Source organism: Thalassophryne amazonica, chromosome 6 (genome assembly GCF_902500255.1).
Source record: "Thalassophryne amazonica chromosome 6, fThaAma1.1, whole genome shotgun sequence".
Classification (NCBI taxonomy): Eukaryota; Metazoa; Chordata; class Actinopteri; order Batrachoidiformes; family Batrachoididae; genus Thalassophryne; species Thalassophryne amazonica.
The window spans coordinates 74,844,273-74,916,361 of record NC_047108.1 but is presented as its reverse complement, the minus strand read 5'-3'; the positions used below and the strand labels follow the sequence as shown (position 1 = coordinate 74,916,361).

At 41.9% G+C, this 72,089-nt stretch overlaps 1 protein-coding gene across 1 annotated transcript; it reads left to right on the top strand.

The window, feature by feature from the left end:
• Positions 1-31,473: 31,473 nt before the first annotated feature.
• On the top strand, positions 31,474-50,480 carry LOC117512441 (potassium voltage-gated channel subfamily A member 10). The gene is made up of 2 exons (XM_034172516.1): positions 31,474-31,506; positions 48,511-50,480. The coding sequence occupies exon 2, from the start codon at positions 48,683-48,685 to the stop codon at positions 50,408-50,410; it is 1,728 nt and encodes a 575-aa protein (XP_034028407.1). The 5' UTR covers positions 31,474-31,506; positions 48,511-48,682; the 3' UTR covers positions 50,411-50,480.
• The last annotated feature ends 21,609 nt before the right edge of the window (positions 50,481-72,089 follow it).

Genomic DNA, 72,089 nt, shown 5'->3' with positions numbered 1-72,089 from the left:
ACTCACCGGACATGTCACCCATTGAGCATGTTTGGGATGCTCTGGACTGGCGTATATGACAGTGTGTACCAGTTCCTGCCAATATCCAGCAACTTCGCACAGCCATTGAAGAGGAGTGGACCAACATTCCACAGGCCACAATTGACAACCTGATCAACTCTATGCGAAGATGTTTTGCACTGCATGAGGCAAATGGTGGTCACACCAGATACTGACTGGTATTCCCCCCCCCCCAGTAAAACAAAACTGCACCTTTCAGAGTGGCCTTTTATTGTGGACAGTCTAAGGCACACCTGTGCACTAATCATGGTGTCTAATCCGCATCTTGATATGGCACACCTGTGAGGTGGGATGGATTATCTCAGCAAAGGAGAAGTGCTCACTATCACAGATTTAGACTGGTTTGTGAACAATAATTGAGGGAAATGGTGATATTGTGTATGTGGAAAAAATTTTAGATCTTTGAGTTCATCTCATACAAAATGGGAGCAAAACCAAAATTGTTGCGTTTATATTTTTGTTGAGTGTATATATACATATATATTTACTGTGGAGCAAGAGGATTTAACTGTGGAGGACTTCCACCATAAAAGAGCCCATGGAGATCCCTGGTGTTAGTTGTTAATATGTGGACAAAACCCCAGTTATGTGATACTGCTATGCAGCTGTGTGTACTGTAACAAAACTGATTTTGGTACGATTTGGAGGTTATAAGGATTTTGTTGATTTTATGGATTTTCTCACTTGTTTATACAGGTGGACCCTCAAAGGGGTTGAAATGTATGCATATTTCACCTAGACTAGAACTTACCCCACGCAAACAGAAACTCAGGCAGAGATTGCATTTTGTGTCACAGAAACGCAGTTCAGAAACAAAGAGGCATAGACAACACATCGTATCTCTGAAGGCAGATCTCAATTTGCAGAGGGTGCACAGAATCAAGTATCTCAAACAAGACATTGAGAGAAAGAGCCTGTCAATGAAAAAAAGGATGCAACAATTGCTTTGCTAAAACAACAGATCAAGCAAAAGAGAGCAGGCTCTTCTTGTTCAGCAACCCACACGTGCTGATCAGAAACTAAAGCAGTTGCAACGTACACATAAACGTTTGAAGGACAGTCTAAAAATGAAAATGAAGTGTGAAAATGAAGTGTGTGATCTTCGGGAGAAACTTGAGGAAGTAGAAAAGGACAATAAGGAGAAAGAAACCAAGTAAAACTTATAGTACGGTAATGCATATGCAAGTTTATGATGCTGTAGTTAATATGGTTCCCACCTAAAATATTCCTACTTTGATTGACAGCTATGCAAAGCGCACAGGAGACAAGCTTAGTGCTATTCCTTGTCGTACCACTGTTGAACACATGGCAAGGGAACTGGATTGTTTGGCTGATCTTAAAACTGCAGAAATGGCCTTGAAAACTAGCAACCTTACACTTGGCTCTGATGCAACTACCCAGGAGCATGTACATCTGAACAGCATCCATTTAACCTCAAAATCAAAATGTGAAGTCCTTGCAATAGATGAGCTACCTGGTGGCACGGCAGAGGACCACTGTGATCATGTGTGTGCCTCCGTTGATAATTTGGCTGATGTGTATGCAGACTACCACAAGGATGACTATCAGTTCTGTCACTCAAGGATCATTGCAAACATTACAAACACGACTGATCGTGTGGTTGTCTATCATGCAGCTATAAGCAAAATCAATGACAAGTGGGGCAAGAATCTAAATGAATTTAATTGCCATCTATATCCACTTGACTCTATGGCAAGTTCCGGCAGGTCGGCATTAAAACTTGTGGAGACAGAAAAGGGACATCTCTTTGGGAATGATTGCCTGGTAGGGAATTTAGTATTGGCCATGAACAAATTTAGGTATAAAGCAGGCAAAGGCGATCCTAAGGATTTCGTTACCTTTTTGACAGACAAGAAATTGCCCAAAGGACTTCTGCTGAGATATCGTGGAACTTGCTTGCACATTCTCTATCATATTTGTGGACATCTGGATCACCACTACAGTATCTTCCTGGAGTTTTTCACTGTACAGTGTCTTGTGGAGGGCTCCAGACATGCTTATACAAAGATTTTGCAAACGAAACAGCTAAACTCGAAATCCAGTGTCTCGGGCACATTGGCAAACTCCTAACCAGACCCTGGGTGTCCACCTTCTACGCAAGTGCAAATTCTGTAGCCATTGGCCACATTGATGGGATCGGAGTCGTAAGAAATGTCGTCTCAGAGCTGCAAAAGATGAAAGATAGACCACAGAAAATCCTCACATCAACAGAGAAGATTCAACTCTTGCCAGCCTCCAAGTACAGCCTTCCAACATGGATCTCTTCACTCGTTTGGTAACTGTTTGCTTGGATGCCACTATCTCAGTTGTTGAAAAGCAGTATCATCGCTATTTCAACATCACCATTACAGATGATCTGTTGGAGGAGAACAGTTCCACACGCTTGCACAACATCGACGCAGAGGAGATCGTTGGCATGTTTGGGGCACTGAAGGAGAGAGCAAAACATGCAAGTATGGATTTTCTTGTGGCAAGAATGCGTGCCAAGAAAAATGGAGCGGTAGCACACTTGGATGGCATGTACGATGATGAGAGGGAGCATTGTGTATGCTGGGCTACTGGTCGGGCCAGGAAGAAAAGATGGGCTGCTAGACAGAAGCAGTCACAAGTCAGGACTGAACTTTCACGTAGAGTAGCTCTCAAGCAGCAGAAGACTGAAAAAGAGGGAAAGAACACTGAAAAGAAGTTGAAATCTGTGGATATCAGCAAACTGCGCACTGAATTTGCCAATATTTCTGATGAAGCTCATCAATCTTTGGTTGACATTCTGAGTGGCAAAGTTGTCGGGCATGACATCTGCCATACCTGGTATGATGAAGACACAAATGAGCAGGTGATCTATTCATGGAGAATGGAGAAACTAAAGAAGACCAAATACATGTCAACCCCTTTGAGGGTCCACCTGTATAACCAAGTGATAAAATCCATAAGATCAACACAAAATCCTTATAACCTCCTAAATCACACCAAAATCAGTCTAACACCAGGGATCTCCATGGGCTCTTTTATGGTGGAAGTCCTCCACAGTTAAATCCTCTTGCTCCGCAGTAAAATTGCTTGCTGTCAATAAAATCAATGTCTACAAGTACATTGTAGGTTTTTTGTACAAACTCAATATATTTCACGTGAATATAGTGTCACACAGCTCTTCTATTTTTACAGAAACAAGAACTCACAGAGTAACAAATCACTGCTCCTAACAATCTTTGGTCCTACAATCTGAGACTGCTCTGCCCTACGACTGGATATTGGAAAACCATGTGATGGTGAATCAATTCCGAATGGACGCTCACATTGCGCACGTCATCACACAGCTTCTATGAGGAGTACAAAAATGGTGGATGGCTGGCCAAAAGTCCGCAGAGTTAAGAAAAACAACAGTAAAAATAAAAATTTACAATAGAAAACCCTGAATATCCGTAAGACTTTATTTGTACGTCCGTATGATTCTGAAACTCGGAAAATCAGTATAATTTACGGACAATCCGTATAGGTTGACATGTATGAGACCAAGAGAGAAAAATGCTACATAGTTGCATACTGGTTGGACCCAGATAGCTATGAAGATGCAACCGATTACAAGATGTCCCCTTGGGCCCTTGGGATTGATCTTTTGTGTGATGATTTGGTTTTTTGCTGAAGCTATAACTATGATGATGAAATTCTGAACAATTTGTATTGTGAAAGACTAAAGAAAACTTTGTGTGATGCTGAGCTTTCAATGTTGAACCTGGGACAATGGACTTGAGTGAGGGCTTTCCCTTGGTTCGTCACTGTATCATTTATTGTAGACAGTACAGGTCCTTGGTTAGTATATTGCTATATCATTTATTGCAGAAACCATAGGAGTTATATATAGCCCTAATTATGTGCTATGTTTGATATCACTCACCCTGCCTAAACTCATTGTAGTGGTTGAAATATGGCCCTTGTCGGGTTGGACGTCAATAGTTTTCTCTTTTTTTTTTTTTTTGTCTACAATAATGAATGTAATAACTAATTTTGCAGGGGAACAGTCATTTTTGTTTGTTTTTTAGATAAAGCTATATTTCTTAAGCTTTAAAATGGTGTATTGTTTGTTGAACTTGACAAAGAAACAAGTAAGTTATGCCTCCTCCAGTGACGCCACAAAAGGTCACAAAACCCAAGTCAGTTTCCTATTGTTTTATATACAATGTCAAGCTGTCAACGAGCCTAATTAGGGATCAATTAATTAGCTCTAATTTCCTTAATTTTTGTCCTATTAAGTTGATTAAAGTACCACTGGAAAGGTCTTTGAAAGTTCTTTCCAACGGTGCAGCATAAGATTTAATCGGTGGAATTTGAACGAACCCCCCCACCGTCAATTTGTCACATACCAAGTATCTCCTTTTCTTCAGGTGTTCAATACTTTTTCCCTGTGTCATTTCATATTATTATACTGTCTAAGTCCCTTGTTTGCACTCGGGGTCGCCACAGCAAATCCAAGGTGGATCTGCATGTTGAATTGGCACAGGTTTTACACCGGATGCCCTTCCTGACGCAACTCCACATTACATGGAGAAATGTGACAGGGGTGGGATTTGAACCCGGAACCTTCTGCACTGAAACCAAGTGCGTTAACCACTTGGCCACCACCCCTGCATACTGTATATAACTTAATTTATGGACATCTATGGTTTGATTTATTTGTATGTGTGTATTACTTGGGTTGTTACTGACATAGCCCTTTAGAAATATATTGACAGAGAAAAATGGTGACATGTTCAATACTTAGTTTACCCATTGTATGTGTGTCTTTGTGATATGAAACCTTGAACCTGTTCAAAAACGTGCATGTCTGAAACTTATAAACAAAGGGAAGCAATTTTAAAACGGTTCTGGAACTGCTTCAACATTTATTCAACTATGCAGTGATCTAGCATGGTTCCACAATCCATTTTTTTTCTTTCCAGACTATCCAACCCTGCAGTTACACCGTAGGGCCTGCAGAGGGAAGCCTTTCCTTACTGACACTCCTGCAGGCTGAAGCCAGACAGACAAGAACCACCTGAGTGACTGTCTGTCCAGGAAGAGGTCAGTTAACAGAAACTGCTTAAGCAGCTTTTTGAACTGTGATGATGGAAGATTTCCAGGCCTGCAAAGCAAAGTGACCTGACATTATGCCCTTTGACCCGGCAGCAAGCACATACAAACAATACAGCAGGTATTTATGAAGCTTATACAAAACATATGATGGCTGATTATAAGAATTCCTGTTAATAAACAACCTTTATTTCTTTATTTGGCGGAGGTAATGCTTTTGCCCTCGTTTGTTTGTTTGTTTGTTTGTCAACAGCCTGTAACCCACAATTTTTCATTCTGAAATTTTTAGAGGAATCATAATCTGATAGGCAAGAACTGATTCAATTTTCAAGGTCATAGATCAAAGTCAAGAGAAATCTTAGAAAATTGGAAAACATCCCTATCCTTTAACATTGAACAAATATTCAAAAATGAATAACTGGCAAAAAAGATCAAATATGTTTCATATAAGAGACTGTTGTGTAGTCTGGTATATTTTATCGACTGACAAAGTTTGATCCGGATGTGATCCAGATTACAGATTTTGTGGCCATTGAAATTTAACATTGAAAACCCCATTTAATGTATATTTTACATTATATCTGAATAAAACGTGCCCCAATCGCTCTTATATTTGAAAGTGAGGTGCAGACTGGCACTCACTATCACCTGGCAAAGTTTGTGTTGGGAAAGTGTAGTGACACAGACCCACAACAGGGGGCATAAATGAATGGACAATGGATGAGCCAAAAAACAACAATTTACTGTTGGGAATGTGCACAATGAAATACAGACAATCACAGAATTTGAAGTCAGTCAACATACAAAGGTGACGTGTGGGCAGGCTCGAGGATAGAAGACGTGTGTCCAGAGAAGAGCCGGGTCCAACACGATTTCCACTGCCAACGGGTCTGAAGTACGCCGGAGCCGCCAAGTCCCGAGTCCCCAGGTGGCCACCGTCTCCAGCTGTCAGACCTGGTACTGCTGGCAGGAGGCAGAAACAGTTAACGGTGGGTGTGTGTGCACACACCCAGCAAACAGTCAGCAAGTACGGTTCCTTAGGTGGGAATAACACCTCCACCTCAAACACAGTACAATTACGTGCAGCGCCTGATAACTTATCCCAATTTGGCGTGAGGAGCGAAGTCCGTCGTCTTCCTCACGATCCCCAAATCCCAGCCTCCAGCTGCAGATATTAATCAGGAACACCTGCAAAGATTCTAGACAATTGTGCGTTTGGCACCAGAAAACGGCTGAGAGTTTTACCTTGTCGGTAGTCGATATCTCGGCAGTGAGGTGGAGATGCTGCCCGGCTTTTATGGAAGTAGGTGATGAGTGGATGATGGGTGACAGCTGTCACTCCAGGCTGCTCCTGTGAGGTGGCTGCGCCCTCTCGTGCCTGAAGCCCGCCATTCAGGCAGGACGCCCTCTGGTGGTGGGCCAGCAGTACCTCCTCTTCAGCGGCCCACACAACAGTTTGGTCCAGATCTGATCCGGATTGAGGAATTTGTGGACATTTGAATTTAATATTAGAAAGCCCATTTGATGTACATTTTTCCAGAGGTGGATCCAGAGTATTTTCAAGCGGGGAGCACAGGGGTAACAACAGTTAAACTCTTGGGGCGCCCAAAAGAGAAGGCTGACATCTCCAGTACCTGAGGTAAACTTTGTGTCACAAGCAGAGTGGAGTGAAAAATGCCAGCATCAAAAACAATGTGCACTATCCTGGCGTTGAGAATACTCAAGCCAAGTTAGTACCAGGAGGCATTAAAGACTTGTTCTGTCTTGTCCATGCTGAGTGTGAGGGAAGGTCTTCAGTATCGGTTGTGCAGGGCCCGTAGCTCTTGTTTGAGAAGTAGAAGTATAGAAAGTTTCAAAATGAGTCTGTGGAAGCTGAGCTTCATGATCATTCGCCCTATTGACGTTTCACATCCCGCAAAACTTTGGAGAGTTTGCTGCGCTGCGAGATCTCATTAACATTGAGAACTACATTGAGACGCTCTGATTGGGCTGCACTTTAACACCATTAACATCGCAACATAAAACTATTTTTATATTGTGCCTAAAACTCTCACGAATATATTCTCTGGGTTTATAGATGTTGTTATTGTGTTTATTTTATGTAAACATGCGAGAATCACAGGCTGTCTCTCGGTTATATTCAGTGGGAGCTGCTGTGAGCTACACTCGCTTCCTCATCATGTCGTTCTGGGGGAAAGTGAAGTTTGGTCTTTAACGTCTTATTGTTCTTTACAACACTGTTTGTCCTCTTTGTTCCAGACTAATATATATAATATGTCTGAAATTCGGTTTGCGTTTATTAAATTCCATCCATCCATCCATCCATTTTCTTCCGCTTTATCCGGAGTCGGGTCGCGGGGGCAGCAGCTCAAGCAAAGCCGCCCAGACCTCCCGATCCACACACACCTCCCCCAGCTCCTCTGGGGGAACCCCAAGGCATTCCCAAGGACCCCATACTCCCGAAGCACCCCCCACAGGGTGCCCTGAGGGACACGGTCGAACGCCTTCTCCAGATCCACAAAACACATGTGGATTGGATGGGCGAACGCCCATGATCCCTCAAGCATCCGATGGAGCGTGTAGAGCTGGTCCAGTGTACCGTGACCAGGACAAAAACCACACTGCTCATCCTGAATACGAGGTTCGACCATCGATCGAATTCTCCTCTTCAGTACTCTGGAATAGTAAGTCCCTTCGGCTGCTCTCTTGTTTGCACTTGGAGTCGCCATAGCAAATCCAAGGTGGATCTGCATGTTGAATTGGCACAAGTTTTACGCCGGATGCCCTTCCTGACGCAACTACACATTACATGGAGAAATGTGGCAGGGGTGGGATTTGAACCCGGAACCTTCTGAACTGAAACCAAGCGCATTAACCACTTGGCCACCACCCCTGCATAAATTCCATGCTGATTAAACATAGCAGACACAGATTATTTGTTATAATTGTTTTAGCAAGTTTTCATGGTATCATGCAGCAGTTTCTTATTAACATGACAAAAAGCATAAAAAAATTACATTTTTGTAGTATAATATTCATTTACAATTGTTATCATGTGGATTCTCTATATGTTGTTTGACTGCAGCGACTCTCTGGCACGCAAGGGATTATGGGATACGTCAATAGGGTGAATTGCTGAAATTCCAAAATCAAAAATGTCTTTCTTCTAGTTCCCACAGCTGAATGTTTGAGCTTCAGAATCATGTGCAGACTGAAGACTGTTTTTACATTACTTTACAGAAAGTAGTTGTAGAACGTTTCTCTGTTCACTGAAAATCTATTTGTAAGGGGGCGTGATTTGTGACATCACAAGTAGTTTGAAGCCAATATTCAACTTATACATGTGTGGTGTCTCCCCTTGAAGCCTCCAGTGCACAGACACAGAGAATGGACTTTATATTTAAATCAAAAGTGCATCAATCACTCTCATTTATGACAACTAGCATTCTCAATGAATAGAAGTTTGATCTGCATCTGATTGTGGATTTAGCAGATATTTGATTTTAACATTGAAAAGCCTTTTTGATCTATATTTTGGATTATATTTTAGCTTTTGAAAGGCATCTCTAACTGGAGTTTGACCTTGAACATTTTTATCAAGATAAAAAAAAAAAAATTGTGGAATTGGAAACGTGTTGGCAGAGGTTTGCGCTCTGTGAGTGCAGTGCTCTAGCTTATTTGTTTGTTTGTATTTAATCAGTTTTCTAGCATGCGCACGCGAGAGAGAGAGAGAGGGGGAGAGAGAGCGAGAGAGAGAGAGAGAGAGAGACGCTTTGGTTGGAGGAAAAATCAAAACAAGCGGGGAACTGGCCAAATTCAAAGTAATCATGAGGTCGTCGTGTCACCCTCACGTCTGGCTCCTGGCTGATTGTCGGAGGTTGGGAACACTTCCTCCGCTGTGCCTCCTGTGGATGCGCTCAGAGCGCACGGCGCATGTCGCGGTGAGTGGATCCATGTGCCCCCACCGGGTCTACCATTATGGTCTTACCATAATATATGCAACATATAGCATACTGTTGGAGAGCACGGGTTCTTGGCTTGCTGTCAGTGTTGAAATTTTTCAGATTGAGGGCTTACATGAGAACTTACGGTAATGAGAATCAGCGGCGCACTAGTGTGAAACTTCCGTGTTTTTCCTCTGCGTTATGACATCACAGGCTATGTTTACCGTAATACACCATATATCATTGGAAAGCCCTTGGTGTTAGCTTTACAATGCCCTTTGAATCATTCGGATTGGACAAACTATGGCAGAGTTACGGTAAAAAAAATACGCATATGGAAAATATGGCGTGGGCACCATCGCCGTAGATGAAGGGATAAATAGCTGGTGGAGCGAACATCAGAGGTTCCAGAGCACGCGTCCGAGGTTCAGGAGTGCGCTCTGGCTTGCTCCCCCTCAAATTAAGCCCTGCCAGGCACCATCCCTACAGTGAGGCATGGTGGTGGAAACATCATGCTGTGGGGATGTTTTTCAGTGGCAGGAACTGGGAGACTAGTCAGGATTGAGGGAAAGACGGCTTCAGCAATATACAGTGACATCCTGGTTGAAACCTGCTCCAGAGTGCTCTTGACCTCAGACTGGGGCAACGGTTCATCTTTCAGCAGACAATGACCCTAAGCACACAGCCAAGATATCAAAGAAGTGGCTTCAGGACAACTCTGTGAATGTCCTTGACTGGCCCAGCCAGAGCCCAGACCTAAATCCAATTGAACATCTCTGGAGAGATCTGAAAATTGCTGTGCACCGACGCTCCCCATCCAACCTGATGGAGCTTGAGAGGTGCTGCAAAGAGGAATGGACAAAACTGCCCAAAGATAGGCATGTCAAGCATGTGGCATCATATTCAAGAATACTTGAAGCTGTAATTGCTGCCAAAGGTACATCAGCAAACTATAGAGCAAAGGGTGTGAATGCTTATGTACTGTACATGTGATTTATATATATATATATATATATATATATATATATATATATATATATATATATATATATATATATATATATATATATATATATATATATATATATAATAAATTTGCAAAAAAAAAACTTTTTTCATGTTGTCATTATGGGGTGTTGTGAGTACAATTTTGATGGGAAAAAAATAATTTACTTCATTTTGGAATGTGGCTGTAACATAATAAAATGTGGAAAAAGCGAAGCACTGTGAATACTTTTCCGATGCAACATATATTTATATGTCATCTCGTTACTTTGAAGCACATGTTTAGATGCTCTTGATGGATTTGATGTGCAGTGTCAAGTAGATTTGGACATCTGTCTGTGTAGACCCTGGCGTAGAACCTTTGTACGCCACCTCTGATTAGTGATTTGCAATAGAATCAGACCAGATGGCCATATTACGCCTGTCTGATCTGGGACCAGTAAAAACGAAAAGAAAAAATGTGTAATATTCCTGTACATGAGTCAGACTTAATCCCCACTGTGGAAGAGAAGTGCCAATGTTTGGATGGGGTGGGTGCTGGAGGGTAGGAATGGGAGGCTAGAAATGATAAAAATGATCATCGTCCAAAAACAGAACATGTGTTGTGGAAAATTAGTGAATATGTAAATGTTTTCAGAGTTCAAACCTCATGTCGACTGGTTTTTGATAACGCCAACTTGACAGTGACGAACTCCACTATCACATTAGCTACAAATGATGGCAACAAGCAGTTGACATTTGTCACTTGAAGGGCATTCCGGGGCCGTGGCCAGTTCATGGTTATTTGCCATTAATATGCACAGTGTTTAATAATAGAGTAATTTAAATTCAATTTCAATTTAATTTCATTTATGTAGCGCCAAATCACAAAAGAGTTACCTCAAAGCGCTTCACAGAAGTAAGGTCTAACCTTACTTAATCCCCAGAGTAAAAGTGGTAAGGAAAAACTCCCTCTGAGGAAGAAACCTCAAGCAGACCAGACTCAAATGGGTGACCCTCTGCTTGGGCCATGCTACAGACATAAATTACAGAACAATTCACAGAACAATTCACAAAATGAATATACAGGAAATGCTGTTGGTGCACAGGACAGGAGGGTCTCCAGCACAAATACAACTCCCATCTCTGGATGGAGCTGCACCTTACACGGAGAGAAAAAACAGAATCAGGCATCAGAAAGACAAGCAATACTGTATAATTTGCCAGCATTAAACAACAACAAAAAAAAAAAACAGAAGAAATACTAAGGTGATCGCTGGCCACTAGCCCTAAGCTTCACTAAAAGACCCAGAATTTAGGTAAAGTTGAGGCCGTGGCATGCTCTGTTTCCTAATAAAATGAATTAAAAGAGTAAAAAGCGTAAAACAAAATTATACCAGTATGCTAGCCATACGAAAGGGAAAATAAGTGAGTCTTAAGTCTGGACTTGAAAGTCTCCACAGAATCTGACTGTTTAACTGACACAGGGAGATCATTCCACAGAGCAGGGGCACGATAAGAGAAAGCTCTATGACCTGCAGACTTCTTATTCACCCTAGGGACACAAAGTAGTCCTACACCCTGAGAACGCAAAGCCCGGGCCGGTACGTAAGGTTTAATTAGGTCAGAAAGGTAGGGAGGTGCCAGTCTGTGAACAGTTTTATAGACTAGTAGCAGAACCTTAAAATCTGATCTCATTGGGACAGGAAGCCAGTGAAGGGATGCCAAAATGGGTGTAATGTGGTCAAACTTTCTGCTTTGTGTCAAAAGTCTGGCTGCAGCATTTTGAACCAATTGGAGACCACTAATGCTAGCCTGCGGTAAACCAGAAAATAGAACATTGCAGTAGTCCAATCTAGAAGAGATAAACGCATGGATTAGGGTCTCAGCATCAGCCATAAACAGGATGGGACGAATCTTCGCTATATTTCGCAGGTGGAAGAAAGCAGTTCTCGTAATACAGTGGTCCCTCGCTATATCGCGGTTCACCTTTCGCGGCCTGGCAGTTTCGCAGATTTTTTTTTTAGTGCAATTTTGCATGCTTCTTCTTTTTTTTAACAGCGCATTGTGTTCTGCGTCCTTATCAGGCGGACCGGTCGGCATCACCGCGATTGCTCTCACTGCCTCCGATGCGCTTACCGAGTCTGCAGGCTCGGTAAGCGCTGCAGCAGGCCACTCACACCGCCCCATTGTCTGCTGTGCGGAGTTACAGCCAAAATTTGGCAAGGTCCAGAGACTACGCTCGCTGTTTTGATGCAGAGCGCTCCAGCAGCCCGCAAGGATAGAATTCAGCAGCGCTGCATGGTCTCGGTCACCGCAGCTGCAGAACTCCGTGGCCACTGAGAGAAGTTTGTATCTTTTTAATGACTTGGATTCTTTGCGGGTCCTGCATCCGTCCCGCAACGGTAACACCGGAGGCAGTGAGCGAAGGGAGAGTACGCGCATTGTGTTCTGCGTGTGTCTGTTTATAAGAATCTTCTCGCCCAGAAGAAAAAAAGAGCGCCAACTACTACCCATAACTGTGTTTTTCACTCGGAAAAAGACACCTGCACCGAGGTGTCTCTCAGTGGAAAAACACGCTGCGGAGCGGTGCCAGGACGAAGAGGCGCGATCAGAGGAACTGTGAAATACCGGTCAGTCATTATTAATAATTTCTTATGGGCCCAACCTCGTAGGTTGATCATTAAAATTAAATAGTTCTAAAAGCCATCATAATTATTTATAGGAAAACGTTCTATTTTTATTTCTCAAACAAATGTTTAGGCCTGAAAACAGGTTTTGATCTTTGGTTTCATTCTATAATACTGGTCTTATTTTTCTACTAAGGTTTGAACTTTGAAAGTGTTTACACAGGAGAGAAAAGTGAGAAAATGTGTGTAGTGAGGGGTTTTACAGCCTTAAAACATCTATAATAATTGTAAAAAATAACGCTGACTACTTGGCGGATTTCAAGTGAGGAACCTTGGGGTAATTTTTGATTATTGTCCTTTGACCTCCACATTAGAAATACAGTGGTCCCTCGTTTATCGCGGGCTATTTTTAGAATGTAACTCCCTTAGAACAAAATGATAGATTTGATATTGGCCAATAGTTTCTCAATACACTAGGGTCAAGATTAGGTTTCTTAAGTAATGGTTTAATCACTGCAGATCTGAAACATTTAGGAACAGATCCAGAAGTTAAAGAAAGATTAACAACTTCCAGCACAGTCAGCCCAAGAGTGGGCCACAGGTCCTTAAACAGGTTGTGCTTTTTGTTGACGTTGCTATCAAATTCTGTAAATCTAGGTAATACCTCAGTAATGGCGCCCACCTCAATAGCAGGGTGTAGTGGCTGGGTTAAATCATGCCGGGATATGTTTAACTTAATGTCTTCTATTTTCTTCTCAAAGTAATCCAGGAAATAGCATCACGCCACACAAGGTGGAATACTAATTTTGAACACTGCCATTTCCGTTCTAGACCTCTTGCCTTATGCTTGAGGTCACGCAGGTAATCAGTGAACCAAGGTGACTGTAATTTGGGAGAACACGGTTTTAACACTGGTGGCGCAATCATGTCGAGTGTAGTTTTGAGCACTGAGTTTAAACTATCCACAAGACTGTCTACTGATTGGGTATTTGCCAAATGTGAAGCTAAGACATCAGGCAGTCTAGCTTCGAGTTCAGTCTTAGTTGAGGAGTTGATGCATCGCCGTAATGCTATATAAGGTTGTTGTTCCACTAAACACGGCATCGAAACTGTAAACTTAATAAGTGAGTGATCAGAGACCACTGATGTAAGAGGCATGATGTCAATATTCGTGACAGAACCAGATCCAGGGTATTTCCACTAATGTGCATCAAGTCCCAAATGCATTGCAGAAATCCTAATGCATCCACAATTTCCATAAATGATTTGCAGAGGGGATCAGAAGGCCTATTTATATGAACGTTAAAGTCACCAATGATCAGAATATTATCTGCACTAGTTGACAAGTTAGAGATAAATGCACCAAATTCATCTAAGAATTCAGAATATGCTCCAGGAGGCCTATATACAGTGACAAAGTAACGTGGCTGATTTTTATACTTCTTAAGGATGGAAAAACCCAACGCTGCCACTATATGTTTTTACTTCATGCTTGACTGCTTAATGGAACCAGATTTCACTTGATTTGTTTCCGCTCAATGTCTTTTACAGTAAAGTTCCTGTTTCACTAGTTAGCATGCTAGCATCTCTGTAAGACATCTTATAACTCACTTCAGAGGTGTTATCTGGTTCAAAAAAGTTTTTTTTAAAATAGACTTCTCTTCAATTATGGCCCCACCTACCTGGTGGCATAGTGACTGTTCTCTCTTGTCACTGCAAAACGCCCGCTCTTATTGAAAATCAGTGGCAACTTGTTGCTTTGTCTCTGTCATTTGCTGTTGCTTAATGTTGCTTGAAGCTAATGTGACCACAGGGTGACTCTGCCTAACATTTAGCCAACCCATAAATGGGTAAAGAGGTAGAGCATGGCAAAGACCTGCGTGACCTTGGCAGAATGAATGAAGTATGGACCCCATCTCATAGTTACCAAGAACACTCAGGCTAACAGGATAAATTTGGTTTGGGCATTTTTATTAATGCATATTAGAGACAAGTGGTGGTTTTCATAATAGGTTGTTTGGGTGCATGTATTAAAAACTATGACTGGCATGTTGCATCAATAACCATACCACCATTAAAGTAGTTAATGTCTCCAAGCCATGGATATCTGGTAATTAATGCTAACCTTCAAATTAAAATTGCATAAATTTCACTCAAGGGAAATACCAGACCACAGACCTCTTAGACAGTGTGTTTGTACAGTTAAATAGACTGTGCGCTATATTATCTCAGACGTTTGCAATAAAATTATTCGTGTCTTGTCAAAAGGCCAGAGGGTGGGATTTCAGTCTCAGCCAGTGTGCACAGGGATGTGGCTATGTGATGTATGGTGGCTACATGTAGACCTGCAATCTACATCCCCCAGTAATATGAACACAGATGGGTTCAACAACTGACTGCATGTCAGCATCTAGTTCTCATAGCCAGCACAGAAAGAATTACTCAGAAATAACAGGAGTTAAGGACAGCGTGCATGGGTGGAGCTGAGGTGGCTGGGAATCCAATAAGCTCAAGAAAAAAGACTTTTTCATTCTTTTAATGAGTGGTGTGCCTGTTCGAGAGGCTTCAGCACCAAACACAAGCAGAACTGAGCTGCTCTGGAGCAGTTAGTGGAAGTATGTTGAGTTGTAGCCTGTTAGGTGGCCAGGTGTAAGAGCAGCTTTAGTAAGTGATTCACTCATATCTGTGTTGATCTGACAGAAGACAGCCATGAGCTTATAGCATTGACAGTTTTAGAGTATCCCAGAATCCTTTGCATGCTGGAGAGGGAGGCTCAGCTTAATGCTAACTTTAACATTGGAAATCCCATAGACATGCTAACGTGGTAGCATGGGTCCTGTTTTTAAGTTATAAATAATACGTTATATATTCAGAAGACAATAACAGGTCAGTTTAACATAAAAAAGGTAAATATTACTCAGAGACAGGTTTTAACAGGGAAAAATTAAGATAAAGTGAAATAAAACAAAGAACCAACGAAGCAGCAGATGGAAGATCGAAGCAGATTGAAGATCGAAGCACTGCTTCATCGGTTCAAGGTTCAAAGCAAAGCCACGCTGCAGAACCGCTTGATTACAGACCTGCTGCAGGGTCTGTAATCAGTGTACAGAAATGATCATTTTCCTGACAAACACCCCCAAAAACAACGGCCACTCTGCAAGACCGATAAGGAAGTCGTTCAGCAAAAAAGGCCATTGATATCGATGGATTGAATCATTTTTTAAGGATACCCGAAAAAAAAAAACGGTTCCCGATACACAGCCCTAACAGAAACACTTTTTTTTTTTTTTTTTTATAAAACTCACATTAAAGACACCATTATCTTAGTTAAACACCTAAATATATACGAGGTCTGTCAATAAAGCAACGGTCCTTTTTATTTTTTTCAAAAACTATATGGATTTCATTCATATGTTTTTACGTCAGACATGCTTGAACCCTCGTGCACATGCGTGAGTTTTTCCACGCCTGTCGGTGACGTCATTCGCCTGTGAGCACTCCTTGTGGGAGGAGTCGTCCAGCCCCTCGTCGGAATTCCTTTGTCTGAGAAGTTGCTGAGAGACTGGCGCGTTGTTTGATCAAAATTTTTTCTAAACCTGTGAGACACATCGAAGTGGACACGGTTCGAAAAATTAAGCTGGTTTTCAGTGAAAATTTTAACAGCTGATGAGAGATTTTGAGGTGATTCTGTCGCTTTAAGGACTTCCCACGGTGCGAGACGTCGCTCAGCGCTCTCAGCCGCCGTCGTCAGCCTGTTCAAGCTGAAAACCTCCACATTTCAGGCTCTATTGATCCAGGACGTCGTGAGAGAACAGAGAAGTTTCAGAAGAAGTCGGTTTCAGCATTTTATCCGGATATTCCACTGTTAAAGGAGATTTTTTTAATGAAAGACGTGCGGACGGATCCGCGCGTCGGGACGCAGCCGACGCGGTGCGGCGGCACAGGAAAAACACCTCCGTGTTGATGACCATTTGTAAAATCCAGGCGGCTTTTGATGGCTTTCAGTGGAGTGAGTATATGAGAAATTGTTTAACAGCAGGACATGTTCCAACTTGTCCTTAAGGCTTTCAACAGAGGTGTTTTTCCTGTGGCGGAGCGTTGCAGCGGCTGCGAGCCGACGCGCGGACCCGTCCGCACGTCTTTCATCAAAAAAATCTCCTTTAACAGTGGAATATCCGGATAAAATGCTGAAACCGACTTCTTCTGAAACTTCTCTGTTCTCTCACGACGTCCTGGATCAATAGAGCCTGAAATGTGGAGGTTTTCAGCTTGAACAGGCTGACGACGGCGGCTGAGAGCGCTGAGCGACGTCTCGCACCGTGGGAAGTCCTTAAAGCGACAGAATCACCTCAAAATCTCTCATCAGCCGTTAAAATTTTCACTGAAAACCAGCTTAATTTTTCGAACCGTGTCCACTTCGATGTGTCTCACAGGTTTAGAAAAAATTTTGATCAAACAACGCGCCAGTCTCTCAGCAACTTCTCAGACAAAGGAATTCCGACGAGGGGCTGGACGACTCCTCCCACAAGGAGTGCTCACAGGCGAATGACGTCACCGACAGGCGTGGAAAAACTCACGCATGCGCACGAGGGTTCAAGCATGTCTGACGTAAAAACATATGAATGAAATCCATATAGTTTTTGAAAAAAATAAAAAGGACCGTTACTTTATTGACAACCCTCGTATTTTGGTTGAACTCACCTCCATAACAACTCAATGTTGCAAACAAGTTGCTGCAAATGCTTGTTTACACTGACAACAAAATCTCGGCCTCACCAGCGAGAATCACGTGAGATTTGACACCGTAAAGGCATCAATTGAGTTGTCCAGCCCACACTGATCAGCTTAATGTAGCGATTAACACCCCCCCCACACACACACACACCAAATCATAATCATATCACAAATACCCCAAGGTCAAACACATGGGCTGTACGTTGACATCTCATAGTAGTACTTTAGACAGGATGAAGTGTTGATATTAATGTCTTCACAGCTGGGTGCAACCAATTTCATATGCACCAGCTGCTACAAACACCTGGCACTGCAGATTCATTCCTACGATAATGAATATGAGACAGTGATGTGTGTTGGATGTGTCATTTTGGGGTGAAGCGTGGGTCAGGCACATTTGCTCATGTAGTACATTTTATTACAAACCAAGTGAACAGGTTTTACATTTTAAGCAAAAGGACAACAAAATCAAATCATAACCTTCAGCAGATCTGGATTTTATTCTAGATGGCTATCTAGGTCACCCTAAAGGTCAGGAATGTGAGAGGACTGATTGTACTTTACTCAGTGAGCAGGTCAAACATGTGCTTGGGATACAAAATGATTCACTGCCTTCTACATAGTTAGTTCTGGGTTGCTTTTTTGTGAAGTTTAAGGTATTTGGATATAATAGTGACTATAGGTATAAAAATTCCTGCTCAACTATATCAGTCTGAACATTTAGTAATGCTACTATTGACACACTAGAGCATCTTGATTTGTAGGACACAGATCATTAGAGAAAAGAGACATAAAACTGCATGTCAAAAGAAGAAGTAAGACCTATACAGGCCTCTTCCCAGCCAAGGTGGACTGAGACAATACAAACTAAGTGTCTTGTCCAAAGACTCAGTGATGTAGCATAACTGGAACTCAAACTTGGGTTTGCATGGTTAGACCAGCTTCTTACAGCATTAAGCTACCTGCTCTACCTGGTCATAAATGTGTCATATACGGATTTTTCACATATGTCATAGAATGTGGTACAACAGGCATGATCTTGCTCTTAAAGTCGTTCGATTGTTGTGTGGGCCGCCAGAAGAGGAGGTACTGCTGGCCCACCATCAAAGGGCGCCCTGCCTGAAGTGCGGGCTTCAGGCACGAGAGGGCGCTGCCGCCACGGACACAGCCGGGAGTGACAGCTGTCACTCATTAATTCCTGACAGCTGTCACACATTCTACATCATCGCACTCCATAAAACCCAGACGTCATCTCCACCTCATCGCCGAGATATCGTACTTCATTAGAGGTAATATCCTCAGCCTTTTTGTGGTATTTTGTAAATCAGTTTATTGTGAGTGTTTGCAGGAGTACCGGTCCTTTTTGTGGAGGCTGTGCAAGACGGCACTCTTTTTCCTCTGAGGGATCGCTGCAACGTATTGAGTGAGAGGTGGAGGTGGCATTCCCACCGTTGTTGTTACTGGGTGTACACACACCCACACTTGACTGTCTTTGTTCTCGCCAGCAGTACCAGATCCGACAGTCAGGGACGGTGATCACCTGGGAATTCGGGACTTGGCGGCTCCAGTATTCACCAGGTTCTGTGGCGGCGGAAATCGTGTGGTTCCGGCTCTTCTCAGGACAGACGTCTTCTATCCTCGAGCCTGCCCACATGTCACCTTTGTGGATTGACTGTAATTATATTCTGAGATTGTCTGTATGTTCGTTGTGCACATTTCACAACATTAAATTGTTACTTTTTGGCTCATCTATTGGCCGTTCATTTGCGCCCCCTGTTGTGGGTCCGTGTCACTACACTTTCACAACATCGATTTTGAATTTCAAATGTGCATATCCTTTAGAGAAATGTTTCATGGCTCTGTTCAAACATTTCAAGACCTTTACAAAAGGTCGTTTAATTATTGTGTAATATTTGCTGTCTGGTTGGTGATATTTGTCAAAGCATTACTGACTTGTCATTCGATTCTCAAAATGAAAAGAAAACAGTCCTCTAATATCATGACTGCAATTCCCAGCCATTTAAAAAGTTGTATAGAGTGTGAAGTGAAATGGAACAAACCAGATTCCCATCTGTTACTTACAAATGAAATTCTTTGGCCATGGATGAAAATATTACATCTTAATGGCTGATGCAGCTATTATAACAAAATATGTGTATGAGCTTCGGGACTACAGCAAAAAATTGTTAAATTTAATAGACGAGGATAAGCATAAAATTTCAAGATAGTCACCTTTGAGGTTGACAAACTTCAAAGGCTAGTGCAGTGTTTGGATCTTCTGCAAAGGACATACTTTCAACCTAATGGTAAAAAATGTACTGTGGCAACTTTGATATCATTACTTCCACATTCCTTCACAGTCATAATGTTGTAGCTTTTTTTTACCCTCAGTCATATGATTGAGAGTAAAAGCTGTGCTTTACTCTGTACTTGGCCTCACACGGCACTAACGAAGAACAAAGAAACCCAAACAAAACAAGAAATGTGGACTTACGCTGAAGTTCGGAGGCATCGTTTAACCTTCGTTCAGCTTTGTTCCTGCAGCTGGCACTTTGTCAGAATTTTCGAACTGTTGAAAAAGTGATCAAATCCTGATGACAGCTTCACTGTGTCCGTATTCCGTTTTGCTGTCTGTCTTGATGGTTAATTGTTTGCGTAGTTTGTGTAATGTCAGTGTTGCATTTGACTGTCATGCAACTTCGTCCAACCTCCCAAATCCGACATGTTACACAAATGTTGACGATATGACAAGACTTAAAACCGGGGGGACAGGGCTTTCTCTGTGGCTGGCCCCAGACTTTGGAATGCTCTGCCCCTCCATGTCCGAACAGCCCCCACACTGGAGTGTTTTAAGTCTCGTCTGAAGACCCACTTTTATTCTCTGGTTTTTAAAACTGCGTGAGTTGTGTGGTCCTCTGTTTTATTGTTTTTGTTTTTATTTAGGTTGATTTTATTGGTTTTATCTTTTGTATGCTGTATTTATTTATTTACTTTGCATATTTTATTTATTTTTTATTGTTTTTTTTCTTATTTTTAATTTATTTCTTGACTATTGGAGTTTTATCTATCGTGATTTTATTTGCAGCACTTTGAAACGTCTTTGTTGTTAAATGTGCTATATAAATAAAGTGGATTGGATTGGATATCTGAACGGATCAATAACTAAAGATCTGACGAGCTGAACTTAACATCCTTGTATCACTGACGACTCGTCCATGTGTGGGATGGAAAGCAACGTTGTCATACAGAAACAACAGCAGTAAGAACGTTTTATCAACTACCTTATGGCTGGAACACACGTTGTTGTTGTGAAGACAAATAATATCTCTCACCTGTTATCAAGACAACCAAATCCTGCACCTGCAAGTACTGCGGACATGAGGACAAGGCTGTGGCTGCACTTGGGGTGAAACCCGCTGTCGATCACGTCATCATGAATGCTTTGTTTTGACTTCATTTAAAGCATTGAGGTCGACGTTCGCTTTGTTTTTCTTTTGTCCGTTTCGGTTTTGTTTCATTCCTTTTTGTGCTTTTGATTCACAGGCTTTACAGTGATGGGAAAGGTGCAGGATCATTTATCCACCTTTTCTTGAAGATTTGTGTCTTTCTGACTTTTTATCCTTCATTCAGCTATTGCTGTGTGCCGTCTGATCAGGCCCTTAGTGATGGCCAAGTGGTTAGTGTGCTCGGTTTCAGTGCAAACCCCACCCCTGCCACATTTCTCCATGTAATGGGGAGTTGCATCAGGAAGGGCATCCGGCATAAAACTTGTACCAGATCAACATGCAGATCCACCTTGGATTTGCTGTGGTGACACCAAATGCAAGGGAGCAGCCGAAGGGACTTACTAGCTTCAATACAAAATATACTCAACAAAAATATAAACGCAACACTTTTGGTTTTGCTCCCATTTTGTATGAGATGAACTCAAAGATCTAAAACTTTTTCCACATACACAATATCACCATTTCCCTCAAATATTGTTCACAAACCAGTCAAAATCTGTGATAGTGAGCACTTCTCCTTTGCTGAGATAATCCATCCCACCTCAGGTGTGCCATATCAAGATGCTGATTAGACACCATGATTAGTGCACAGGTGTGCCTTAGACTGCCCACAATAAAAGGCCACTCTGAAAGGTGCAGTTTTGTTTTATTGGGGGGGGGATACCAGTCAGTATCTGGTGTGACCACCATTTCCCTCATGCAGTGCAACACATCTCCTTCGCATCATCCGTGAAGAGAACACCTCTCCAACGTGCCAAACACCAGCGAATGTGAGCATTTGCCCACTCAAGTCGGTTACGACGATGAACTGGAGTCAGGTCGAGACCCCGATGAGGACGACGAGCATGCAGATGAGCTTCCCTGAGACGGTTTCTGACAGTTTGTGCAGAAATTCTTTGGTTATGCAAACCGATTGTTCCAGCAGCTGTCCGAGTGGCTGGTCTCAGATGATCTTGGAGGTGAACATGCTGGATGTGGAGGTCCTGGGCTGGTGTGGTTACACGTGGTCTGCGGTTGTGAGGCTGGTTGGATGTACTGCCAAATTCTCTGAAACGCCTTTGGAGACGGCTTATGGTAGAGAAATGAACATTCAATACACGAGCAACAGCTCTGGTTGACATTCCTGCTGTCAGCATGCCAATTGCACGCTCCCTCAAATCTTGCGACATCTGTGGCATTGTGCTGTGTGATAAAACTGCACCTTTCAGAGTGGCCTTTTATTGTGGGCAGTCTAAGGCACACCTGTGCACTAATCATGGTGTCTAATCAGCATCTTGGTATGGCACACCTGTGAGGTGGGATGAATTATCTCAGCAAAGGAGAAGTGCTCACTATCACAGATTTACACTGGTTTGTGAACAATATTTGAGGGAAATGGTGATATTGGGTATGTGGAAAAAGTTTTAGATCTTTGAGTTCATCTCATACAAAATGGGAGCAAAACCAAAAGTGTTGCGTTTATATTTTTGTTGAGTGTAGTTTGATGTAAGAAGTTGCTAAGTGGGGCAGGAGTTAGATTGTCAATTTTCATCCTGGGTCATGCTACCTGTCTCTGTACTTAGATAAGACACTTAATCTCCATAGTCTGGGTCCACCCAACTGTAAATGGGTACTGGCCTTGGCTGGGGATGGAGCCTGTGATGCACTGGATTCCCATACAGGTGGAGTTATACACCCTCATTTCAGAGATAAGCACTGGTCAAATGTACAGCCGATATATAGCTAATTTGGTTCTTACTTCAAACAAAATGCTTTTTATATGTCAAAAAACTTTCAACTTAGGTAAAATGATTTCTCTATACTTTATAAGATTTAAGGACAAGTGCTACGACTGCATAGATATCCTCTTTGAGTCTGGCTTAGTCAGGTTTTGGAAATGGTCAGTGACATCAGATGGATCTGATACAAAATCCTATAAGCTCTCATTTGCAGTCGCAAACCTTGCACACCTTTGATTAGGGCTCTGATGGTGTGGCACCACTCAGCAGAATTTTTTTTGCCATGTTGAATTCTGTGCAAATAACCCTCTCAAATTCCTCACAGGAGATTCCAACAAGATAATCTGACTGATAGTCATCAATCATCTTTCACCACATGATGAACAAGATCAGTGTTTACCTGGTAACACTTGCAATCCTTCCAGGTCTTGGGTCATTTTTCCAGGCTTTCTTATGTTACTTGAGGATGATTCCCCACTGTAGCAACAGGTACACACACTGAAAAAAAAAATGCTACTTTGGATCAGCTTTAAAAAAATTGATGTAATTTGTTACAGCTAATTTTTTTAGTTTCTCACAATGTATATTTAGGATTTTGTAAAGTGATTCCAGCAGATTTAAACTGGAAACCACAATTTTCCATTAGACCAATGTAAATAAGTACTTTGAATGAAGTGCACTGTTTCACTTTTTTCAGTCCATGAAAGTCCTTTAGATTTTAAACAAATCTACAAATTTCTACATTTCTACAAATCTGACTGATAAACGTGCCTTGTTAAATTAGTTTGAACATTTCATTAAAGCAGGGCACCTATTAAATTCCTTCAACACTGATATTAAAAAAACTGCTCTAAATAGTGAACCTGTTGATTGTTCATTTCATTTTACACCTGTGTGTGTTTCTGAGGTCTGTAGGGTGCTGAAGATGTTGAATTCCAAAAAATCAGATGGTCCTGATGGTTTGGATCCATTTTTTTATTTATTTATTTTTTTTTAAGTTGGCTGCAGATGTGATTGCACGAACAAACTCCGTGAAGTTTGGAAATGTGCTGTTGTGGTCCCACTGCTAAAAGGAGGCAAACCTTTAAATGTGAATAATTACAGACCTATTTCAAAATTCTGCATTTTAGCAAAAGTATTTGAAAAATTGGTCTGTGATCAAACCAGCATTTCTCAAAAATGTGTGAAATTTTGACTTATGGGTGCAATATTGAGAAATGTTGGTTTCTCAGAATGCAAAACATGAAGAACCACACTCTTTTTTTCTGGGTCAGGCTCAAAACATCTCAGTTTTCCCTCATAAATCTTGATTGGCGACTGCTTTGATCCTGTAACTTGGAATCCTTTAATTTTCATTTATTTATTTTTTTACGGTTTTAGCCATATTCCTTAGGATCCAAGCAATCACCTTAAAAGACAAAAATCAGAGCTCGAAGGCTTGAATAAATTAGGACTAAACCTCAAATATCAAAGGCAGGATCCATCCAGATATTCAATAAAATGTAATGAGTTCTTCTTTGACCTCTTAAGATTTCCCTCTGACAAACAATCAGACAAACAAAAGCATAACATCCTTGATGAAGGCAACAATTTTTCATTATTTCTAAAACAACTGGAAATGTTTCGTAGTAGTTTTCAACAGCTACAATTTCATTTAGTTTGTGTTTGAAGAACTGTGGAAGAGCTGAGTCAGTGCCATTGTTAATACGACCTTTTTAGATTTGGTTTCCATGAGTAGCAAGTATCATGTTCATGAGTGATTCTCTGGATGATACTTGAAGCCAAACAGCTCGAAGACTGTTTTATGCCATTTCATTATTACTTTTTAGTGAGGCACACGTCACTAAAACTGCACATAATGAGATCCCAGTATTTGAAATCGATTAGAGGCATGACACATCATTAAAATCTGTATACATACATATATTTTAAAGTGCGTGCACACTGATCTGTGGCTGAGTGTGACCTGGATTGGAACATAACCCCAGGCTGACTGCTGTAGTTGTCCAGGTTCTTAAATCGCTTCAAAAAATTGAATTCCATTTCTTATTATTTTTCCTCGGGATCAACAAGATGAGAGTTGCATTATTTTAGGTCTCATGTTATCAATAATGTATTTCCTCAAAGCTTACGACTTAGAAGGCAATTCTTTTGGGAAAGAAAAGTAGAACCTAGATTTATACGTTGCAATAAGTGAAGCTTTGAAGAGTTGAAAGAGAAAAGGCCAAAGCTTTGTCAAGGTGTTTAGTTGCTCTGTGTTTGTCTTTAATCAATCTTTCTTCCCTGCTGTGTTGAACATGTTAATGGAGTTGTTAAACATTAATTATTCACTCTGATACTGTATGTCAGATAAGTCAAGCATAGAGAGTTCTGGGGATTTAATCACACTGTTCCAGTCTCACAGGCTTTGAAGTTTGAGCAGATCACTGACAATCGGTTTATCGCACATATGACAAAGCATGCAGACACTTGCTTTCAAATTGTGAAGTTATTCTTAATGTTGTGTGGGCCGCTGAAGAGGAGGTACTGCTGGCCCACCACCAGAGGGTGCCCTGCCTGAAGTGCGGGCTTCAGGCACAAGAGGGCGCAGCCGCCTCACGGGAGCAGCCGGGAGTGACAGCTGTCTCTCATCACCACCTGACAGCTGTCACTCATCACCACATCATCATAAAAGCCGGACAGCAACTCCACCTCCTTGCCGAGATATCTTCAAACCAAGAAGGTAAAACTCTCAGCCGTTTTTGGTGCCAAACAGTTATTCTGAATACTTTGCAGGCGTACCTGATACCTATCAACAGCTGGAGGCTGGGGTTGTGGATTGTAACGGAGACGACGGTCTTCTCTCCTCACACCAACCCGGATAAGTAGTCAGGCGCTGCACGTTTGTTGTTTCAGTGTTTGAGGTGGCGGTGTCTTTCCCAACCGACTATTACAAGAAGAACTTGCTGTTTGCTGGGTGTGTGCTCACACCCACCCTTGATTGTTTCTGCTTCTTGCCAGCAGTACCAGATCTGACAGCCAGAGACGGTGACCACCTGGGGACTCGGGACTTGGCGGCTCCAGTATTCTCCGGGTTCGGTGGCGGTGGAAATCGTGTGGGTGCCAGCTCCTCTCTGGACAATGTCTTCTGTCCTCGAGCCTGCCCACATGTCACCTTGTATATTTTGATTGTAACCCAAATTCTGTGTTTGTCTGTATTCTCGTTGTGCACATTTCACAACAGTAAAGTGTTGTATTTTGGCTCATCTATTGTCCGTTCATTTACGCCCCCTGTTGTGGGTCCGTGTCATTACACTTTCCCAACAGGATATCTCGGCCAATGTCATGGATTCCGAGGGGTGTCAACCATCTGTTTAACAGCCAATGGAAGAGCAGGGTGCACAGGCACCAGCAGGAGGCGTGTTAGGTGAGTTGCAGCGCATCTTAACCGCCTTCACTGCTCGGATGGACATAGTGACCGAGCAGAGCAATATACTCAATCGCAGGATGGAGGCTCTCACTGCGGAGGTGGAAGCGCGTGCACAGGGCGCGGCTGCAGCTCCTCCTCCTGCTGTCCTGCTGCCGAATATAGAAATTCCACTGGTCGTTCAACGAACCCCAACCACCGTCCCCTGAAACATACATAAGTCCCCGGGAACCGTACGGAGGTTGTGTAGAGACCTGCGCAGACTTCTTAATGCAGTGTTCGCTCGTCTTTGCACAGCGTCCCCTGATGTACGCGTCAGACTCCAGTCGGGTGGCTTATGTAATTAATTTACTTCGAGGTGAGGCACGCGCCTGGGCTACGGCACTTTGGGAGCAGAATGCACGGCTCCTAACTGTGTATACTGAGTTTGTGAGGGAGTTCAGACTGGTGTTCGATCACCCACATAGAGGCGAGACCGCTTCAACGGTGCTGCTGTCTCTGAGACAGGGCGTCGGAGTGCAGCCGAGTATGCAGTCGACTTCCGCATCGCGGCTGTGAGGTCCGGCTGGAATAACGTTGCACTCCGCGCTGCCTTTGTAAACAGACTGTCTCTGGTCCTAAAGGAGCATCTGGTGGCTAAGGACGAGCCGCGGGATTTGGACGGGCTTATTGATCTAGTCATACGATTACACAATCGGTTACAACAACGCCGTCGGGAGCGAGACGGAGGACGTGGCCGGGCACGCGCCGTCCCTCTCCCTTCTGGGTCCAAAAAGGTTCCGCCCTCCCCACGCTCCACAGCCTCAGCACTCCGTGTGGCAACAGCTCCCCCTGCTGACGTTGTTAGGGAGACGAGCAGGGCCAAAAGGAGATCAGATGACAGAATGAGGAGGCTGGCCCGCGGGGAGTGTTTTCTCTGCAGCTCAAAAGAGCATATACAGAAAAACTGCCCCAAACGGCCAAAACGACAACACTCGCCTTTAGAGACTGGGCTAAGGGTGGGTCATAACATTCACGTGGAACATACACGCATATCTGCACGTCTCCCAGTTACGATCCTGAGTGGGGATCTAACCCTTCAGGCCCCAGCACTGGTGGACACGGGGTCAGAAGGGAATCTGCAGGACAGCAGATGGGCAAGGGAAGTAGGGCTCCCTCTAGTGGCGCTCCCTTCACCATTGAAGGTGTGGGCCCTAGATGGCACCCTTCTCCCTTTTATCACACACAAGACACTGCCAGTAACTTTGGTAGTGTCTGGGAATCATCGGGAGGAGATTGACTCCTTCTACCTCCCGCGTGATTTTGGGCTTCCCATGGATGATTAAACACAATCCCCAGATTGATTGGCCATCTGAGTTTGTGGCTCAGTGGAGCGAAACCTGCCACCGGGAGTGTTTAGATCCTCGGTTCCCCCCGGTTTGAATGCTAACGAGGAGGTAAAAGTCCCCCCCAATCTGACAGCGGTGCCGATCGAGTACCACGATCTTGCTGACGTTTTCAGCAAAGATCTGGCGCTCACCCTTCCCCCGCACCGTCCGTACGATTGTGCCATTGATTTGATCCCGGGCGTTGAGTACCCGTCCAGCAGGCTGTACAACCTCTCACGTCCTGAGCGCGAATCAATGGAGACCTACATCCGGGACTCGTTAGCTGCCGGGCTGATCCTTAACTCCACCTCCCCGATGGGTGCTGGTTTCTTTTTTGTGGGCAAGAAAGACAGCGGACTCCGTCCATGCATTGATTACAGTGGGCTGAACGAGATTACGGTTCGCAATCGATACCCGTTGCCCCTGTTGGATTCAGTGTTCACGCCCCTGCATGGAGCCCAAATTTTCACCAAATTAGATCTTAGGAATGCGTATCACCTGGTTCAGATCCGGAAAGGAGACGAGTGGAAGACGGCATTTAACACCCCGTTAGGTCACTTTGAGTACCTGGTCATGCCGTTCGGCCTCACTAACGTCCCCGCGACGTTCCAAGCTTTGGTAAACGACGTCTTGCGGGACTTCCTGCACCGATTTGTCTTCGTATATCTGGATGATATACTCATCTTTTCCCCGGATCCTGAGACCCATGTCCAGCATGTACGTCAGGTCCTGCAGCGGTTGTTGGAGAACCGGCTGTTTGTGAAGGGCGAGAAGTGTGAGTTCCACCGCACTTCTTTGTCCTTCCTGGGGTTCATCATCTCCTCCAACTCCGTCGCCCCTGATCCGGCCAAGGTTGCGGCGGTGAGAGATTGGCCCCAACCCACAAGCCGCAGGAAGCTGCAACAGTTCCTCGGCTTTGCAAATTTCTACAGGAGGTTCATTAAGGGCTACAGTCAGGTTAGTAGTCCCCTGACAGCCCTGACCTCCCCAAAAGTCCCCTTCACCTGGTCGGATCAGTGCGAAGCCGCGTTTAGGGAGTTGAAACGTCGGTTTTCGACTGCACCAGTTCTGGTGCAGCCCGATCCTTGCCGCCAGTTTGTGGTTGAAGTGGATGCCTCTGACCCAGGGATAGGAGCCGTGCTGTCCCAGAGCGGGGAGTCCGATAAGGTTCTTCACCCTTGTGCCTACTTTTCTCGCAGGTTGACCCCGGCTGAATGGAACTATGACGTAGGCAATCGGGAACTCCTTGTGGTGAAAGAGGCTCTTGAGGAGTGGAGACACCTGTTGGAGGGAGCTTCGGAGCCATTCACGGTTTTCACAGACCATCGGAACCTGGAGTATATCAGGACCGCTAAGCGGCTGAACCCCAGGCAAGCCCGCTGGTCACTGTTCTTCGGGCGTTTTGACTTCCGGATCACCTATCGCCCCGGGACCAAGAACCAGAGATCAGATGCCTTGTCCCGGGTACACGAAGACGAAGTCAAAACAGGGCTGTCGGATCCTCCGGAGCCCATCATTCCTGAGTCCACTATCGTGGCCACCCTCACCTGGGACGTGGAGAAGACCGTCCGGGAGGCCCTGGCACGGAGCCCGGACCCAGGAACCGGTCCAAAGAACTGCTTGTACGTCCCACCAGAGGCCAGGGCTGCAGTCTTGGACTTCTGTCATGGTTCCAAGCTCTCCTGCCACCCAGGGGTGCGAAGAACCGTGGCAGTGGTCCGGCAGCGCTTCTGGTGGGCGTCTATGGAAGCCGATGTCCGGGAATACATCCAGGCCTGTACCACCTGTGCCAGGGGCAAGGCGGACCACACAAAGACTCAAGGACTCCTTCAACCGCTTCCGGTGCCTCGTCGCCCCTGGTCCCACATCGGCCTGGATTTTGTCACGGGCCTCCCGCCGTCCCAGGGCATGACCACCATCCTCATGATAGTGGACCGATTCTCCAAGGCGGCCCACTTCGTGGCCCTCCCGAAGCTCCCAACGGCCCAGGAGACCACAGACCTCCTGGTCCACCACGTCGTCCGTCTGCATGGGATACCAACTGACATTGTCTCGGATCGTGGTCCTCAGTTCTCCTCACAGGTTTGGAGGAGTTTCTGCAGAGAACTTGGGGCCACCGTGAGCCTCTCGTCTGGGTATCACCCACAGACGAATGGACAGGCAGAGCGGGCGAACCAGGAACTCAAACAGACCCTCTGCTGTGTAACATCCGCGCACCCCACAGCCTGGAGTACCCATCTGGCCTGGATCGAGTACGCTCATAACAGCCAGGTGTCTTCTGCCACCGGCCTCTCCCCATTTGAGGTGTGTCTGGGGTACCAGCCCCCATTGTTCCCCGTGGTGGAGGGAGAGGTCGGTGTGCCCTCGGTCCAGGCCCACCTGCGAAGATGCCGTCGGGTGTGGCGCACCGCCCGTTCTGCCTTGTTGAAGGCCTGGATGAGGGCTAAGGCCCATGCAGACCGCCGGCGTTCCCCGGCCCCTGCATACCAGCCCGGGCAGGAGGTGTGGTTATCTATCAAGGACATCCCTCTCCAGGTGGACTCTCCAAAACTGAAGGACAGGTACATTGGCCCCTTCAGGATCCTCAAAGTCCTCAGTCCGGCCGCAGTGAAGCTCCAACTCCCGGCTTCACTGCGGATCCACTCGGTATTCCACGTCTCCAAACTGAAACCACACCACACCTCACCCCTCTGTGCTCCCGGACCGGCACCGCCTCCTGTCCGGATCATCGACGGGGAGCCGGCTTGGACGGTCCGCCGGCTCCTGGACGTCCGTCGGATGGGCCGGGGGTTCCAGTACTTGGTGGACTGGGAGGGGTATGGACCCGAAGAACGCTCCTGGGTGAAGAGGAGCTTCATCCTGGACCCGGCCCTCCTGACCGACTTCTACGCCTGTCATCCCGGCAAGCCTGGTCGGGCGCCAGGAGGCGGCTGTTGGGGGGGGTCCTGTTGTGTGGGCCGCTGAAGAGGAGGTACTGCTGGCCCACCACCAGAGGGCGCCCTGCCTGAAGTGCGGGCTTCAGGCACAAGAGGGCGCAGCCGCCTCACGGGAGCAGCCGGGAGTGACAGCTGTCTCTCATCACCACCTGACAGCTGTCACTCATCACTACATCATCATAAAAGCCGGACAGCAACTCCACCTCCTTGCCGAGATATCTTCAAACCAAGAAGGTAAAACTCTCAGCCGTTTTTGGTGCCAAACAGTTATTCTGAATACTTTGCAGGCGTACCTGATACCTATCAACAGCTGGAGGCTGGGGTTGTGGATTGTAACGGAGACGACGTTCTTCTCTCCTCACACCAACCCGGATAAGTAGTCAGGCGCTCCACGTTTGTTGTTTCAGTGTTTGAGGTGGAGGTGTCTTTCCCACCCGACTATTACAAGAAGAACTTGCAGACTGTTTGCTGGGTGTGTGCTCACACCCACCCTTGATTGTTTCTGCTTCCTGCCAGCAGTACCAGATCCGACAGCCGGAGACGGTGACCACCTGGGGACTCGGGACTTGGCGGCTCCAGTATTCTCCAGGTTCGGTGGCGGTGGAAATCGTGTGGGTGCCAGCTCCTCTCTGGACGGATGTATTCTATCCTCGAGCCTGCCCACACGTCACCTTGTATATTTTGATTGTAACCCAAATTCTATGTTTGTTTGTATTCTCGTTGTGCACATTTCACAACAGTAAAGTGTTGTATTTTGGCTCATCTATTGTCCATTCATTTACGCCCCCTGTTGTGGGTCCGTGTCATTACACTTTCCCAACACTTAATGTAGCTTTTGGTATTGTTTTCCTTCATCTGAAGCCCTGTGTAGTTGTGTTTGCATGCATGCATGCACTGTGTTCACGGATGTGAATGTGGCCTTTGCCCCAGCTCTAGTTTCTACTCCAGCATAAGGTTACCAAACGTAGTCTGTGACAGATTAGTCATTCTGATTGCAAATGAGGAGGTAGCTGCAACAGAGATGTGTGGAAGACCTTTCTGTCCTTAGTCTGTCTCTTATACATATATATATATTTTTTTTTTTCAATTCATACAGCATATTGTACACATCGTCTGTAAAGCTCCTTTTAAGGAAGGTAAGGCATCACCTGTGAGCCTGTCTTAATTTTTTTTTATTGATAGCATGCAGAGTTTGAATGTATGGTACATCATAGGGTTTAAAAGTTTAATTATTATTTTAAATGTCACATTTCTATGTGTATTAAAATGAGGCATGACTTGTTTCCAAAGGGCAACTGAAAAACAGAAACACAAGCTCAAATTATATGTATTTTGGAAAAATGGTCTTTACACAATCAGGATAGGAAATGGTAAATGGACTGCATTTATATAGCGCTTTTCCATCTGCATCAGAAACTAAAAGCACTTTACAATTATGCTTCACATTCACATAAACACACCGATGTCAGTGTGCTGCCATGCAAGGCGCTCAGTACATACCAGGAGCAACACGGGGATTATGCACCTTGCCCAAGTGCCCTTAGTGATTTTCGGGTCAGGCTGGGGTTTGAAACGAGGATGTTCTTTGTCTGAAGCCCATGCAACGCTTAACCACTAGACCACCACCTCTCCACCAGTAGACCATCAGCTCCAAATAGTACATTTTTCTGTGACCAAGACAAATCTTTAAGCACTATTATGCAATCTTTGCTCCTGGGGTCCCCCTACAGCTGCAAAGTGTAATTTTCCTTTATACCACTACTATAAACACATGTTTGACGTATACAGCTACATGTGCATTTGTTCACGAGCTGATGGATAAGGAACCAGAAACCTTATGTAGCAAGGAGAAATCTAGATCGAAAACATGTTTCTACGAGTTTGGCTAGTGGGGACTACCATTTGGCTGACATGATTGGCCTTGTGAGAGAGAAGCCGGTGTTCAATCCCATTGCAAGTTATGAAGTTACATCACTTTGTTACACTTAAAATCCAGAGTCATGCCATCTGACAAGGTAGAGCAAATTTACTGGATTTTACAACAATAGCCATAGTTTTATTTTTTCATCAGAGATGAAAACTAATGAAATAAAATTAATAAAAAAAAAACTGACAGTTTTTCTTTAAATCTAGCTGTGTTGTGTTGCTTTTAATGTGTGTTTTAGCCGATATAAAAAATGTTTTATGTAAAGTGTAGAAATTTGGGAATTTACTGTGTTTGTTCTTTTTTTTTCCTGTCATCATAATTCTCGATGGATTTTTATAAATGAAGCCTTGTAAGTTGTATTCAAACTGATTAAAAGCTCGGATTAAAAAATCCTTATGTATTAAAATAGAAATCTGAAGTATTCCTTGCCATCGTGGTCATTTACCTTGCTGCTTTTTCCACTGTAATATTACTGCTAGTCTTTTAATGACAACAACATATATATATATATATATATATATATATATACACATACATGAGGTCTGTTAGAAAAGTATCTGACCTTATTATTTTTTTCAAAAACCATATGGATTTGAATCACATGTGATTACATCAGACATGCTTGAACCCTCGTGGGCATGTGAGAGTTTTTTCACGCCTGTCGGTTACGTCATTCGCCTGTGGGCAGTCTTTGAGTGAGGAGTGGCCCACCCTCTCGTCGATTTTTCCATTGTTTAGGAATGGCTCAGAGACTGCTGCTTTGTTTGATAAAAAGTTTTTCAAAAACTGTAAGGCACAACTGAGTGGACACCATTCGATAAATTCAGCTGGTTTTCGGTAAAAACTTTAATGGCTGATGAGAGATTTTAGTCTGTAAGTGTCGCTTTAAGGACGGCCCACGGCGCCTGATGGCGATCTGCGCTCCGAGGCGGCGGCGTCTCGCTGTTTCAAGCTGAAAACTTCCACATTTCAGGCTCTGTTCACCCTGGTCGTCGTCAGAGAACAAAGAAGTTTCAGAAGAAGTCTGCATGAGGAGTTTATGTGGACATTCCACTGTTAAAGGAGATTTTGTAATGAAAGAATGTGCGGGCAGATTCGCATGTTGGGCCGGACCCGACCGCGGGGGGTCGCGACAGGAAAAACACCTCCGTGTTGGAAACCTTAACGGACAAGTTGGAACATGCCCAGCTGTTAAACAATTTCTCAGATACTCACTTGTTGAAAGCCATCAAAAGCCACCTAAATTTTACAAATGGTTTTCAACACGGAGGTGTTTTTCCTGTCGCGGCGCAGACGGATTTGCGTCGTCGTCACGGAACCGACTCGGCGAATTTGCCCGCACGTTCTTTCATTACAAAATCCTTTAACAGTGGAATGTCCGCATAAACTCCTCATGCAGACTTCTTCTGAAACTTCTCTGTTCTCTGACGACGTCCTGGGTGAACAGAGCCTTAAATTAGGAAGTTTTCAGCTCGAAACAGCCAGAAGGATGCCACCCCCGACCGTGCCGCGCCGATCCGCTTTGTGAGCTGTCCTTAAAGCGAAAGAAACTCCACAACCTCTCATCAGCCGTTAAACTTTTCACCGAAAACCAGCAGAATTTCTCGAATAGTGTCCACTCGGATATCCCTCACATGCCCTGAAAAAATTTTGATAAAGCAACGTGCACCGTCTCCAGCAGCGTCTCAGACAAAGGATTTCAGCCGAGAGGGCTGGACCAGTGCTCACTCAAAGCCTGCCCACAGGCGAATGACGTCACCGACGCGTGAAAAAACTCAAGCATGCGCACGAGGGTTCAAGCATGTCTGGTGTAATCGCACGTGATTCAAATCCATATAGTTTTTTTTTTTATAAAACTGTCGGTTTCTTTTCTAAATATATATATATATATATATATATATATATATATATATATATATATATATATATATAATTTTTACTAGCAATTTATTACAAGTAGATATAAAGCCATTCACCATCCCTGGTTCTCAAGACCGGGCACCTAAGTGACTCTACTCTTTTCTACTCTCCTATTATACTCTTCCTTTTTAGATTTTTAGATATACCTTTATATACTAGCATAGTTCCACCTTACAACTGGAATATAATATATAACATATGCCTTACTGAATTTTCATATTATATTAAACAACAACTGCAGGTATATATATTTTTTTATTTAAACATTTTTTGTTTGTTTTGTTGTATGCATGTGAATCCAGCTTAATGAAAAGAACTTAAGGTGTTGAGTTATAGTCTCAGTATATCGATATTAAATTGCGACATAATGACTTTAAAATAGACATTTGTTTTAAATAATTACATTAAGGCTCTTGTTTTTGTAGTTGGTGCAGTTGATGGTGAAGCACTGGCTGCCTTTTTTCCCCCTCATTTCGCTTCTGTTTAACTGGCTCAAGGTGCTCCAAAGTCACATAGTGCAATACCAGGTATTCCAGGGGGTACAGTAACAAAGCTGCCATTCTCCCTATTATAAGTTGGTGTATCATCAAAATAATTGCAATGCCATTGCTTTAAGGTTTAAAAAAGTCTCCATATTGTTGCTTTATTCGCCCTATTGACATTTCAAATCCCGCAAAACCTCGGAGAGGTCGCCACGCAGTGAGATCTCAGTAACATTGAGAACTGCATTGAGACACTCTGATCACACTGCACTTTAACCGCAGCACACAGACAACACCACTAACATCGCAACATAAAACTATTTTTATATTGTGCCTAAAACTCTCATGAATATATTCTCTGGGTTTATAGACATTATTGCGTGTGTTTTATGTAAACGTGAGAATCACAGGCTGTCTCTCCATTATTTTCAATGGGAGCTGCTGTGAGCTGCGCTCGCTTCCTGTTCATGTCGTTCTGGAGGAAAGTGAAGTTTGGTCTTTAACGTCTTATTGTTCTTTACAACACTGTTTGTCCTCTTTGTTCCAGACTAATATATATAATATGTCTGAAATTTGGTTTGCGTTTATTAAATTCCACCCAGATTAAACGTAGCAGACACGGATTATTTGTTCTAATTGTTTTAGCAAGTTTTCAGGGTATCATGCAGCAGTCTCTTATTAACGTGACAAAAAGCATAAAAATACATTTTTGTAGTATAATATTAATTTACAACTGTCATCGTGTTGATTCTCTATATGTTGTTTCACTGCAGCGACTCGCTGGCACGCAAGGGATTATGGGATATGTCAATAGGGTGAATAGAAGAGTGATTCATATTCTGTTGAATTCCTCAAAGGTGGCATGGTGGATTAGTGGTTAGCACTGTTGCCTCACAGCTACAAGGTCCTGGGATCGCTTCCCACCTGTGGCCTTTCTGTGTGGAGTTTGCATGTTCTCCCCGTGTTTGCGGGGGTTCCCTCCGGGTGCTCTGGCTTCCTTCCACTTCCAAAGACATCCATGTTAGGTGAATTGGTGCCTCTAAACAGGGATATGAGTGCTCGTGTGACTATGTTTGTCACACTCTCACAAGCGACACTAGCTTAGCTTATGACAAGCTAAAAGTGGACGCTCTCATTATGGCCGAACAATTTTCCACAGTTTCTGGGGATTCTGTGTTCGTACGTGCCCGTGGCCAATCCGCTTGATGAATTCCTGCGCAAAAAGTAGTTCCCAGATAATTGTGATAAATTCCTGTGAGATAATGAGTATATCTCATCTAAATCAATTCTAAAATGTACCTGTAATAAAATTATAAAGAGAACTGAAGTTTTAAGAGTGGCCATAATAAATATTTAAGAAACTTAAAAGTTTATGAGCATTGTAATGTTTTGATTATCATTTACAGTTGGCGATGAAAGACTTGAGTGTTAACTTTGTGTTAAAGTCAGAACAAGAAGCTACATTGAAAGAGATCTATCTGGAAGAGACACATTCTGTCTGTTGTTGCTCCAACGAGAGCGGCACGCTGAGCAGTTTCGTGAAAGTAGTCCGGCGAGCTCAGTCTGTGGCCGAGCTGAAGCCCACAATGCTAAAATGGCAGAGATGTCGGTCCGATGAGAGCGGCACTCTGAGCAGGGTGCATGTTTGTGTGTCACTATGTGGCCCTGTGATAGGCTGGCATCCTGTCCAAGGTGTGCCCCGCCTCTCGCCCTGTGACTGCTGGGATAGGCTCCAGCCCCCCTGTGACCCTTAATTGGAGTAAGCAGGTATAGAAAATGAATGAAAGCATCATCCTTCCCACTGTTGCCAAGTGCTTGCTCACAGGGGGTCGTTTTGACCGTTGGGGTTTTTACGTAATTATTGTATGGCCTTACCTTACAATATAAAGCGCCTTGGGGCAACTGTTTGTTGTGATTTGGCGCTATATAAATAAAATTGATTGATTGATTGATAATTAAGTAGTAATGTAATAGCTGAGTTGTTGAGTTCTGAGTTCTGTTGGCTTTTTCTTTATAATATAGCTGACGTGACCTATTTGTGTTGTCATTTGTGTTATTGTTGGCTGAAGTGGCCTAGCAACTTGTTACCTTATTGGACCTGGTCTGCTGATCTGGACCTTGCCTTTGACCTTGAGGTGACATGTTGACATGTTGTAATTTGGTGGCATATAAATAAAATTTAATTCAAATGAATCAATGTCACTGACTAATTTTCAGATATTAATCCAAGATCCAGTCTTTTTTTTTAATTTCATTTCATTTATTTAGCACAATAGAAATTCATGACAAAAATGTCACAAATTACTATATATATATATATATATATATATATATATATATATATATATATATATATATATATATATATATATATATATATATATATATATATATATATATATATATATATATATATATATATATATATATATATATACATATATATATAAAGCAATAATTAAAAAAAATACAATATGAGCATACTGTACAAGGGAGTGGTAGAAGCCAATGAGGCTTATCAAAGACCCACTTCTGAAAAAAAAAAAAAATCACAACAATTTTCAAAAGTATTTTATCAATTCACAAAGTTTAAAACATTTAAATCAATTAAACCAGGTAATGTTAAATTGACATTATAAATACTCATACAGGAGCTTTACTTTTAATCCACTTTTATATCTGTATAAAGTGATGGGTGGATTTAAAAGATGTACCATATCATTCCAAGATTTAACACCATGATATCTGATGTGACACTGATAACGAGTCGTTCTACGCAAAAACTAAATGCAAATGTGAGGTCTGCCTTGTCGGATAATTATGAATTTGATGGTTATGCACAAAATAATATTTGATTTTTAAAAAAAGCCAATTAGTATCATAAAGAGCTCTGAAAACAAATGTACAGGTCAGGAAGATATTTATATGAAAGATATTTAAGAGCTCCAATTTGAAAAACAAAGGTGCACTTGGATCACAAGGTTTCGAAAAAGTAGCTATTCTAACACATTTTTTCTGTAAAAGAAAAATTTTGTTTATATGAGTTACAAAGGTACTTCCCCATACAATATTGCAGTAAACTGAATAAGGATAAACTAAACTGTAGTATAATGTTAAATGACATTTGTAATGTACTAAATGTCTTATTTTGCTTATGATTCCTAATGACTTAGTTATTTTTTTTACAGACATGTTCAATATGTTCTTTCCAACACAATTTGTCATCCATCCACACACCCAAGAAACATGTAGAAGAGACCGTTGATATTTCTTTGTTGTGTATCTAAATTTTAATTTAATCATGATTGCATTTTTTATTTCCAGCAAATAACATAAAATTAGACTTTTTTATATTTAACGATAAGTTATTAACTTTGAACCACGTTGAATAATTCAAGAGATCATTATTCAAACTTTTAACCAAACCATCTATATCTTTGCTGGAAATAAAAAGGTTAGTGTCATCAGCAAACAACAATGGGAATGTTGCAGTAGAAATGGATGCAAAATCATTGATATACGAGGTCTGTGATAAAACTAACTTACCTTTTTATTTTTTTCAGAAAATATATGGATTTGAATCATGTGCAATTACATCAGACAACCTTGAACCCTCGTGCGCATGCGTGAGTTTTTTCCACACCTGTCGGTTACGTCATTCGCCTGTGGGCTGGCTTTGAGTGAGAAGTGGTCTACCCCTCCCGTCGGAATCTCTTTGTCTGACAATTTCCTGAGAGACTGGTGCTTTGCTTGATCAAAATTTTTTCAAAAACTGTGAGGCACATCGAAGTGGACACCATTCGAGAAATTCAGCTGGTTTTCTGTGAAAATTTTAATGGCTGATGAGAGATTATGGACTGTTGCTGTCACTTTAAGGACTGCCCACAGAGCAGGACGTCGCGACGCGCCCTGAGCCGCCGCTATCTGCCTGTTTCGAGCTGAAAGCTTCCAAATTTAAGCCTCTGTTGACCCAGGACATAGTGAGAGAACTGAGAATTTTCAGAAGAGGTCGGGATCAGCAGTTTATTTTGGACATTCCACTGTTAAAGGAGATTTTATTAATGAATGTCGGGACGCAGCCGGCGCGGTGCGGCGGCACAGGAAAAACACCTCCGTGTTGATAGCCATTTGTAAAAACCAGGCGGCTTTTGATGGCTTTCAGTTGAGTGAGTATCTGAGAAATTGTTTAACAGCTGGACATGTTCCAACTTGTCCTTAAGGCTTCCAACGGAGGTGTTTTTCCTGTGGTGGCGCGCGGCGCCGGCTGCGTCCCGATGCGCAGACCCGTCCGCACTTTCTTTCATTACAAAATCTCCTTTAACAGTGGAATGTCCGGATAAACTGGGTCAACAGAGGCTTAAAAAGTTTTTGAAAAAATTTTGATCAAGCAAAGCGTCAGTCTCTCAGGAAGTTCTCAGACAAAGAGATTCTGACGGGAGGGGTGGTCCACTCCTCACTCAAAGCCAGCCCACAGGCGAATGACATAACCGACAGGTGTGAAAAAACTCTCGCATGCCCACGAGGGTTCAAGCTTGTCTGATGTAGTCGCACGTGATTCAAATCCATATAGTTTTTGAAAAAAATAAAAAGGTCCGATACTTTTCTAACAGACCTCGTATATTATGAATAAAAGCGGTCCGAAAATCTAACTTTGAGGAACTCCACAGTCTATAGAATTAATTTCAGATTCCAAATTTAGAAAAACATATTGTTTTCTCTATAATAAATAATTACTAATCCATTTATGAACAGTTGCTTTAAATCCATATTTATTTAACTTTGAAAGCAAAATTTCATGATTTACTGTATATAAAGCTTTAGAACGGTCTAAAGACACACCAATTCCAAATTCATTGTTGTCTAAAGCTGCATGAATTCTATCCATCAGTTCAATCAGGGCCATAGGTTGAATGATTTTTTTTTCAAAATCCATATTGATAGTTGTCCATCCATTTTCTTCCGCTTTATCCAGAGTTGGGTCGCAGGGGCAGCAGCTCAAGCAAAGCCGCCCAGACCTCCCAATCCACACACACCTCCCCCAGCTCCTCCGGGGGAACCCCAAGGCATTCCCAAGCCAGCCGAGAGATGTAGTCCCTTCAGCGTGTCCTGGGTCTTCCCCGGGGCCTCCTCCCAATGGGACATGCCCGGAACACCTCTCCAGCGAGGTGTCCAAGGGGCATCCGGAAGAGATGCCCGAGCCACCTCAACTGACTCCTTTCAATGTGGAGGAGCAGTGGCTTGACTCCGAGCTCCTCCCGAGTGAAAGAGCTCCTCACCCTATCTCTAAGGGAGCGCCCAACCACCCTGCGGAGGAAACTCATCTCGGCCGCTTGTACTCGCGATCTCGTTCTTTCGGTCATGAGCCAAATCTCATGACCATAGGTGAGGATCGGAAAGTAGATCAATCGGTAAATCGAGAGCTTTGCCCCCCTACTCAGCTCTCTCTTCACCACGACGGTCCGATACAGCGACTGCATCACTGCAGATGCTGCACCGATCCGTCTATCGATCTCATGCTCCATCCGTCCCTCACTCGTGAACAAGACCCCGAGATACTTAAACTCCTCCACTTGAGGCAAGGACACTCCACCGACCTGAAAAGGGCAAAGCACCTTTTTCCAGTCGAGAACCATGGCCTCGGATTTGGAGGTGCTGATTTTCATCCTGGACGCTTCACACTCGGCTGCAAACCACCCCAGTGCACGCTGAAGGTCCTGATTTGACAAAGCCAACAGAACCACATCGTCCGCAAACAGCAGAGATGAGATTCTGTGGTTCCCAAACCAGACCCCCTCTACACCCTGGCTGCTCCTAGAAATTCTGTCCATAAAAATAATGAACAGAACCAGTGACAAAGGGCAGCCCTGGCGGAGGCCAACGTGCACTGGAAACAGGTTTGACTTACTAACGGCAATGCGAACCAAGCTCCTGCTGTGGTCGTACAGGGACCGGATAGCCCTTAGCAAAGGACCCCGGACCCCGTACTCCCGGAGCACCCCCCACAGGGTGCCCCGAGTGACACGGTCGAACGCCTTCTCCAGATCCACAAAACACATGTGGACCGGTTGGGCGAACTCTCATGAACCCTCGAGCACCCGATGGAGCGTGTAGAGCTGGTCCAGTGTGCCGCGACCAGGACGAAAACCACACTGCTCCTCCTGAATCAGAGGTTCAACCGTCGGTCGAATTCTCCCCTCCAGTACTCTGGAATAGACCTTACCGGGGAGGCTGAGGAGTGTGATCCCCCTATAGTTGAAACACACCCTCCGGTCCCCCTTCTTAAACAGAGGGACCACCACCCCGGTCTGCCAATGCAGAGGCACTGTCCCCGATTGCCACGCGATGTTGCAGAGGCATGTCAGCCAAGACAGTCCCACAACATCCAGAGACTTAAGGTACTCAGGACGGATTTCATCCACCCCAGGAGCCTTGCCACCGAGGAGCTTTCTAACCACCTCGGTGACTTCGGCCTGGGTAATGGATGAGTCCGCCTCTGAGTCCCCAGTCTCTGCTTCCTCTTCGGAAGACATGACGATGGGATTAAGGAGATCCTCGAGGGAATGAGGAGATCCTCGATCCTCATTTAGTCTTTTATTTATTTTAGTCTGTTGTCATTGCTCACTTGCTCTGCTCTTATTTAGGAGAAACAAAAGTTACTCAAAGTGATCCTGTGGCTAAATAGAAGAGGAAAGGGCATAAATGGGAGGAGTGACATCAGGGTTTCTGTATACAGAGATATTGTTTCTTTGATATGACTTTGATCATATATGAAAATAATGCTGCAGCTGGACTTGCATTAGCTCATCTGCATCTTTAGTTTGATTTTTGCTCTTTTTTAAGCCTCTTGTCATCATCATCGACATGTTTTCTTGAGCTTGTTATTGTCCGTTGCTCTTTTCCTGTCACGGCTGCTCTCTTATCTCTTTGTCTGTCAATCAACCCAGTAATCAACACGCATTCTCTCTCTTTCACACATTCCTTCTTTTGCATTCTGTCCTCTTCCTACCCAGCCCTCCCACCCACATCCATCTTCTCAACAATTTTCATGTCATCCTCCCATTCATTTAGCCAACCCATTTTTCTCTCTCTGTCTCTCCCCTAATTCTCTCTTTCTGTCTCTCCAAGCACGATTGGTGTCACTGGCCTTGGTTTTAGGTAGTGACTCATTTCAGGAGTCTTTAATTAAACATCTGCTGACTTCACTGCTGAAACACACACACGTAGTGTACCTGCATGCTTGTGCAGATGTGCTTTCAAAGGGAAGCATAAGTACAAAAAAAAAAAAAAAAAAAAAAATACACACTGAGGTACATTTTAATACATAAAACTAGATACAGTTAGATACTAGATACTAGTATGTAAAAGTTTGGGCACCCCTGATGATTTCCATGATTTTCCTTTATAAATCATTGGATTAGCAATTTCAGTTAAATATATCATATAGCAGACAAACACAGTGATATTTGAGAACTGAAATGAAGTTTATAGGAATTACAGAAAGTGTGCAATAATTATTTAAACAAAATTAGGCAGGTGCATAAATTTGGGCACCCCAACAGAAAAAATACATCAATATTTAGTAGATCCTCCTTTTGCAAAAATAACAACCTCTAAATGCTTCCTATAGCTTCCACTGAGAGTCTGGATTCTGGCTGAAGGTATTTTGGACCATTCTTCTTTACAAAACCTCATGTTTGTTGGTTTCTGAGCATGGACAGCCCGCTTAAAATCACACCACAGATTTTCAATAATATTCAGGTCTGGGGACTGAGATGACCATTTCAGAATGTTGTACTTGTTCCTCTGCATGAATACCTTAGTAGATTTTGAGCAGTGTTTAGGGTTGTTGTCTTATTGAAAGATCCAGCCCCAGCGCAACTTCAACTTTGTCACTGATTCATGAACATTGTTCTCAAGAATCTGCAGATATTGACTGGAATCCATGTGACCCTCAACTTTAACAAGATTCCCAGTACCTGCACTGGCCACACTGCCCCACAGCATGATGGAACCATTGCCAAATTTTACTGTAGGTAGCAAGTGTTTGTCTTGGAATGCAGTGTTCTTTTTCAGCCATGCATACCGCCCCTTGTTATGTCCAAATAACTCAATTTTACTTTCATCAATTTTACTTCAGCACCTTATTCCAAAATGAAGCTGTCTTGTCCAAATGTGCTTTAGCATACTTCAAGTGACTCTGTTTGTGGCGTGTACGCAGAAAAGACTTCCTCTGCATTACAGCATCATACAGCATTTCTTTGTGCAAAGTGTGCTGTATATTTGAACAATGCACAGAGACACTATCTGCAGCAAGATCATGTTGTAGGTCTTTGGAGCAGGTCTGTGGGTTGACTATGACTGTTCTCATCATCCTTCATATTTCTTGGCCTGCCACTTCGGGCCTTAACTAGTACTGTGCCTGCGGTCTTCCATTTCCTCACTATGTTCCTCACAGTGGAAACTGACAGCTGAAATCTCTGAGATAGATTTTTGTATCCTTCCCCTAAACCATGATGTTGAACAATCTTTGTTTTTAGGTCATTTGAGAGTTGTTTAGAGGCTCCCATGTTGCCACTCATTAGAAGAGATGCAAAGAGGGGAATCATTTGCAAATGGACACCTTAAATACCCTTTCTCATGATTGGATTCACCTGTATAAGGAGGTCAAGGGTCAGTCAGCTTACCAAACCAATTTTGTGTTCCAGTAATTAGTGCCAAATGTATTCAAATCGATAAAATGACAAGGGTGCCCAAATTTATACACCTGCCTAATTTTGTTTAAATAATTATTGCACATTTTCTGGAAATACTAGAAACTTCATTTCACTTCTCAAATATTAGTGTGTTTGTCTGCTATATGATATATTTAACTGAAACGTCTGATCCAGACAACCAATGATTTATAAAGGAAAATCATGAAAATTATCAGGGGTGCCAAACTTTTGCATACAACTGTAGGACTTCAGGACCCAAGTGGATTCTTTCAGCACCATATCTCAAAGATCTATAGCACATAATCTGCAGTGCATTGCAAAGTGCAATTGGGCGTGTACAACTTCACATTTCTATTTACACATTGTTGGAGTTTTTCTGCCTGCCTGAACCCCACCCGGCAGTTTTATGTGGTGAACAAATTCAATAACTGTCAGGAGACGGACTTCAACAAACAGATGTTGTATTGAAATAGATGCCTGCACTGAGAACAGAGTCAACTAAGGTAGCGTTGGGGTCTTCCAGGAGCAAACATCACATGCACCATTGCAACAGAAGAGCATCAGTCTTAGGGCTGAGCTGTTCTCATTCCTGAAATCAACCACATCCAGGTGGGCAGTCCTGCTGTTGTGTATCAGTGGGATTATGTAATTGGCTGCAATCTGGTGCATCGGTGCGGTAAGTGGGTGACGTGATTGTGCTGTTTGTTCAAGCAGCATGTGTCATATCAAAACTTTGTGACGAACTTGTTTGTGTCAGTGTGATGAGCAATAACAGAACATTCCATCAAGTGCCTCCATGTTGGTCCCAGACAGATATGAAGCATTTGTTTTTATCAGTTAGACTGCATGCAAAGCAGTTAAGTTAAATCCAGTTTGTAACTTTAAGTGATCTGAGGACATTTGGGTGTGCACCATGGAACATTCCGACAGCATTGTGAACTCAAGTAGGGCGCAGCGAATAAAAAGTGTTCTGCTTTGTCACCTAATTAGTCATGGGTGTGTTTTGGGCATAACATGAAATAAATCAATCAGGCTGTTATTTGTCATACATTTTCAGAGGTAAAGTGCAGTAGACCATTTGCTATTGAGAGGGTGAAGTCAGAAGTGAGAGACTTTAAGGCTATGACACCATTCTGAGTACACACACGAGTGGTAGCAGCAGGCAAACATCTGTCAAAGTACCATGAAGGACTAGAAGCCATGCCACGTATATACTGATCGCGACAACACTTAACATGTTGTGGATCCAGTGCAATGTCAAAAATCATTCTCAGTGTTGTGGAATGTCTTCCCTCAATACTGGCGGTCTATGCATTGTAGTCTAAAAAAAAGTAAATCTAAGATTTACTTTATCAAGTTACACAAAATGTTGTTTTGAAAACATAATATGCAATGAATTGCAACAAACTGTTAGAATTTGCTTTTCCCATTTACACAACCAAGTTTTGTGGCGCCAGTTGGTGTCAGTTAGATCTTTAGAAGATTATTTGAAGGATGGAAATTAAATCTAAAAAGGTCATTATCCATGGCGCTGACTCAGTTCTTCAGTTCTTCCAACAAACTAAATGACACTGCAGCTGCTGAAAACTACTGCAAAGATTTCTTAGACGATTCCATACGAGACAAGTCACATGCAGATCTGCTGCCAGTGAAATGAAAACCATTCACTCTGACAGCGTCTGATAATTCTGTTGACTTTGTGCACTGCACTGTGATGCAGACATGGAGTGAGTAAGCTTTACTTTTTTATGCTTGGAGTGTGTGATTCATGTTTGTAATGTGTTTTCATATCAAACCATGATATATTGTTGTCAGCAGTCTGTATTTTTGTTCCAAACCATGTTTGAAGTCCATATCCTTTGTGAAAACTGAATGCTGCTGTGGCCAGTGCTGTCTTGGTTCTGTTTACCAGCCATCATGAGGAGGGAGGAAACTCAAGTAACAGTTTCAATTTATTTCATTTTATATAGCACCAAATCACAACAAAGCTGCCTCAAGGCACTTCACACAAGTAAGGTCTAACCTTCCCAACCCCTAGAGCAAGCACACAGGTGACAGTGCTAAGGAAAAATCTCCCTCTTATGATATTGAGGAAGAAACCTCAAGCAGACCAGACTCAGAGGGGTGACCCACTGCTTGGGCCATTCTAACAGTTACAAGGGTTTTACAAAGCTGAAGAAACAGAAAACAGGAAATCAAAACAACATAACATAACAAATGAAGATGCATTTGATGAGAAGTCCACGCAGGTGTTTATACCATAGGCAGGGGTCATCCAGCATCCCTCATGCCGTCAATAGGCCTGTTTCCATGGCAACATCTGTTCCAAATGCAGACTGCAGTGTGCTGCATCAGATTCAGACATGGCATCTCACAGTGAGTTCGGCACCCTGCGGTCTGTAGCCATCAATCCTGCAATCCTAAGCAACGTTACCCGCACCTCGGACAGAGAGAAAAAGAGCAGAATCAGTCGGCCAGAAAAACTACACCTAAGGTATAATTCATCAGCAGTAAATCGACAGGAAAGCAGAGAAAATACTAAGGTGATGGCCAACTGCTAGCCCTAAGCTTCACTAAGTAACATTTTGCATCATTTTATATTTTTACTTCTTTTGTTTTTTCCATTAGTTTGGTAACTTGTATTTCATTGGTTATTTCTTCCAATTCGGTTTTGTGGTGCTATTAGTTAATTATGTTCATGCACATCCCCATGCACAGAGTGCATGCTTGCTATGAACAGCTGTGGAACTGTCTGAATTTTGCACTTCATCACCAGCAGCAAAACTCTGTCCTTCACTTTAGACCAGGTTTTTGATGGTCTACAGCACAATCACATTCTGCTGCTACACAACAGTAATGCACAGACACTGCACCTGACCAACACAACCATGGACTTACAAATAAGTGCAGTTGCACTTGGTACCTAAACAATGTGAGTGCTGGATATGAAAGTGATAAATGTTTCAATTGTATGCTACCAGTAGCACTTGCACTGCTTCATGTGCTCCTTGGTGTTGAATGAAAGACTGAAGTGTTCATTCAGTAGGCAATGGTGAAAAGAAGAATGATACTGTAAATATGAAAATAATAATTCTACCTTGATTAACTTGAATTCAGGGATGGTTACTTCTGATATCCCCAGTTATCCGTACTGTCAGTGATTTAAGAGACAATATTCCTTTATTCATATCACAATGGTGAAATGCAACAACCAGAAATCTCTAATGGGTGCATGAAGCTGGAGAGGCTATCATCGAGTCTGTCCCACGCAGCTGAAAAAGGTTCATCCGCCCCCACTACACCCAACTGACCACAAATTTCTATGAACGTCTCATACCTCAAAACTTTCATGGTCTAGCCCCAAAGTACATCTGTGACCTGCTAGAACCATATGAACCGTCTCGGGCTCTGAGAACCTCAGGAAGTGGTCTCCTGCTGGTTCCCAGAGTCAGGACAAAACACGGAGAGGCTGCGTTTCAGTTTTATGCAGCTAACATCTGGAACAAACTTCCAGAAATGGTTAGACTGGCCTCAGCTCTGACAATGTTCAAATCCAGGCTGAGAACAGTTTATTTAACCTGTGCATATGACAATTGAAAGTATTTTATCTGCACTTTTTTCTTTTAATGTAATTTTTAATGATTCTTTAGATTTTATGAATTGGTTATATCTGGCTGTAAATTTATGTAACTGTAAAGCACTTTGAATTGCCTTGTGTATGAACTGTGCTCTATAAATAAACTTGCCTTGCCTACTAATCGCATACATCCTTTCATCAATTCCACGATGAACACTTACCTCCAGAGTGCCCGCGGCAATCTTTGGTCGCTTTGCTGTGGCAATACCTTTTAAAATCTATTTACATGGTGAAGTACACTACTTCCTTGTTTCAGCAACTGAATTTTACCCTCTCTAGTGAAATGAAGTGTGATTAAAAGCATGATCATTTGTTCACATTCACTTGTCAGTTATGTAAAGGATTTCACAGAATTTGGGGACGATTGGTGTGGCTTAAAATGTCAAACTTTTGCTGCAGCTTTTTGTTAAAAAGTTGCAATGCTGCAATGGTTTTTGGTGTTTACCTGCAATGGAATTGTAGGAACATGTGAAAATGGCCAAAATATATAATGCATTAAAATTGAAGGGAAATTGTTCCAGTGAGAAGAAGGTAGGCCTCCATAATTTTGTGATTTATACTAATGTTACCATTCGTCACTAATGATAACCTAGCTTGTTAATTGCGGCAATCAGCGGCATTAGCAATAGATTATAAACTAAAATATACGTAACTAACATCAATAAACATTTTTAACCAGATTTTCATTTGGTTCTAACCGGTTCAATTTTAAAATCAAACCCAAAACCTGGAATGTTAAATTATAGATTTTGCAGAGAAAGAACAGAATGAAATAAAAACTGACTTGAAGCTCTCAAGCTTTTTTTTTTTTCCTATTTCTAACCCTAGCCAGTCCCCTAACCATAAGCAAACCCTCTCCCCTCCCCTAACCCTAACATAGCTCCTACCCCCCCCCCCCCCCCCCCACACACACACATCACCCCACATTTCTTGCCCCAATCACAAAATTAATTCATGCTCCTGTCAAGAATAAGTGCCACATTTTCGTGACGGGAGCACGAACCAATATTCATGATGTCATGATGAAATGCCATGAGTCACAGTTGTTACTTTCGCACTATTTTAAAGTCTGTGACTCTAACAAGATTTTAAAGGGCCACAGATATGGGCCGATTTCTGACATGTATTCATAGACACATGCAAAATTTATTATTCCTCCATTTGTTGTTGTTTTTTTTTTCTTATTCACAGTTACATGACTCCAAAAACTGCCAAAACAAGCAACAAAAAGTTGATTGTGAAGTCTTTCTCCAAAGAAGATTTGAACTCCTCCTCTTTCCATCTTTCTCCTCTTTACGACTTGACTTCTGGATCTGACTCTCTCGCTCCTCCTTCACATACTGCGCCATTCCAAAGTAATGAGAATCTGAATCACGTGCACTTTCAGACAGATCATTGATAAAACAAACCTTCAGCTTTTGACAGAAATTCAGTCTCTCTCTGTGTGTCTCACTCTGTAGGTGTTGGAGGAACAAACAAATCCAGAGGTCTTTAATCGCTGTATGTCCTGCTGAAGGCTGAAGCTTTTCTATTCTGCCAATTCTGGAGGCTGAGCTTCCATTTGATCCATCTGTGTTTGTGTGTTGGAGTTATCCTGGGGCCTCAAGGCTTTCCACCGGATGAACTGCAGCCATGGAGGTGGCACTCGTAGACTTTGAGAGCCTGGGCATGAATGACAGTCTTGAGGATGAGATGGACAGCTTTGCCGATGAGACCACGGCTCTCACTGTGGACATGCCCCCAGAACACAGCAGCCTGGCCAGCAGCTGTAACCTTCGTGCCCCTCAGCTTACCTCAGCGCCCTCCCATCACAGTCCTGTCCACAACTGCGCTTTGGATTCCTCACCATCTGCACAAATACTGGGTGCACCCCAGTCCCCAACAATGACAACTACAAGAATGCATGGACGCCCTAGTTGTGCCAGTATGATCTCCAATTGGAAAATGCTGCTGAGCAGCGATAGCAATAAGGAGAGTGAAACCATTTTCAAGCGGCTTACTAAGGAGTGCTGCGAGGATCTGTTTGCCGATAAACAAGGGCTAGAGGATGGAGACCAGAAAGTCATCATTAATATTGCCGGTCTTCGTTTTGAGACACAGCTCAAAACATTGGACCAGTTTCCTGAAACACTGCTAGGAGACCCTGCAAAGAGGATGGACTACTTTGATCCAATGAGGAATGAGTACTTCTTTGATCGAAACCGACCTAGCTTTGATGGAATCTTATATTACTATCAATCAGGGGGTAAGATTCGACGTCCAGCGAATGTTCCGTTAGATGTGTTTGCAGATGAAATTATTTTCTACGAACTTGGAAGCGAAGCCATGGAACAGTTCAGAGAAGACGAGGGGTTTATTAAGGACGTTGAGGTCCCATTGCCGACTAATGATTTATATAAGCAATTCTGGCTCTTATTTGAGTACCCAGAGAGCTCTAATGCAGCCCGAGGTGTAGCCCTAGTGTCCATTATTGTTATTGTCATCTCCATTGTTATTTTCTGCATGGAAACACTGCCAGAGTTTCGTGATGAAATTGATCCAATTGTGCCAGTGGTGGTACAACACTTCAACAAATCGGCAGGTTACAGTTCTGCATCTCCACCCAATGTAAAGATCACAACTTTAACAGATCCCTTTTTTATTCTTGAGTCTGCCTGTATTGGCTGGTTCTTCTTTGAACTTTTAGTGCGATTTCTGGTATGTCCTAGCAAAAGGAAATTTTTCCATAACCTCATGAACATTATTGACCTCATAGCCATCATCCCTTATTTTATTACCATCATCACAGAAATGGCCACCGCTACACATGAGAGTTCAGGACAGAACATGTCTTTAGCCATTTTGCGCATCATCCGACTGGTTCGGGTTTTTCGTATATTCAAACTCTCTCGTCATTCAAAGGGGCTGCAGATTCTAGGACAGACTCTGAAGGCCAGTATGCGTGAGTTGGGTTTGCTCATCTTTTTTCTCTTCATCGGAGTCATCCTTTTCTCCAGTGCTATCTACTTTGCTGAAGTAGATGAGCCTAGTACACAGTTTGTCAGCATACCTGATGGCTTCTGGTGGGCTGTGGTTACCATGACCACCGTAGGCTATGGGGATATGTGTCCCGTAACACTGGGGGGTAAGATGGTGGGTACTTTATGTGCCATCGCTGGGGTGCTGACCATTGCATTGCCTGTGCCTGTCATTGTTTCAAACTTCAACTACTTCTACCACAGGGAGTCAGAAGCAGAGGAGAAGTTACCCGTGACAGATGCTGCCGAGGAAGGCGCGCACGAAGACGCACATACCAAAAATGGGATCAGCAATGCAACCAATAAGGCCAATGGCATGTGGAAGAGTGGCAAAGGGAAATAGTGCAAATGAGGAGAAAAATGCTTTTGTGAATAAATATAAAAGTATTATAGAGGACATTAACTGTTTAAAGTTCATTCAACTCATGGACCAATGAGATATTCTACACTGCAGTGTTCTCCAAACTTGGTCTTTACTAGGGATGGGTATTGATAAGATTTTATCGATATCGATGCCATTATTGATTCTGCTTATCTATCCGATTCCTTATCAATTCCCTTATCGATACCTTGTGAATTTTGTACTAAAAGTAGGCTTTACAGGTTTTCTATGTATTTCATTGAGTCTTAAAGTAAATAAATATGAAATTGGTCACTGTTTCCTTGATCTCTGGACATAAATAAAAATAAACAAAACAGTGTTTTGCTTTGAAGTTATTAATTCCGACTGGATTCTATCATTCTAACTTGACTCATCAGAGAGCCGCGCAGCGTTTGGAGCTGTGGGAACAGAACGGAGGACGATTCTCATTTCTTTCTAGCAACAAGACAGGAGTCCCAGTTAGTAACTATAATCCGCACAAAAGTGACTCACGATTGACATATTCAGGGATGAAAGTGGTGAAAAACAAAAAAAGCTGAAACCCAAAATTACCCCCCAACACCACCTGCACAAAAATGTTTCAATTCTAGAAGCTCTGAAATGCAGTCTGGGACTATTCCAGACGATAAACTGGAGTGAGTGCAGCATCCATTTAGGGGAGAAAAAAAAAACTTTCCTTATTCAAATTCATTCCAGTAATATTTTGCTCTTACTAGGATGCAGCAGTTTTCTAATTTGGCAGATAGTTCTGGAGGAAATCACTGAAGAAATTAACACATTGAAAATATGGTTTGACCGAAACAAATTAAACTTAAATAAGACAGGGATGAAATGGAGGTGTAAGAGTCACTAGGTGTTCACAGGAAACACTGATTTATTTCTGTATGTATGTATGTATTTATTTATTTATGTATGTTCATTGTTAGTTGCTTTTATATTTTCTGTTGTGTTCCGATTCAGGGTTTTTTTGTCTCTTTCTCTAAAATTGTATATAATAAGGATATATTGTATATAATAATCATTAGATTATTAATATATAAACAAAAATTAATTTTAAAAATATTACAATTTGAAAACAAATGCACCCGAACGTGATGACAGCTGCAATTGCTTAATGCTAACTTTTAACATGGAAAATGCCATAGACATGCTAACGCGTTAGCATCGCTCCCGTTTGTAAGTTATAAAATACATCTATCAACTGTTTCAGAAGACCATAACAGGTCGGTTTAACGTAAAAAAGGTAAATAATACTCACAGACATATGCTCTTTAGGGTTTTAGCGGGGGAAAATAAAGTGAAAGAAAGAATAAACAAAGCAATAGATCAAAGCACTGCTTCAATCTGCGAACCACTGCTTCGATTGGTTCAAGGTTCAAAGTAAAGCCGCGCTGCAGAAAAGGTGTTTACGGACCCGCTGCAGGGTCTGTAATCAATGTAGAGAAATCATCATTTTCCTGACAAACACCCCCCAAAACAACGGCCACTCTGAAGGACCGATAACAGAATCGTTAAGCAAAAAGCTTACTGATGTCGGTGGATTGAATCATTTCTTAACGATACCCAAAAGGAACCGGTTCTCGATACCCATCCCTAGTCTTTACCAACGCTTCTTTCTCTTTTTTAAATTTTTTTTCCTGCTTGATCCACATATAATGTGCTGCATCCAGTGAGCTCAGCCAATCACCATTTAGATCAGGTGTGTCATCACTTTCAGTGGCTGGTATCCGGTTGTTAAGCGCTGACGTAACGCATCACGTGATAAATCTGTTTCCGGGTCCAAAGACCTCCAAGTTTACAATTAAAGTTACGTCTGTTTGATCCTTTTAAGGATTTACAGTTTAAGTTTAGTTTGTGTTTACATTGTGCTCAAACCTCCATCCCTCCCTGCTCTGTCTCCACCTCCATTAACCGCATTCGTCTGGTTCTATGGTCAGAACACTTAATAAAACTTTTTTTTTTCTTTTACTTTACATATTTTATTATGCACAGGTAAAATATACATGTCTGATTGTTAATAAACAAAAATATTTATTACAATAAACAGGACGTTAAAGTGCAAACTTCACTTTCCCCCCGAACGACATGAACAGGAAGCGATCGCAGCTCACAGCAACTCCCATTGAAAATAACAGAGAAACAACCTGAGCGTCTGACATTTTTACATAAAACAAACGCAGTAACAACGTCTAAAAACCCAGTTAATATATCCAGGAGAGTTTTAGGCACAATATACAAAGAGTTTTATGTTGCGATGTTGATGCTGTTGTCCGTGTGCAACACTGTAAGTAAAGCCTGATCAGATCATCTCAGTGCAGTTCTCAATGTTAATGACAGCGTGCCTTTTTTGGTTGGAGCCGGAAGTTGAAAAGCACATGATGCGTTATGTCACACTTAACAACCGGATAGGTGTTAGCAGAGCTTGGATAAGTACACTCAACAAAAATATAAACGCAACACTTTTGGTTTTGCCCCCATTTTGTATGAGATGAACTCAAAGATCTAAAACCTTTTCCACATACACAATATCACCATTTCCCTCGAATATTGTTCACAAACCAGTCTAAATCTGTGATAGTGAGCACTTCTCCTTTGCTGAGATAATCCATCCCACCTCACAGGTGTGCCATACCAAGATGCTGATTAGACACCATGATTAGTGCACAGGTGTGCCTTAGACTGCCCACAATAAAAGGCCTATTCGTGATGTTCATGTTCCACAATTGACGTCAGCATATTTCAGGTTGACTTTGTGCCCAGATGTTCATACTGTTTCCATAAAAATAGACAAGTCGGTTACTGTCTGATTTCTGATTTCAGAATTGTTGGAACAGCCTCATAATTTGTTTCAATTGGTAACTCTCAAATTAATTAGGTTCCTCCAAATTAACTTAACAAGAATTGTGCCAACTTGTTAGCTTAACTTTGACAAACTTAATTCATGGGAATGTTATCAATTGAAGCAATCTAATTAAGGTCTCTCCTTTTTTCAGTGTATATTTAAAAGGAAAATAGTTTTGAAAATAATGTCAGTTGTTGTTGTTATTCTTTATTTATATATTTAAACTATTTGAAACACTAATGATATAGCCACAAGGACACTTGACAGAACCTCACTAGGAACTACTGGGTCCATGACACAGGGGTTTCAGACATAAAAAAATAAATAAATAAATAAATAAATGTTTTGCAAAGTACTTTGAACACACACACACACACACACACACACACACACACACACACACACACACACACACACACACACACACACACACACACACACACACACAAAAGAATGACATGAAATTTATTTTCCATTGCAAATAATTCTGCACAGAAGTTAGGTGATTGTTTTCTCAAATTAAAACTCAAACAGTGGTTTGTGGCATATTATGAAATCTTGATGAGCCTGGGTTGACATTTTGGTTCCAATTGAAATTTTGGAAGAATTTCATTATTTAATTTATTTAGCATTATTGGGTAGGCTTGTTTTTTGTTTAGTAATTTTTGGGCATTTTTGCAGCCTTTATGTAATTTACTTATTTATTTGTCACCCTGCAATAGACTGGTGTTCTTTCTATAAGTTGGATTGGATGGATGGATGGATGGATGGATGGATGGATGGATGGATGGATGGATGGATGGATGGATGGATGGATGGATGGATGGATGGATGGATGGATGGATGGATGGATGGATGGATGGATGGAGAGAGAAATAGAAGCAAGAAATAAAAGGAGACATTTAGCAAAGGTCCCACATGTCAGCATTCAAACATTGTTACACTCTAAATTGCATTTTGCAACATATAAGCTTTATTTATTTATTTATTTATTTATTTATTTATTTATTTATCTATCTAGTTTTTGGAACCCTCTCACTACATTTTGCAGATAAAGTCAGAATTTTAACTCCTGTCCTTGATTGGGGGTTAAAACGGTGGTGAAATTTAACTACAACTCTCATAATAATTCCAAGAGAGGTTCCAAAAATGCTGATGTATCTGTTGTTATTTTTTCATATCTCCATCCATTTAGTCTACATTTATTACATTATACTAATTTTGTTCAGCTTGTTCATTTCATTCATTTGATTATTTTTGGATTTTTGGTGGAACTAAACACAGCGGTAGTTTTTCTACCTGAAACTGTGTGAACCAGGATTTAACACATAATTGCTGTCACCACTTATATGTTTTGTGTCTGGTGCTCTAAGCCAACACTGTGACAGTGGGACTCGAAGTATGTGGTGTACGAGCTCTGACATGGGTATATTTGTCCGTAAATGGTCTTCTTCTTAATGGTATATAAAAAGAGCATGTTGTCTCCAGGAGGGGGTCTTTTGCTTTTTGCTTGTTGGCTTTATCTTTTGTCTTCTTCTTTTTGCTTTTTGTCTTTTTGAGATAGATCCTGTGATCTGTTTTTGTCATGTCACAAATGTTTGAGTAATTAAAAAGACCACGAAGAGACCACCATTTTTGTTGTCATTCCTGAGTCCTTTTGTTCCATCAACAAAAATATAGAACATATCTCATTAAATTCTGCACTGATGTTGTTAACCACTGTAAATAAAACCCCAGACTTTTCACAAATATGACCACATTTGTTAAAAAGTAATAAAAAATTCTAATAACTAGAAAAAATATTAATTTTATTTAAAGTGTTTTGAAAAATGTAGTTGTTTATTGTTTTTAGATTAAAACTTTAATGTATGTATTTATATTATATGCATCATGATTTGTCAAATTTTCTTTCGTTGATATGTGATGTGGGTATGACATAATGTATGTATGTATTAATGGATTATAATGTGTGCCTTAACTTGTCTAATGAGATAGTTAAAATGTCCTTTCATAAAATAAATATGTCCATCATATATATGACATCTAAATAGATCCTCGTCATTTGATTGGTGGATCCTATATGAGTGATGTCGCTATGCTACACGCATTTTGCGACTGTTTACCTTGCATGGTTCTCCCATATGTTTTGCTCCATTGAACATCTCCATTAACTTGTAAAAATGCTTCCATGATGTGAGAAAGTTAAATCCAGCAGCCACAGTGCTCACTAGGACATCTTTAGTGGCTGTTGAAGTGCTGTCAGATAAAGAATTTTGTTCACAGGATTTAATAAACCTGACATGTGCTCCACACATGTACTCAGCAGCTTTTCCTGCTGAAATCAGAGGTGTGTCAGTGTCAGAGACTCACCTGGAGGGTGGAGTGAACTGCTTGGTCCCACTATATGCTCTATTTCCTACTTTGAAAAGAAAAACCAGACTACTTCTGAGTAAACTATAAAATTATGTTGATCTGTTTAGGTGTCATATAAAACAAATTAGTTAATGTTTTTGGTTGTGCAAAGAAAATAATATTTTCATTCACTGAGAGATGAAATGTTGCATTAAATGAGGTGGAGCTGAGTTGAATTCAACTTGGCTGGTGCTTCGTTGAATGGTACATTCCATTTTTGAAGTCACGCAAATATTCTTACCATTGCACTAATAGACATTTATTGTGTGTGTGCATACATGTATAGCGTGTCTCAAATGTACCCCAAAATATTTTGACAGCACAGACAAACCAGTCAATATTATCAGACATTTTCTGCATGACCATGTGACCGAAGCATGTAATCTTTCTCCCCAATGCACAGTTTTTAGTTCAGTCTTTCTTTTTTGATGTTTTAACCCTTTATCTTTTACACCACATGATCAATGTAACCTCCTGGTCTGAAGTTTCCTAAAAAACAAAACATCCGTCTTGTTTTCCGGAAAACCACCTTTCAAATTCAAGACTTCTTGATATTTGCTGGGGAGTTAGTTTGCTCTGAGACTGAATTTTGTATGGAAAGAGATGCAAGTCAGGCCTTAGGATGCGTTGCACAGAACACGACAATTTTTTCTTCTATGAAATATGGTCAACTGCGGCTTTTTTCTTGGACTTTAATGTTTTCCAGAACAAACTTTAGGGATCCTGAAATGAGAAAAACACCATTATTTCCCAGTAAAACCATTTCCTGGTATTCATATTTCAGAGTATTTTTGGGTAGATTTTTTTTCTGACACACTATATATAGGAAAATAAGCATTTGAACACCCTGCAATTTTGCAAGTTCTCCCACTTTGAAATCATGGAGGGATCTGAAATTTTCATCTTAGGTGCATGTCCACTGTGAGAGACATAATCTAAAAAAAAAAAAAAAATCCGGAAATCATAATGTATGATTTTATTAATAATTTATTTGCATGTTACTGCTGCAAATAAGTATTTCAACACCTGCCAATCAGCAGGAATTCTGTCCCTCAAAGACCTGTTAGTCCACCTCTAAAAAGTCCACCTCCACTCCACTTATTATTCCAAATTAGAAGCACCTATTTGAGGTCATTAGCTGCATAAAGACACCTGTCCACCCCACACAATCAGTAAGACTCCAACTACTCACATGGCTAAGACCAAAGAGCTGTCCAAAGACACCAGAGACAAAATTGAAGACCTCCACAAGGCTGGAAAGGGCTATGGGGCAATTGCCAAGCAGCTTGGTGAAAAAAGATCAACTGTTGGAGCAACTATTAGAAAATGGAAGAAGCTAAACATGACTGTCAATCTCCCTCGGACTGGGGCTCCATACAAGATCCCACCTCGTGGCATATCAATGATCCTAAGAAAGCTGAGGAATCAGCCCAGAACTGCACGGGAGGAGCTGGTCAATGACCTGAAGAGAGCTGGCACCACTGTTTCCAAGGTTACTGTGGGTAATACACTAAAACATCATGGGTTAAAATCATGCATAGCACGGAAGGTTCCCCTGCTTAAATCAGCACACGTCCAGGCCCGTCTTAAGTTTGCCCATGACCATTTGGATGATCCAGAGGAGTCATGGGAGAAAGTTATGTGGTCAGATAAGACCAAAATAGAACTTTTTGGTCTTAATTCCACTTGCCATGTTTGGAGGGAAGCATCATGCTTTGGGGGTGTTTTTCTGCACATGGGACAGTACGACTGCACTGTATTAAGGAGAGGATGACCGGGGCAATATATTGCGAGATTTTGTGGAACAACCTCCTTCTCTCAGTTAGAGCATTGAAGATGGGTCATGGATGGGTCTTCCAACATGACAATGACCTGAAGCACACAACAAAATCCCTGCTGCAGTGTGTGAAAACCTGGTGAAAAACTACGGGAAACGATTGACCTCTGTAATTGCAAACAAAGGCTACTGTACCAAATATTAACACTGATTTTCACAGGTGTTGAAATACTTATATGCAGCAGTAACATACAGATAAATAATTTAAAAAAATCATACATTGTGATTTCCAGATTTTTTTTTTTAGATTATGTCTCTCACAGTGGACATGCACCTAAGATGAAAATTTCAGACCCCTCCATGATTTGTAAGTGGGAGAACTTGCCAAATTGCAGGGTGTTCAAATACTTATTTTCCTCACTGTATATATGCACACACATATAAATACACCCAGGGTAATAATGCACAGAACATCCCATCAACTATTTTATTTTTGTATTTAGTTTCAAGTTACATCACATCTATGTAATGTACTTTGATGCAAGTTTTTAGGACTATGTGTTTGTAAAAAGTATTTTCTCATTAAAACAAAATACCAGAAAACAAAATGTGATGTGGTCATTTTTGCCCTTGAAAATAAATAGGTCAAAGTTCATTTTAATACATAAGCATGCCAAATGGCAAAATGTCAGCTCTCCCCGGTTTTTGCGTGATCGAAGCCATACACACGTACACACGCACACAGAGGCCACTTGGCTATTATAATATAGATTAGGAGTGGCTATTATAATGTAGATAAATACACCATATCTGTATTTTTTGTATGAAACAGTTTACAAATAACAGTTTATAAGATGATAACAGAAAAATCTCAGTATTGTAATGCATTATTCACTTTTTTCAATTATATAAAATCACAATATCATTCATTCACTTTCTGAACCCACATATTTCAATTAAGGGTCAGGGGAGACCTGGAGCCTATCCTAGCAATCACTGGATGAGAGGTAGGGTACACCCTGGACAGGCAGCCAATCTATCACAGGGCATGTATTAAAATATCCCTGATGCTGAAAATAAGCATTTTCCAGTTTCCCACTCTCCCTTTACATCAGGGAATTGTCTGGAGTGAGTTCATTGTGATTCGAAATAAAGTAATGACTGTGCAATGCATCTGTTTTAGCCTGGTGATATACCCTACTGAATTCATACCTTGTACAAACACAATAAAGTACATTCATATGAAGAGTTTTCAAAAAATATCACATCATCAGAACTGAGTAAAGTTTGATGCTTTGATGTGTGATGAGCTTGAGAGCTGAATTTTGTTCTGCTGTCTTCCAACATTTCACACTTACAAAAGCTGGTAAAGTGAGACATACAGTTGCTGACTTCACCAAACTGTTGAACTGCGCCAGTAAAACTGGCTGCCATGCCTCCAAGGATACACTGAAAAAAGTGAAACACAGTGCACTTCATTCAAAGTACTTGTTTACATTGGTCTAATGGAAAATTGTGGTTTCCAGTTTAAATCTGCTGGAATCCTTTACAAAATCCTAAATATACATTGTGAGAAACTAAAAAAATTAGCTGTAACAAATTACATTAATTTTTTTAAGTTGATCCAAAGTAGCATTTTTTTTTCAGTATACCTGATAATGAGAGACATAAACTGTATTCATGACCTACAAAGTAGGTATTCCTATGGTCGCCAGGTGATAATCAGGTGACCATAGGAATACCTGAGGGACACCCAAAGAGTGAAAATGGAGTTGCCAATGAAAAGAGAGAAAGGAGAGATGAATGACACTTGGGATGCTTGACAGGTGCAGATACTTCACATGGTACCTCGTTGCTTTTTAATGGACTGTAAGCCACAGATAAGTTACAAGCAGGTGCGGAAATAGGTTACAAGTGAAATGGATCTGGAGTACACAGCAACCACCCCCCAAACACACACACTCCCATATGGAACTGGGCAACAGCAGGCCCACCAAACTATAACTGCACTGAGACTCCAGACCCACAATCTTCCGAATATGATGTAGCATCATTGCCACTAGACCATTGTAGGAGCAATTACTCAGATATTTGGGGGGCTGGGTAATATTACTCATTCAATCATGGAAGGACTGGAACTAACCCTTCTAGAGAGCTGAATTAACATAATGTAATTTAAATCTGCTTATGTAAATCCTATTGACATTAACACGAGAACTGTCCAGTTATAGACCGGTGTCCTGTTCAGGGTGTACTCTGCCGCTTGCCCTACGACTGTCAGGATAGGGTCCTGCTCCCTGTAACCCTGAATTAGAGTAAGGAGGTATCAAAAATGAAGGAATGGATGACTGAATTAACACCAGGACCTAGAAATGAAACTGTGGCAAATTTGCTGTGAAGGATTAATACTGACAGTGAAGAAGAATGAACAGCTTCAAACATCAGCAGCTGGTGTCTAAGACAGTTAAGCAATAAAGACTAAGTCCTATAAAGGTCTTAAGATCCACTGGGCCTGTGCTTATCCAGCCCAGTCTCATGGCTGTTTGTGGAACTGGGTTACGAAAAGTACATTAATCTATGGGTTTGTGACGGGGGTATGAAAATCGGGCGTTTTTTGTAATGGGAGAATGAATTCATTTTGTGACGGGGACCACAAAATGTGGGGTGAAAGGGGGGTCTGGCGGGTCATGGTGAACATTTGGGGAGGGTACACACTTATGCTATGGTTATGGTTAGAGTTAGGAGAAGGGGAAGATTATAAACAACAAAAAAAAAAAAAACATGTCACGAAAAGTGGACGTGAGACCGGCTGGCTTATCCCCAGAGATCACAGTAAGAAGTAGGATACAGTCTACAACTCCCCCTGGATTGGAAGCTGGTCCACAGACCATCTTAGAAACATGGTGTCTAACCAGATCCTTACTCTGGATGGCATTACCCTGACCTCTAGTAATACTGTAGAAATCTTGGAGTCATTTTTGATCAGGATATGTCATTCAAAGCGCATATTAAACAAATATGTAGGACTGCTTTTTTGCATTTACGCAATATCTCTAAAATTAGAAAGGTCTTGTCTCAGAGTGATGCTGAAAAACTAATTCATGCATTTATTTCCTCTAGGCTGAACTATTGTAATTCATTATTATCAGGTTGTCCTAAAAGTTCCCTAAAAAGCCTTCAGTTAATTCAAAATGCTGCAGCTAGAGTACTAACGGGGACTAGAAGGAGAGAGCATATCTCACCCATATTGGCCTCTCTTCATTGGCTTCCTGTTAATTCTAGAATAGAATTTAAAATTCTTCTTCTTACTTATAAGGTTTTGAATAATCAGGTCCCATCTTATCTTAGGGACCTCGTAGTACCATATCACCCCAATAGAGCGCTTCGTTCTCAGACTGCAGGCTTACTTGTAGTTCCTAGGGTTTGTAAGAGTAGAATGGGAGGCAGAGCCTTCAGCTTTCAGGCTCCTCTCCTGTGGAACCAGCTCCCAATTCAGATCAGGGAGACAGACACCCTCTCTACTTTTAAGATTAGGCTTAAAACTTTCCTTTTTGCTAAAGCTTATAGTTAGGGCTGGATGAGGTGACCCTGAACCATCCCTTAGTTATGCTGCTATAGACGTAGACTGCTGGGGGGTTCCCATGATGCACTGTTTCTTTCTCTTTTTGCTCTGTATGCACCACTCTGCATTTAATCATTAGTGATCGATCTCTGCTCCCCTCCACAGCATGTCTTTTTCCTGGTTCTCTCCCTCAGCCCCAACCAGTCCCAGCAGAAGACTGCCCCTCCCTGAGCCTGGTTCTGCTGGAGGTTTCTTCCTGTTAAAAGGGAGTTTTTCCTTCCCACTGTAGCCAAGTGCTTGCTCACAGGGGGTCGTTTTGACCGTTGGGGTTTTACATAATTATTGTATGGCCTTGCCTTACAATATAAAGCGCCTTGGGGCAACTGTTTGTTGTGATTTGGCGCTATATAAAAAAAAAATTAATTGATTGATTGATTGATTGATCACAAAGCTGGCACCCATTTACAGCTGGGTGGACTGAGGTGATACAGATGAATTGTGTTGTCCAAATGTACACAGACTAGCTAACTTCTGGAATCAACTGAAGTTTATAGGTGGGTAGTTCAATTCTTATGTCACATCTCTGCCTGAGCTTCCTGATCTGGAGATGAGACAAAGAAATAACCCTCTCACCCTGAAAGCAAAAGAGATAAAAAGGAACATGGCAACAGAGAATTAGACAGAGGACTCTGGGGCCTCGGTTGAGGTATCTACTCATCTAAGTGCGTTCTAGTCAATACGTGTGACTCCATTTTTTCTGCCAGCAGATGCTGTCTGACACTATGTAAAAACAAATGTGTGCATCTTTAATATGATGCCAGTGTGACATAAACCTGATTTTATTTGGGCAGTAACAGCTTGAACGTATACTGTCTTGTGTACATCATCTGTACTGAACAGCTTGTGCTCCAAGCCAAAACAGTCATATTCCCCACACAGGGACATTTCTGCAGTCAGATGTAAATCAAAGCCTAAAAAAAACATGACCAAAACATTTATTTTACAACGCCTGTGCAAAAGTATAATTTAAGAATAGAAGGCAGTAAAGAGGGCATGTTATTTTAACACATTAAAACAGATTTCAATTTGATAATGGTCCATGTTTTGAAGCTTGTCATGGAGTCAAACTGAAATTGGAAGGATCACAGCCATCCATTTTCATTTTTTTCATTTAACCTTTATTAAACCAGATAAGAAAAAACCCACTGAGATCAAGACCTCTTTCACAAGGGGGATCTGACCAAGAAGGCAACAGCACACACCAACAGGGAAAGCAATAATAAAACAACACATCCACTGTAATACAACACAAGCACCTAGCCAATAGACACAGTTATTTTAAACAACAATACAAGCACTAACACAATAAACTCATTGTCTAAGACAGGGTTTAAAACATACACATTGTTCAAAAGATTTCCGTTGTCGGTTTTCTAATAGTGACTGGAAGACTGACAGTGAAACCAGCTCAGGTAGTTTCAATTGTTTCGAGGGCATTCCAAGAAAAGGGGGGTGGGGGGGGGTTAAAACTAAAAGCTTTCTTTCCCTTTTCTGTTCGAACACGGGGAACAGGGGAACAGAAAAACACAAAGTGTCATTCGAACGTAAGGCATAACAGTTTACAGTTCTCAGCAGAAAAGAAAAGTGGACAGATAGGTAGGAACTAGCCCAACAAGTGCCTTGGATACCAAAGTCATCCAGTGTGTAAGCTGCCTGTCTTCCAAAGAGGACATGCCAGCCTTGGCATAGAGTTCACAGTGATGGGTACGGCAGCAACTACCAGTGATAAATCTGAGATCACAATGATACACTGTAGACAAGGACTGCAAACATGTGCTGGAAGCACATAACACAATATCACCATAGTCCAAAACAGACATGAAAGTAGCATTTATCAAATGCTTCTGGGCTTCAAGGGAGAAACAGGACTTGTTTCTATAGAAGGAGCCAAGCTTCACCCTCAATTTAGAAATCAAATGTCTAATGTGAGCCTTGAAGGAGAGCTCCGAACCATACAATTAAACCCAAGTACTGTACTTCTAATTAGTGACCACCTCAAGAGCTTGACCGTGGACATTTTTAATAACTGGTATGCTCTCCGAAGAAACCGATGAATTTGAAAAAAGCATTATTTTAGATTTCTCAACATTTAAAATCAGTTTCAGTTTCCACAGGCGAGACTGGACAACATCAATGGCTAACTGCAAAAATTCGAATGCCTGAGTTGAGTTAGAACAACAATAAATTACTGTGTCATCACTATAAAGATGGGAAGAAACATTTAATAAATTTACACACAAGTCATTTATGTTAATTATGAACAGAATGGGTCCTAAAACTGAACCTTGAAATACACCTGTTGTGACCTCTAGGAAGGAGGAACTAACTTCAGCCATCTGAACACCATCTGAACAGCATCCTACCCATCAAATAATCTGCAAACCAAGCAACAGTTTTAATGGAAATACCTTCTCTCAAAAGAATTTCAAGCAAGACACTGTGATCACAGTGTCAAAAGCCTTTGACAGATCAGAAGGTTAAATAAAAATATCAGTCATCATATCAGTCAGGGCTAAATTAGCTTTAGATATTAATCCTAGAACTTCTTTCTGTTGATGTTGGTGGAACAAATGTGTGTCTGTGTCTTGCTGTCATGCCGCTGTGAGGTTTAACCTGCAGCCAGACAATCCGACTGCATCCCTGGTAAGGTAGGGTAGGTCACTAAAATTGTATTCCATTACAGACACAAAATACCTCATCAAAATTGTAATAGGTAATGGAATCCAAGGGTTTACCAAAGTAAACACATTTCTTCCACGTTGCTTTCCATACTTGCTATATAAATACTACAGCATAATAACAATAATAATAATAATAATAATGTTATAATAATAAATTAATACATGAAATTTGAAATTTGTGATTGTGCATGAGGGTTGGATCTGTCATGTTTTGCATGTTTTTAATTTTTACCCAAGGCCATCAAATATGGCCATTGGGTATTGTGAAGGCTTTGCATCTGTCCGTATGTCTGTCCATCTGTCTATGCTCAGCATAAGTCCAGTGCCACTACCACAGGATTCAAATTAACACAGACTTTACAGAAGTTCAAAGATCCTTGATCTATTTTAAGAGGTATTTTAAGAGGTTAAAATGGCACATTCTGTTTAAATCTGTTCACTTTTTGAGTGGTGGGGGTGACAGCCAATCAGAGTAGAGCTTCACTGTGATGTCACAGTCTGGTTGCTAGCTGCAAACTATGTTTTGTTTGTGTGTAACTATAACGTCTTTGTCATATATTATGTAAAAGCGAAGGAGAAATCAACAATTACAAAACTGAAAACAATGTTTTTGTAACCTGATAACACCTCTGAAGTGATTTAAAAGACTTTTAGCAGACTGCTAATGCAAAGCTAACTTCCGCTGTTTTCAAATGCTCATGTTCATATATTATGTAAAAGCTAACTACAAAGAAACAGTTCTAAAACTGAAAACGGTGTTTTAACACACCTGATAACACACCTGTTTTAACCTATATATATATATATATATATATATATATATATATATATATATATATATATATATATACACACGAGGTCTGTTAGAAAAGTATCGGTCCTTTTTATTTTTTGCAAAAACCTGATGGATTTGAATCACGTGTGCTTGCATGAGCCAACCTTGATCCTTCATGCGCATGCGTGAACTTTTTCATGCCTGTCGATTGTGTCATTTGCTGGTAAGCAGCCTTTGTGTGAGGACGTGTGTAGCGCTTTCGGTGGATTTTCATTGCAAGGAATGATTGATTGACTTTTAAATCAGGAAGACCTCGAGCATGGTCCAATTTTATCAGATTTTATTGACTGGTGCAACACATCCTTTTTCAATATCAGTGTGACCAAAACCAAAGAAATGGTTATTAATTTTGGCAGGTCACTTTCTGTTCTCCCTCCAGCTCTCATAAATGACCAGTGTGTAGAGCGAGTCCAGGAGTACAAATACTTGGGGACCATCATTGATGATAAACTGTGCTTTGAGCCCCAAGTGGATGCAGCTTGTAAAAAAGCCAACTAGCGCATGTATTTTTTACGGAAGCTTCGAACTTTCATGTGGGCACTTCTTTTATGAAAATATTTTATTCATGTTTTATCGAATCTATTTTAACCTTTTCTTATATTTGTTGGTTTGATTGTTCGTCCATCAAGCAGCGAAATCATCTTATGGACATTATGAAGGTGTGCTGTAAAATCACCAGAGGTTCACTTAACAATCTTAATGAAATATTTAAGGTCAGATGTTTTAAAAAAGCTAAGGCCATTATAGCTGACCCTTCTCATCCTCTTTGGCATGAGTTTTCACTGCTGCCATCTGGCCGCCGTTATGTTGTCCCTTGGTGTAGAACTAACAGGTTTAGAAAGTCCCTGATTCCAAATGGTATTCGCTGTCTCAATGCACATTTGTAAATGTCTTAGTTGTAGTTGTACTGTTGTTATGTTGTTTGAGTTGTAATTACTGCTGCAAACAAATTGCCCCACGGGGACAATAAAGAAACCTTGAACCTTGAACCATTAACTATCTTGTCTTCAATTGTTGAAGCTGTATTCAATTGAATATAGGTTGAAGAGGATTTGCAAATCATTGTATTCTGTTTTATTTACATTTTTCACAACGTCCCAACTTCATTGGAATTGGGGTTGTAATGTAAAATATACATCAAATGGGGTTTTCAATGTTAAATTTAATTGACCACAAAATCTGTAATCCGGATCAGATCCAGATCAAACTTCAATAAAGGATACAATCCTACATAAAGCTCTCAAGTAGGAAAGAAATTTGATCTTTTTTGACAGTTATGATTTTTTGAAAATTTGTTCAATAGGGATTTTTTCCAATATTTTTCCTGACTTTGCCCTTTGACCTATGGCCTTGAAAATTGAATCAGGATATGAATCTTCAGTAAAAAAGTCATCATGACATATGAAAAATTGTGGGCTCTAGGCTGTTCAAAATCAGACAAACAGACATACAAACAAACAGGGGTGAAAATATAAACTCCAACTTTGTTGGCGGAGGTAAAAATATTTTAAATTTGCAGCTTGTTGTTTGTGCATGTACACTCATTACTCTGTTGGTGAGAATGACAAAGGGGCACATGAATGTACAGTACATGTTAATGATACATTTGGGCCAAATTTGTATTTACCTGCTGGTTTCTAATGCTGTTTCATCATTCTATATCCATAGAAGTGCCTGGATGTTTGCCCTGGACTGTCTTTGACTTTCTGCCCATTATTATTTAAGAATGTAAAAGTAAGCCCCTTCGGCTGCTCCCTTGTTTTCACTCGGAGTCGTCACAGCAGATCCACGGGAGATCTGCATGTTGATTTGGCACAAGTTCTACACCAGATGCCCTTCCTGATACAACTCCACATAACATGGAGAAATGTGACAGGGGTGGAACTTTCCACACTGAAACAAAGAACACTAACCAATTGGCCACCACCCCTAAGCGGACTAAACTACTTTTACGTGAGTTCATGTGACGAATGGCCTGAAACCATGCAGTGGAAGAATTCTGTCAAGTGTTTAAAGATGTATGAGGGTGTTCCATCATTAACGACAGGCTTTGACGGAAAGTTCCACAAGGGAGTGAGCGATACAGAGAGCAAGTGAGAAGTCAGACAGAGGAGGATACAATAGGCTGGAGAGAGTTTGTGTGACACTGAGCACAGAACAGGCACAGAGTTTATTTCTATTCAGACTGGGATCTCCCTCATTATGTGTGAGTGGTTTTAAATTCATACATACGCATCTAGAACTAACTTTGATTAGCTGGGTCTGGTGAGCAAAGAAGATCGTCAATGTGGCCATAGTGTAAAAGAAATAATGTTTAACTCTGTAACTAACTGAACATGGAGCATATATATAAGTATACAGTGCATCCAGAAGTATTCACAGCACTTCACTTTTAGCACGTTTTGTTATGTTACAGCCTTAATCCAAAATGGAGTAAATTCTTTTTTTCACTAAAATGTCTACTCACAACACCCCATAATGATAACATGAAAAAAGTATCTTTTTTTCAAATTTATTAAAATTAAAAAATTAAGCAATCACACGTACATAAATATTCACACCCTTTGCTCAATACTTTGTTGATGCACCTTTGGCAGCAATTACAGCATCAAGTCTTCTTAAATATGATGCCACAAGCTTGGTGCACCTGTCTTTGGGCAGTTTTGCTCAATTCCTCTTTGCAGCACCTCTCAAGCTGCATAAGGCTGGATGGGGAGCGTCGGTGCACAACCATTTTCAGATCTCTCCAGAGATGTACAGTCAGACTCAGTTCTGGGCTCTGGCTGAGATCTGTCCTGAAGCCACTCCTTTGATATCCGAAAGATGAACCATGACCCCAGTCTGAGGTCAAGAGTACTCTGGAGCAGGTTTTCATCCAGGATGTCTCTGTACATTGCTGCATTCATCTTTCCCTCAATCTGACGAGTCTCCCAGTTCCTGCCATTGGAAAACATCCCCACAGCATGATGCTGCCACCACCATGCTTCACTGTAGGGATGGTGCCTGGCATTCATGGCAAACAGATTAATCTTTGTCTCATCAGACCAGAGAATTTTGTTTCTCATGGTCTGAGAGTCCTTCGGGTGCCTGTTGGCAAACTCCAAGCAGGCTGCCATGTGCCTTTTATGAAGGAGTGGCTTCTGTCTGGGCACTCCACCATACAGGCCTGATTGGTGGATTGTTGCAGAGATAGTTGTCTTTCTGGAAGTTTCTCCACAGAGGAATGCTGGAGCTCTGAGTGACCATCGGGCTCTTGGTCACGTCTCTGACTAAGGCCCTTCTCCCTCGATCACTCAGTTTAGATGGGCAGCCAGCTCTAGGAAGAGTCATGGTGGATCTGAACTTCTTCCATTTACGGATGATGGAGGCCACTGTGCTCATTGGGACCTTCAAATCAGCAGAAATGTTTCTGTACCCTTACCTAGATTTCTGCCTCAAGACAATTCTGTCTGAGAGGTCTACAGACAATTCCTTTGATTTCATGCTTCATTTGTGTTCTGACATGCACTGTCAACTGTGGGACCTTATATGTAGGCAGGTGTGTGCCTTTCCAAATCTTGTCCAGTCAACTGAATTTACCCCAGATGGACTCCAATTAAGCTGTAGAAACATCTCAAGGATGATCAGTGGAAACAGGATGCACTTGAACTCAATTTTGAGCTTCCCGGCAAAGGCTGTGAATACTTATGTACACGTGATTTCTTAGTTTATTATTATTATTACTATTATTATTATTATTATTATTATTAAATATACAGTTGTGCTCAAAAGTTTACATACCCTGGCAGAACTTTTTTTGGGGGGAGGGGGCATTTTTAAGAGAATATGAACTGGGTTGCACCATTACTCTGGTTGTAGCCACTTTCACACAGAATTTCTCATACCTGAGAACGTCTATTTCCCTGATCAGGCTTACCATTATACAGGCAAACTAGGGCGGCTTCACCTGCAGAGATAATGTCGACTTTGTTTGCCCCTTTACTCATGAAAACCTTGGCCTGATCTTGAAACTGGCTGTCACATTTGATCTTTGCAAGTGATAGTTTCTTGCCCAAACCATAGACTCCGGAGGTGGCATCACACCCTAGAATGGCATGGAGGAGCAGGATATTGTCCGTGACAACACTTCCAAGAAGAGCTGACATTGCATGGATGTCCCAGCATCTGCTTCCCTTTCCACTTGCACGTTTGGGTTCAGGTATGAAGAAAAGGTCATGCCAGATGTTCTTTGTATGATGGATAAGTAGGACAAGCAAATTTGTATCATCCCCAACCAGAACGGTATCTTGCTTAGTTGCTGATGCCAATGCTGTTTGCACAGTGAGGAAGTCAGCATCTCCTCTTGCCTGGTGTATCTCGCAATCTGCTTATTCCAACCTCTGAGACAACAAGGCAATGCATATCTGTTTGTTCTTCTTGTTAAAGAGAAATTCTTCCTTCTTGGTTTGAAGTACCATGCTGGAAGTGAAGTGCACTGGTACAACAATTTTGCCTCCTGACCTTCTCATATGTGCACAGTACTTGGTGCTTGGTGCATCACTATATCCATGAACACAACTATCGCCTTTCCATATTTCCTGCTGACATATGCAGTGTATTTTTCTAAGATCTGGTCGTATGTTGCTCCTCTTGTCCAAGGTATTCAATGAATTAAAGCTCCACCATTTATGACATACTGGACTTCTGTCAATGGCCCAGGAAGTTTCTCTGCATCTGAGCACCATAAAGCATCTGCTAAGCTTGACTTTGTAGTAGGGCAGAGTGCATCAACTGACTCAAACAGAGCTGGGGGGTACTGGGAACATAACTGATGATGTTTGAGGGCGATTGCCTTGATGAACCATTTGCATGAAACCAGACCAAAGAGGCCTATCCACTGACAGTACTGGTGAAATCTTCCACAGCAAGTCTATGGCTGGGTTGGAGTATTCTATGATTGGATCAGACAGATGTTCATATTGCATTGATGATGAGATATCCATGTCTGACGTGAAGCTGCTGATATTGATGTGACCAACAGCAGCTATGTCATCTGCTGTGAATTTGTTTTCCTGATGATTTGCTCCACTTTGATGCCTGTTGTCAGAGCTGTGATGATGCCCATGCCATGAAAGTTGCCCTTGCCATCCATTGTCCTGATGTTATGGTCAACATTATCAGCAGCATACTGCATAAAACTAGAACCTTGTGGAATGTCATATTCAGCCATGGAGGCACATCGCTCAAACTTCTTTACTTCATGGTAGGTGCTGCAGAAGCCGTGACGATATAGAGAATCAATAAGAAACTTGGATTGGAACTGATGGTGCATTTGTACTCCAAGACCAATTTGCAATGGGGCTAGGAGAACTCTGGGTCGAGCTGCCTTCATTATTGTCTGTCCGAGGGAGGCTAGTTTGATGTCCACATCTTTGCCAGTAAACATACCATTTAGAAATGTCTTCATAGACTCAGGGATGTATTCCAAAGCAGCTTCAGTTGATGCCAATGCAGCATTTTAGGGATTGGTGTCATTGGATTGTTTGATGGCTTTGATGACATTCTTGATCAGCTCTGCTGCTGTCTTGATCATTTGAGCTTTCTTCTTATCTGGATCTGTGTGTTCTTGTGAGTGAAAGTCATGAAGAATCCTGGAAACTATTCTGCCGAATGTAACAAAATTTGGCCTCCCATTTATTCCTACTATTATTTTTCCCCAAAGTGTTTGAGCAGTTGTTGTTTCATGTATGGGAAGCTGTATGGGTCACAGCTTTCACCCGCAATGAATGACATGTGATCAATAAGGTCATTAACTGTAATTTGTTAATCATCATTCTCTTCTAGATATATTGTCACTTGAAGAAATGCTTCAGTTCTCACTTCATCTTTTGGTCTGCCACTAAGTCTAGGATATTTTGGTGTACTTGAATCATCAGACTGTTTACAGACTATTACTTGCGGAATCTGCCGGCCAGTGGTAAAATTGACCATACACACTGTTTATAATAAACGACATCTGCTGCTGGAAGATCACACACAAACAGCATGCGTGGCTTCGCTGTATTAACCCAGTCATTGTGATATTTTTCACATGATTGCAGGACAGTCTCTTTCAGCTCAAAACGTCTTGCTGGGGTGAACTTGAACTCCAGTCTCTTTCCGTCATATGGGTCTGGGCAGCCACAGAAGATACAGTCTGTCTTATAGTTAAACTGACCAAAGGAACGCAAGAAGTGTCTGCCATCTTCAGGTTCATTTACAGTACGCTTTTGGTAAGATTCAATCATCCGAGGATTTGTGTAGTCACTTCTACACCTCAATCAATCAATCAATCAATTTTATTTATATAGCGCCAAATCACAACAAACAGTTGCCCCAAGGCACTTTATATTGTAAGGCAAGGCCATACAATAATTACGGAAAAACCCCAACGGTCAAAATGACCCCCTGTGAGCAAGCACTTGGTGACAGTGGGAAGGAAAAACTCCCTTTTAAGAGGAAGAAACCTCCAGCAGAACCAGGCTCAGGGAGGGGCAGTCTTCTGCTGGGACTGGTTGGGGCTGAGGGAGAGAACCAGGAAAAAGACATGCTGTGGAGGGGAGCAGAGATCAATCACTAATGATTAAATGCAGAGTGGTGCATACAGAGCAAAAACAGAAAGAAACACTCAGTGCATCATGGGAACCCCCCCAGCAGTCTAAGTCTATAGCAGCATAACTAAGGCATGGTTCAGGGTCACCTGATCCAGCCCTAACTATAAGCTTTAGCAAAAAGGAAAGTTTTAAGCCTAATCTTAAAAGCAGCGAGGGTGTCTGTCTCCCTGATCCGAATTGGGAGCTGGTTCCACAGGAGAGGAGCCTGAAAGCTGAAGGCTCTGCCTTCCATTCTACTCTTAAATACCCTAGGAACTACAAGTAAGCCTGCTTTCTAATAATACTGCCTAAGGGAAGCATGTATAAAGTGAACAAAATTGGTCCTAGCACAGAACCTTGTGGAACTCCATAATTAACCTTAGTCTGTGAAGAAGACTCCCCATTTACATGAACAAATTGTAATCTATTAGATAAATATGATTCAAACCACCACAGCGCAGTGCCTTTAATACCTATGGCATGCTCTAATCTCTGTAATAAAATTTTATGGTCAACAGTATCAAAAGCAGCACTGATGTCTAACAGGACAAGCACAGAGATGAGTCCACTGTCTGAGGCCATAAGAAGATCATTTGTAACATTCACTAATGCTGTTTCTGTACTATGATGAATTCTAAAACCTGACTGAAACTCTTCAAATAGACCATTCCTCTGCAGATGATCAGTTAGCTGTTTTACAACTACCCTTTCAAGAGTTTTGAGAGAAAAGGAAGGTTGGAGATTGGCCTATAATTAGCTAAGATAGCTGGGTCAAGTGATGGCTTTTTAAGTAATGGTTTAATTACTGCCACCTTAAAAGCCTGTGGTACATAGCCAACTAATAAAGATAGATTGATCAT

Coding starts and splice junctions, on each gene's coding strand:
- LOC117512441 (XM_034172516.1), top strand. CDS start 48,683: ATGGAGGTGGCACTCGTAGACTTTGAGAGCCTGGGCATGAATGACAGT.